Raw genomic sequence first — 54,930 nt, 5'->3', positions numbered from 1 at the left:
CAGTCAGGTCTTATTCTTTGGCTAGTTTTCAACATGCAAGTGAAAAGTTTCTTCTGCAGCCTATGGTCTACAATAATTGCCTGTGATTTTTTTTATTCCTTGACCTCTCTTTTTGTCTTGCCAAACTAAAGGGCTTACTTTTGGGCCGTAACACTTGTAAAGCCTCAAACGTATTAAGCAATCTCAGATCTGCTGACAAGTCCTCAGAAGTCTCTGTTAGCGTTGCTACAGCCCATCCGTATTTTCCCTGTACATTTCCCAGCTGTTCCTTAGATCAGGAGCAGTCTTTATACACTGTACAGCCCCTCACGGGATGGAGCCTTTGCCAATGACTTGAGCTTGGTACCGTCAGAGGGCTGCAAGAGAAAGCAGATCTGAGTCTCCCTGTATATTCTGGCACACGAAAACGCTCCGTGTTACCCTCCCCTTTCCTTCTCCCCTGTTTGCACACCTACACGCGGGCAGGGGAGGTACACGGGGAGCTGGCGGTATGAAGAGGGGATGTGTGGGAAACGGTACAGGCGATAGATAAAGCGGCGGCAGTGTCCCACGAACATCAAAGACCAGTGCATCTCGTTCCTCCTCCTGCTGCTCGCACGAGAAACCTACGCTAAGATTAACAAAACACAACCAAGGACCAGCCAGAGGTAATGCGCGTGACTTCTGAGATCCTGCAAAACAGAAACTGAGCCCGACAGCCCCACGGGAAAAGTTACAAGAAAGTGCTAAACTGACTGAGAGTATTGGGCGGTGTAACAGGAGAACCAGAGAGGTGGTGATGTCAATATGCCCTGTCACTGGACCCCTCTGCTGTTTCTTGTGATGCACATAAGGGAGAGTTAAGAACCAATAAACGATTTTGATTCTGGTTAAGCACATCGGGGTCCGTGAAATCATCCACCACAGGGCCGAGCTGGGGGGTGGGTTCATCAGGCTCAACTCTCCTCTCCCCTCTTTGTTGTGTAGACCTAAACTCACTGCAAGCACCTGGAGTTTGATGCCAGAAAGTGCTGGTGGAATAATCTGTGATTTGTATCTTCATTTTCCATGTGGTACACAAATGTCTTTCCATATACAGCTGGTAGCTGGAGAGGTGTACTGTCATTCCTGTCTGTTGAGGGGTCTAATAAGTACTCCAGGAGCAGCAGGTAAAGTTATTCAATAAAAACAACGGGAACAATGCTTTCTTTATTGCCTTAGTACAAATCAAAAATAACTGTGTTCTGATCAAGTACAAATAAAGTGTCTCCCTTGAAAATCCGATTCAAGGGAGCCTTGAGATCATTAAACTAGATTTGAGGTAACATCCCCAGTCAGGAACACTTAAGCTCGAAAGGACAGCTGTTAGAAGTGGGAAAAGGGCAGCGGCAGAAGAGGCTGGGGACCGGGGTGGGAGGGGCAGCGGAGCGCGAAAGGCAGGGCCAGGGAGCGGAGAAGGGACAGCCACGCTCACCAGAAGGGAGCTGTCACCTCAGAGAAGGCAAACGAGCGGCCACTGCCAAAGGCAGGCCTCTCTGCGGAGCAATGCTTCCCTTACATGCCACCGTTATAAAAAGAGGTAATGACTCTGAGCTAGGTCTTGCCGTAAGGAGCGATTCCAAAAGGACTTCGGCAGAATATTTATTCCGCAATAGCTATTCCAGTTGTCCTCTGCAAGTAAAGCCAACTGGGTTCTTGGTCTGGCTTGAAGAAACAATGAGTCTTACAAAAAAATCTGTCCAAGCTCCCAGAAGAGGGAGAGTGGTAGGGCCGTCAGCTGGGGTCAATCATAAATGAATGGTTTGGGGGTTTTGTGCTGAAATAAATTGAAAAAGGCAGTTATTCGGTTTTGATGGGAGGAAGGGTGTTGCACAAGCAGAATCAAAATATTTAATTTGGAGTGCTATTGGGGCCGGTCTTCTTAAGTTTAGGTAGCTGATAGAAATGTATTGATTGTTAAGGAGAAGAATGAAAAGTGTTAAAAAAATGTGTTGTCATCTTTTTTTTCCTTATAAAGTTTACATTTGTCTTTTCGCCACAAGCATATTTTCAGCTTCTTACAAGTGCATACGCAACTATATTCAAATGAAAAAATGGGAAAAAATTAAATATAATACAATGGCTAAAGAATGTAAAGATAGTTGTACATTTTTATTCACATATCAAAATATTACCATTTCAGCCTCTTCTTCCACAAGTCACTTCAGCTAATGACACCGTTCTTCTTTCCGGGTGGCAGAAGCGTTTGCCAGACAGCACGGTTCTGCGCCAGCTTGCTGGGGCAAATCGGGCTTTGTCACCTTCCATTAACAAACCACAAAGCTGAAAGTTAGAACTGTCACGGAGTGATGTCCCTCGACGATGCACAGGTAACAGCAAGACGGTTATTCAGCACGATAACAACACTGAATTCTGTGTCTTTGGTTTCATCGCCATGTCAGTAGGTAGAACCTCGGGGCTGTAGCGTCCGAGAGCATCGTGTCTGCCATCCATAGGCATCAATGCTCACCCGGGCATCCACCAAACATCCCTGGTGTCTGACCGTCATTTAAATAATCAGGTTTGCTAAAGAGTTTGTTAAAACTGTGACTGGAGGTTTTGGGTTGTGGGGTTTTTTTCATCTCACGGGAGGTAGGATTTCCTCTCTCTTCGATTGCCTACATTTTGCAAGCAGCCTTCAGAAAGCTGGCATCGTGTCTCTATGAGAAAAATAGGATTACAAATTCTGGCAGGTTAAGTGTAAACAAATAGTAAGGGAAACCAAAAGAGCAGTTTGCAAAAAATAAAAGAACAAACAGTAAACCTTTTTTTTCCAGTATATCCCATAGCCTGCCGGAGAATTTATAGGAACAGTAGGTCCTACTGAGAGGAATATAAAAAGAGTTCTCAGAGAAGATACTGCTTTAGCAGAAAAACAGAGTCATTTTTGGCATCGGTGTGTGCAGTGTCCCACGAGTTCCTGACCCACAAATTACTGGTGGGTCGGCGACTCCTCTGGGCACACACGTTGCCTCGCTTTTACGCTTTCCCATTGTCCCTACAACTGGTAACTGTCAGAGCCAGGATACAAGTCTGGCCAAGATGTTTGATACAGCTGTTCTATGCTTTTCTGTGGTTGGTTGTTTTTTTTTTAATTACATTAATTTGGAGTGCCTATATTGACAGTTTGGTCCAAATCAAGGCAAGACTTGCTGGCAACTTACGCAGACATGGCTTTTCCTTCAGTCTCACCAGCAGGCCAGCTAAAACCTGAGACAGGACCCTCTGTGTTCGATGCAGCTCCGGCTCCGGAGAGCACACGTGGTACCCGCTCCTCCCCAGGCCAGCGCTCCAGGGCAGTTTTCACTTCAAGCATTAACAGGTAGCTTGAAGGGAAGAAAGTTTCCATGAATTGGGGCCAAATAAAACACCTGGGTTTTGAAACGGTACAGCCAGGAGCAAGTAGATGAGGGACAGGTGGGTGTTAAAATAGCCTCAGGACATTTATCCCCTCAGGACGTTCATCCAATATATTTGACTTCCAAGTAGTTGAAGCAACATGCTAATAATCAAAAGTGTGCAAAGCAGTATTACAAACGCTAATGAAATGTCCCAAAACCTAGCAAATTGGCAGAGGAATTTCTTTTGAAGCTTCAAACATGAAGTCCTAGTCCAGCTCACATGCGGAAAAGACTGGGCTTCTTGTTTAACGTAGGTCTCTTACTCCATGAGCGAACTGCGTGGCGTTCCTGGTACTCGCTCAAGGTTTGTTGTCTACACACAAACATTTTTGGTTAGAAGAACGAGTTTTCAGCTTGGAACAATCAGTTTTCCTATATAAAAATATTTGGTCTGAAACAAGTAGAATCTCAGCAGAACACACTGGCAGCTCTCTGTAGTGCGGCCCTTACGCTGTTGAAGTGGCTCCTCAAAGAAAATGCCCTCTGAACACAGGCAGAAGGTAGAGTGAGGCAGGAGCCAGTGCGCGCACAGGTTGCTAACCGTGAAACTTGGGGCAGAGGGACCTGGGGAATGGACAAGTATTTTAGTTATGCTGAAACCTGATTAGTATTTACCAAAAGAGAAATACCTTAGCGACCAGTGAGGTTAAAGCAACACTACCAACCATCATACTGTATAATTATAGTAGGTATTGCATATTTGAGCTTTTTTGGCATCTCAGGGGATGTTTTTCTGATTCTGAAAAGAGCCTTCGGGATGCTTTTGTGTGTGATGTGCTGAAATGTTCCTGCCACAACAGCACCAACTCCTCTAGTGCCTTTGGTGCTCTGTCTCCAAAAGTAGGGAAGATTTTTCAGACCTGAATCCTGACACAATACAAGAATTCAAAGACCGCTGAGCAGTTTGCCCTGGTAAGAAATATGTTAGTCAGGAATCCAAATATTGTGCCAGCTGTCACTGTGCTGAACTCACAGCTGCTTTAATGTCATTTTCTTGTGTAACACAAGCGGAGAGCCAGATCTAGTAATTTTTACTTTGCGCTTAAGATAGGGAAATGATGCACATGCTTTCTTGTTTGGCTGAGCTGATCCTTCTTTTTGAGTAATTTTCATACAGATTATGCCCTGCTTTGTGTATATCAGACTTTCACTGTTCCTTATTTCTTTTGAAGAATGACCTCAGGCTTGTTTCCTCTCTTAAAAGCCTAGGATTCCATATGACACCAAGAGGCACAGTCCCACTGAGGATGAGGACCAAGGACACGGATTTGGCAAAAATAAGTGATGGATGTTCTTCAAAGAAGCATCATCTCTTGCCTAAGTATTATTTTCTCATCTAAATATTACTGGAACTGTTTGTAGAGGTCCACCACAAAATATTGACACCATTACCAATGCTGGACGCATGCTCCCAAGGGCCTGTTCATACAGTAGCAATGATCAAACAATTACTTTCTTACAGAATTACTCTCAACCACGAGCCATTTAAGGCAAAAAAGGAAACTGCTTACCATCCAAATCCAGCTGCTAACAGGAACTATTGTCCTCCTTCATTAAGAACACTTGTGTCTGGGATAACCTCTCCGGACACCAGGAACAACCTGAATAGAAGAGCATGTTCTCCTCCAAGAAGCGGGAAAACTGAACAACAGGCTGTTCTGATGAAAATACAAACTGCTAGGAGCAGCTCTGACCCAAGCCTTTTGCGGCCACTAGGTAAGAAAAGCAGCCTGGAAACTCTATAAATGAAGGAAGGAGGCACAAGAGTAGCACAGAGCTGACAACGGCTTTCTGCCCGCAGCAGCACCTTTCTGAAGATCACGGACTGAAAATGATTACTGCAAAATTAAGATTATCTTGGCAGGAAGCTTCTCAAAGAACTGTTGTGTCCATGGAAAGTCACAGAAGACATCTGTATTACGGTCATTAAAGTGACTTAAAACCTTACTGACTTTGGGGGATTTTAATTTATTCTATAACCTTCACTCACATGATCCTCAACATAATGCTGTACCTCCACCTCTTGAGCCTTGATGTGGCCCCCGTGGTCGGTGCATTCACTACCTTGGGCTCAGTCACCCTGCTGCTTTTGTTGTAGGACAGCTAGTTTGCTGCCAGAATGGCGTAGACAGAAAACGCCACTCCATTGATTCCCAGGGCGAACAGGGATTCTACAGGAAAAAAACCAACACAAATGCTGTCTACTAAAAACGGAGCCTTAGAGGAAAAGGCAGTTTCTCTGTTAAACCCATAGCGCGGGAACTTGACCACAGAATATTTTAAAGACCCTTGAATTTCATCCTCCTCAGGGTAAAATAACACAGCTTATTTATTTAATCTAGTTAGCCTTAAAAATAATTGATGCTGGGAGAAATAACTTTATGATACATCTTTTTTTTACGTGAAAGACACATTAAAGTAATAAATATGGTATAACATTTTTAGGCAAGTACGGATGGGTAATTAATCCCTGCAGCTCTCTGCCACTGCTTCTGTTTGCTCTACTCTGGAAATTAGAAACTTGATATGGGAATGAAAAAATTACTTTGCAAAAGTCTTTTTCTCTTGCTGCTGCTAACGTTCTCTCTCACATGCTTTGGTCAACAGAACATTTAGCTAAAGGAGGAGTTTAGAAGTCTCTTTCATACTATTAAAAATAGGAAGAATATCACAAGATAAAAATTAGCGGGTAGAGAACATGAATATACGCCCGATAGAGGTGTCAGATATGAACTGTCTCTGTGCCAATTTTTAGCATAATCCTGCCTGTAACACTGAGATTTTGCCTTTGTGCCATGTTTGGAAGCTCAGTGTTGTATTCTTCCAGTTGTATTAAACTGTGACAATGAGAGAGAGACAGCTTTATTTTTTTTAATAGGATTCAGCCTGCCCAGCAGTCATTTAGCTGGAAATGCCATTGCTTTAAGGAAGAGCTTTTTGTACTCTTTTTGTAATTTTTTGTCATCCCAAAAAGAGATGGCACCGCACCGTGCCGGTGTCAGCAGTGGCAGCAGCAGCTTCTGGGGATGCGATTCCAGCCCTAGTATCTCTCTTAAGTCCTCCGCTGCCCTTTGCACGCAAGGTGGAGGAGGAGGAGGAGGTGTCTGGTCGTTGCCCGTCTCCTCTGGGATTATTCTGAAATTGCTCCCACCACACGCACCTTGCCTGCAGGATGCCTGCTTTAGGATTGAAATCATAGACAGATTTTTAACGCTTCCCATTTATGGATTTCAAAGCAAAGGCCAGCAAAAGCATCACTGCATACTTAACATCTGCTTGCTTGCACACGAGGAGAGAGAGAAATACAGAAAAGTTAAGGTCAACATCTTCAAAAGCCTTAGTGCCCGAGTCTCACGGAAATCAAGGTAAGGAGGGAGTCTGACAAGCTGTGGACATCTGGGCTCAGGTGACTCACACGGCAACTCTGTCCCACTCATTCTGAGCTCCATCGCACTTCATGAAGCCATACCTGTCCCTCCAGCACGTACCAACTGTTGTTCATGCACACACAGTGTACAGAAATGCAGGACATACTCTTTTGAACTTTTACTTTTAGCAGACTGAAACCTCCTTTAATGTTGAGAAACCTTTCCAGTTCTTAGAGGGAACCACTAGACGATTGCCAATGACAGAGTCACATAAGGTTTTGAAAAGCAGACTTTATTTAATAGGCACATCATTGCTTTAATAGCACTGGGCTGCACAGCTCACTTCACCATTTGTAAATGGTTTGGTTGGTTTGATTACATTGCATTTCCTCAGTGTCGGTAGGCTTCAAGTAAAAAAGTTACCGCTTTTACTTCTCTATCGTTTCTCAAGATGGAAAAAAAACCCCAAAACAGTAAACAACTAGCGCACAGGAGTGTAATACAGACAGAACTGCCTGAGACCCAGCAGAAGTCAAGACAACCTGAAATTTGAGCAGTGAACAGTTAAAGCTGCAAGACAACCACGCTACATTTGCTCAGATGGGGTTTTGCGGTATGCAGGATAGAGATGAATGTTGCCGCTAATACAACAAGGGACTGGCTTGCTTATACTGGGAAACAAAGACTGTCCGACGCAGACAAGAATGAGGGTTTCAAAACAAAACAGCTCACATGAAATTAGCTTCCTTATTATTTCTGATTATAAAAGTTGTACTCTCTCAGCTGTAAAACTTAAAGGCCTAAAAGAAAAGTACAGCTTACAGAACTCTCAACCTGCAATTTAATCAGCTTTTCAGCTTTTCCCCCCTATATTACAACTCTTTGTGGTAAGATAAAACTATCTTTAAGAGACAAAAGCATAGCATTCTGGCTTATTTTTGTAACTAAGTAGTTTACTTGGTTGACATATTTCTTCCCTGAAAAACTGCGTTTTAGTATTTTATTAAATTCCACCAGTAGAAGCATACAAAATCAGAAATCATTAGAGGAAAATAATATTGCTTTACAAAAGAAAAAAGCATGACTTCTAACATAGTTTTGTGAACATCATAAAAGCAGCACATATGGCATAGAAACATTTTGAAAATGGAGAAATGTTTTGTGAGTTTCAATGTTCTTAGGTTTTACATTCTATTTTCTGAGTGGATATTAACTTTGGAACTATCTTGCGATTTTTTTTTAATATATTTTCTAGCATTGTATAGGACAGACAACCTAAAACCAACAATGCAGAAATCTAGCGTGCCGCACACTTTAATATACATTAGTTACTTTAGTTACTAGCACTTTACACTGACGGTACCTACTGTATTTGTAAAACTTGTTTTTAAATCAGCTTGTCAAAGCTTTTGAGAAGCAATCTGGGCAATAAGGTGGGTATTTTTAGTGTCTACCACGAATACGGACAATTACGAAATCAGAGGTCGCTCTCTCCATACAGCGCTGACGAGAAAGAGGTGTAATCCAGAGCCCCAGGAACGGAACCTGGGCCGGTGTACGGCGGCATTCTCTTGATGCAGTACTGAGCCTGCTCTGGAGGCAGCTCTCGACGTAACTCATCTGCCAGGATATAAGGCTGCGAGGAGGGAAAGGATTGACAAATTCAGTACGCATTCTTCCAAGACACAAAATATATTTATTTTCTGTAGCTGTGACTGATAAACTCAGACATCCTGCCTATTTTTCTAAGACCAAATATTTTCCTGGGTAAATTCCATCCCTAATGATGAGTTGAAGGGGACAATCCCACCCACAAACCGATGAGCTCAAAATCCACTCTCAGGATACGTGACCGTGTATGTTAGCTACCGAGCGCTGTGCAGCCACGGGTAGATATGCGTCCTGATATCCATGCTCGTGGATAGCGACTCAGTATCTCTGAAGTGCGCTGCTGCCCCTTCTGCAGGGACAGGACAGGCACATTTTCAGTTAGATCCTCTTTGTTTCAAGGTCCTCATGTATTTGTAATGAAAGATGCGTTATTGCTCTTACTGGTTTGCATTTATGATATGAAGGATACCCTCTGTTAACAGACTCGACATTATTTAAAACAGCAATGTAATGAAAACCATTTTTTCCCCCCCCGAGACCTTCGCTATCATCTTCCACATGAATTCCTACCACGAACAGGTCTGGAATTCAAACTGTGGTCCACAGTAACTGAGATCACAAAATCAATACAGACAGCCAGAATGAGAAAATCAATAGAGCGAGCTTGGGCAAATAGACCTACACTGCTGCTGCTGTGGCCTCTCCTTTCCCCACAGCACAGGGCTGGTTTCCCAGCAGCACCGTTTATGGCCCTGACTCCTCCTGTGTTGCCATTATCCTCCCTTTTACCTTCCTACACTCGTCGCTCACCAGTGGATCTGGCTGTGGGGAGGAAACTACGCCAAATTCGAGAGCTTCCTCCATGAACCCAGTAACTAGAGGAGGCCTCCTCCTCCTCCTAGGACAGAGGTGCACCACATTGCATCGCCCTGTGAATCAGCTGTCAGGTCACAACACAGCTCACAACTAGGTGTAGTCTTGTGCCACTGACCCAGGTCATGTTCCAGAGGGCCAAACTCTGCATTGAAACACCTGGACAACAGCAGCGTGAGAGGCAAAATGAGATCCCCTCTGATCAAGGCTGCTGCTTGGAAATAACCTGATGTACACTATATCCATTACGCAGACAAACTAAGTCTCATCTAAGATGTCTGATTTTATGTTGGCTCTTTGTGATATGGGGGTATACAGACCAAGCTTTGAATTCTGCACCCATTTCAGCTAAGAGTCTTGGTTCCAAACAAGCAGAAAAGGCAAACGCTTTCTCTGAAGTCTTACAAACCGAAAACAAAGCTTTGCTATTACTAAAAGGCTTGTATGAGACTTTCAGCAAAGAAGGGCTAAATCGGAGAGCTACTGAATCCTTACAGCCAGCAGCATGATGACTGACCTTATCTGAAGCCAGGATTCTGAAGGAAGCTATCACTTGCTCGGCCGTGTCTGTGTCTGCCGTTTCTCTGGTCATGAAGTCAATGAAGGACTGGAAAGTGACAGTTCCTTGCCCATTTGGGTCAACCAGAGACATGATTCGGGCAAACTCAGCTTCACCCTTTCACGGGATCCAAAGCAAAGAAAAACAGTCACCGTAATACCAATGGCCAACAGCCCCTGTGTCTCGTGCACCAGTAGGGACCTGGGGTTACAAAGTCTTTAAAGCATCTTCCTGACGTAGCAACATAAATGTCAGAGTCAATGAAATCTGGGATCGTAAATGCCCACCCTTCTTTTGTAAAAAGGACTCGGTGCTTTTGAAAAAATGTATTCTCTGCCCTAAATACACGGTATGCACCTTTCGATTCACTTTCTGTGACTTCTCCCCCCTCCCACCCTCCCTCAATGCCTGTTTAACTTGTTTTAACTTAGCACTTCATTTTTCACCCCATCCTAAAACCACTGTAATTTAGGTACCGCACCGGGAGGTGAAACAATAGCCCAAGAAGCAGTGGACTTGCAAATCCACTGAACTAAGAAATAAGGGAAACAATTCTGAAAATTCCATGCCAAATATGGGACAGTTCATCTAAGGCTAATCCTTTTTTCCACTAAGAAGGGTGAATTTGGGGGGGCAATTTTTAGAATAAATAAGTGAACGAAAGAAAACACAATCCCCAAAGCTAGTTTATGAGAATTAAGCAGTATCAAACTCATTCTTCCTCATGCAGATAAAAAAGGAGAAAGAAAAAAAAAATTAATTTAATAAATGTTAATTTCAACTTTTAAAGTTTCCTTAATTCAAAGGGCAATGCAGCAGACCATAGAATATTGGTTTTCAAGTGTCTAGTTTTACTGTTAATTTCCTTTTTAACCATTTGAAAACAGAGAAAAAGCAAAGAAACAAGAAACTAGTATCTCTAGTGTAAATTATTAGTATTCTGTCAATTCAAATAAGCTTTAGTGTTGCTGCTGTTAACGTTACAAGCTGTAAGCAGAATCGGTTGCCATTGTTTCATAAAATCCATACCAAATCATAACCCATTGAAATTAAGCAAGCTCTGAAATCATCATGGTCCATCAATCCATTCTTCCTCTATTGACCAAACCAACGCCAGGAATATAGAAGGGAAGGTTTGAAGAATCCAAGGTAATTTCCAGAGAGATGACGAGTTCAGACCATCGGTATATTGGATCCAGTGTATGAACAATATTCATTGATATTGCCCAAGCAGGTCACCAGAATCATCATCAGTTTTAAGGGAGGAAGAAGTAACTAACATTTTACACACAGGAAACAGACATTTTCACCACACGAAGTGACATCAGGAAAGGTCAGGGCAGAGATAAGGGAGAAGAGGAGGTGAATGAGACGAAAACACAGAGAACACAACCAGAGAAGACAAAGAGAAGGGCAAGGAGAAAAGTTTGTTACTAAACTAGTCAAACTCAGGAGATGCTCAAGCTGCCTCCCTGATGTGAAATGTCTTTGAAAGGTTCTGCATGGGACGTTGTAGTGACCCAAAGTACAGTTAAATCAATAGCATATCGCTGACTCTTTCACATACCCCACTCCAAGGCTAAGGCAGGTGCCCTCAGAGAGCTGGCTGCTGACATACGGGAAAGAAGGACAGGGATTTGCCTTCTGACTGCAGGCTCTCAAGACCCAGACTACAGCAGAGAGGCTTAAAGGGTGAGACTTGCAAGACTTAGGAGGAGGTCAGTTGAAGACCTTGTGTAAAAGGAGATTGCTCATTTTCCAGGCAATATCATTCCTGACTCCAAGCTGAGTAAACATTAAGTGGCCTGATAGTAAGAAGGTAAATAAACATTTCCTCTGTGTTGTGATGCAGTGTAGCGGTTTGGAGAGGATTGTGTCATTCTAGATCAGGAGAGAGCAGTAGTGAGCTTGTATTGAGTCCGAGGAAAGGAAAATTAGCAAAAGTCTGAGTGCGAGAAGCATAGGAGCTCCCCATGGTTATCTAGTAGAATCCAAATAAAACATCTCAAACTGAGGAAAAGAAACAACCTGAAAAATCTTTGAAAAATGCATAGAAAAATATGGCTCCAGGTGATGCTGACAGTCCATCTAATCCAGTTGTCTTCCCAGAGGCAGGGTCTTTTCAAAGCGTTCTGACCAATACATTGGAGTTTAAACCCACAATCTCTTTCGCTATTATTACATTGGCCTAGCTGAAAAGAGAACGATAGCAGTTTCCTCTACCTGCAGGTCATTTCCAACCTGTCCTAGACTGATGAGGCAGGCTTTAAATTCATCAGAATGTAGACTGTCAGATTCATCCTAGCATCCCAGCCCAGGTCATGCATTTAGGAAGGTGAAAGGAAAGAAAGAAAAATCACAGATCAGGTTAGTCGGTTAGTAAAGAACATTCTACTCCTGTATCAATAACCATGTTTTTACAGAAGTTCATGGAAACATAAGGTCAACATATTGCAATGAACTACCTAAAAAGCATACAACTTCTGCAGTTTCATGCTTTAGGTTTTTTCTTAGTGGAAGAGGGTCCTTACATCAACTACAGAGTTAAAACCGTGCTTTCTCTACAGGTGCTTTTCTAAGACGTTTGCTGATAAGGCAGTTTTTATTCTACTGAACTGCCACTTGCTTCCTTCATTTTCTGTTGTCACACAGTGTACGTGAGATGCAATAAAAAGATCCCTGAACCTGGGTAAAACTTTTTCCCCCCACTCAATTACTGCTACCTCACTCTTGATCTGATAATATTACTTCACCACTGCATATGCAGATCTCGAAAGAGAGCAGAAGTACAAAACAGTTGATTTCTTGTCTAGATCCAAACCAAATTTATAACTGACATAACTTATTTTCAGTTATCTGTTTTCTTTAATAATCTATACAGTAAGGTTTTGCTTTGAAAACTGACTTTAAAAAAAGCCCCATTGAATTCCAGGTTAAATGTCTCCTGGTAATACCACATCAAACCGGATCATTGTTTTGAACCAATGGGTTTTTTTTTGATTTTGCAGGTCAAGAAATTCACATTAACTTCTTAAAAACAGCCTGGCTTGTCTTTTTCTTCCTATTCATACAAAATGTGTCCTGTAAGAGGCATACTTCAGATTGAGTTAACATGCATACAATTAAAGAGATGTTCTAAGATGAAAAATTATTACCCTTATTGATTTTACAGACTGACAGTTTGGAGAAGATCCAAGGTTTTCTGTCTGCTACATATTTGCCTGCTAGATGAATAATTTATTTTTGAACATTTCTATATAGTTATGCATAACTAAAATTATAGGAGCTTTAACAAATGCACTGGGTTTATTTAATATAATAATAGGATAAAGTGGTACTTTATTAAGTTCATAATGTCATGCATTTTTGACATATTTATATTGACTCCCTCTGCATCAACCTCCACCAGCTGCATAAAGGGAAGACGAAAAACAGCAGCGGGAAGTCAGTGACGAGAGATAAAGCAAAGCTGCAAAGCTGGTGCAACATTTAGTTAAAAGCCATCATCACAATGAAGTTTTTTTCCTTTAATATTTCCATTTTATAGGATAATTCCTGCTATAAAGCATTCAAAATGGTTTATTTTATCATTCTGAAAACATTAATCTAGGCAACCTTGAAACTCTCAAAAACCATCATATGGCAGATCATACCAGGAGTGAAGTCAGCTCATTTTACCTTATTTCTAAAGCTGAAGGTATTACTGGCTGCCTGCAAACAAAATGATATAAAAATAGGAGCTAAGAGCCAAATCCTGTCCCTCCACCTCTTCTACCAGGTGTTGCGGAGGACTATTAGCTACGTGACTACCCCGGGGGGTGGGTGGTCGGTATGTGGATGAACCAGGCGCACGTGGCAGCGGTAGCGGTGTAACAGGTAGCAAAGGGCAGACGGGAGCGAGAGAGGCCAGCACATCTACCAAGAAACCATTTTCTGTAGGAGAGGAGCCCAATGGTTCTGCTGGAGCTCACAACCATCATCTGGCTAAGTGGGACTCCCCAGCGAGGGTCCAAGTAGCTTTCCCACACGCTATAGCAGGTTCTTACATTCTCGTAGCAAGTTTTTTTAATCTGCAGCATATATGGCCTAAAAAAGCATCTTTGCCTTTGCTGTATATCAGAGTTTCATGGGTTACAATGGTATTTTGCAATTAATGCATACGTCAAGCCCACGCAAGGGCTTTCTCATGGGGAATCGGTTCTCTATATTAATTTTTATTGTTTGCAGACCAAGATTAAGGACTGAAATTAGTTTTTTAAAAACTTTGCCTTGTTCATCTTTTCTTGCCAATACAAACTAAGACACTGAAATCCCCCTCCATGTTTCATTATTAGTCCCCAAAAACCTTCTCCTTCCCCTTAGTGATTTATATGTGGCCTCATAAAGCAAGTGAGCTTCTGAGTCAAAGTAATCCATTCTTAAATACGCCCTTCGGTTTCCTGAATGTTAATTGACCTGCATAAGCCTGATTGTGTGGTTCCTTTAATAGGGAGCTGTTTTTTCTCTGTTACTAAAATATAGGGTGGCATGATGCTACTGTTCTGCGTGCAGAGCTCCTACTTAAAACCTGTAGTTTGTGCAAAAATCAATAGTAGAATATGTTAACAGCCATTAGGATATTACATGCAGAGCAGCTGCCGATATTTTATCACATACTTCACAATCTTATTTAGAATTTACTAAATACACTGAATCTGAAAAAGGAATCCCTGCATAAAAAGACTTCAACCCAGTGACTGACAACATACCTGTGCTGGTGTCCCAATTTGTCTGCATACCGTAATTCAGCTATGCACCATTCTGAACCCTTCTAAACTGCATCTGTGATTCAGATAGTGTGTCCCACTTTCTCTTTTTTCCCCTCTCTGCATTCACATTACAAAAGGAAATATTCCAGCGTTGCTAAAGATTTATATTTATACCTAGAACTAGACTGTGCCTTCAGGCACAGCCTCCAGCAAGGAGTAGTGGGTGAGCATCCTCCTCCTCAGGAGTAAGCTCTGGGGTACCAGCATGTTGGAAACACAGGTGAGCATCCTCCTCCTCAGGAGTAAGCTCCGGGTTACCAGCATGTTGGAAACACAAGAACCGAGAGAGCTGCCCCTTGTCCCTGGGGAGAGAGCGGATTTACCACCTGCCTTTGACAAGGCTGACTTGTAACACTTTCTGGGCTAGCACAGCTCTGCTGGGGGACGCACTGAAAGAACCACAACTCTTCCTGCCCTGGTAATTCTTCTACATGTGATGCCCGCTTACTGACTGCAGTTTGAGAACCAGGGGCATGTAGTCCCCTGCCCAAAAAACCGCCCTTGTAAAATACCAAATAGTTTTCTTTCGAATATTCAAGATGTAGAAGCCATCTAGAACAACTCACCCAATTATTTAGCCCTCTTTCAAAGGATTAACAACTGCAGAATTAAGCCCCATAATGGATTATGAACCATAAGATTTTTATCTTTTTTTATATATGCTTCCTGGGGAAGCAGATAGGTTTTCTTTCCTCAGATTTATAAGCAAATGAAGTTGTTTCTAGAAGCACTCTACAAAAAGTTGTTAGGTTTATGGGTACCAAAAAACATCCTTTAAAATGGGAAAGGGAGCTACTCTGCATATTAGTATTTTGCTGACATCCTCAACACACACCAAGAGTCAAACATTAAGATATGTCTTAAATTGGAGAAATGCCACTGAAGTCAGAGCTATAGCATGCATAAATGATTCTGTTGTGCTCAGGTATTTAAAGCCCACTCGTCAAGGACAGTATTAATTTTGGGGATATTTTCTGGCTATTCATCATTGTGAACAGCAGTCCAATTCTTTCAGTGTGTTTTTTTAAACTATGTCAGGCATTCAGAAATGTTGCTAAGCACAACCACATTACTACCTATACTGCTAAGTCCATCTGACGTGGAGAAGTCAGTATTTTTCATGTTAGTGCTTACATTCAGATGATCCAGTTTCATCTTAATTTCTATTTAAAGTAATCAAGACCATAAAAGAATCTACTACTGCCTTCTCTATCTAAATTTCAAGTTTAGAGTCTTCATTATTTTGTGTACCCTGAAGTAACTCTGAAGTACCCTGGCTTTCCTTTATTCACCAACATTAAATATTTGAGTGTGCAAGGACATAGGAAGGATATAAAAATGAAAAACAAGCTTGCCTCTCTCAAACATGTTTGTTCAGTGTCTCCTTCTAGCCCGTGTAGATTGAGTTGCATCTGCCCATTAAATTACAGTGTAATTTAATCAGTATAAGCTTCTCTTTTATCAGTGTTTCTACTATCTGTCCTCTGCAGAAAGCCTGGCTTGATGGCCGAGTGGTTTTAGATCTTACCTCCTTCCTTTTTTTAACTCGCATTACGCTACTAAGCACGTAATCGTTGCGCCGTGTCAGTGCAAAAGTCCTCCTAGACCAATTTCCCACGGCTGACACTAAGGGAAGGAGTAGACTAAAGGGGGTGTACGCAAAACGGTCCTTCCCTTAACGTGATCCTTCCAGGCCTCTGTTTTAAAGCCTTTGGGTTATATCTGTTGGGGGGAAGGTGAGGTCTGCAGCTAAACTTGCAGTCCAGGTCCAGGCTGTTGAGGCCATAGAAACCGATGAAGCATCTATCTCCTTCCACTCCTGACCTGGCCGCTCAGGCTTCCCGCAGCAGAAGCAAGGGCAGAAGGAACTGAAGCCGTGACTCGTGACAGCCTGAAGAAAGGAGACTGCCAGGGACAGGCAAGGATCTAGGAGCTGGGAAGCACTTTTGTGTTGCACATTATTGTCACAGCCCATCTCCAACCTGCCTGCAGCTGTGTGACACCAGCACCCTCTTCCAGGCCATATAGCCTTTCCTAAAGCCTTCCTCTGTTGCATCCTTTGGTATCTCAAAGTCTAACTATCTCTGCAAAGCCTAAGGATCCATAACAATAGGGCTGGTCGGTGTAGGATTTAGCTTCTCCCTTCAAGACCTTCTGAGGCACCAAAAGATGCCCGTAATATCTCCTCAGCCACTGAACCAACCTTGCCGTGAGCGTGGCAGAGAACTCACCTGTGAACGACAAAGATACAGGGATGCTAGGAATGGCCATCTAGTGTAAGATATACTAGGATTCAGTCACCTTGTTTCCTTATCTTTAGGGAGCTGTCAAATCCTTGTGCAAAGTCCCTGGTTTCCCTTAACAGGGTCTCTCAAATACTGGCGTGTAAGTTATCCAGGCCTGGTACTCTGTCTTCTTTTAATAGCTCTAATTGCTCAGTTATCTGCTCCAGTGGAGTGGGAAAGCCATTTAGTATGCTACTTCCTTCCACCCCAGGAAATTTATCTGCTTCTGTGATGTTATCTTCTGTTTCCTTAGAAAGTACAAAAAGGAATTACGCTGCACTAGAATCACATTAGGATTTTCCATAAAATCTGTTCCTGGTTCCTGTGTAGCTAACCTTTCCTATGCTTGTGTTTTTCTTCAGAAAGCAGAGGTTTGGCAATTCTGCTTTTTTTTTTTCTAAACAATTAAGGATATTCTAAAGAATATTTAGCAAACTATGACTGTCAGCATCCCAATGCACATCAAGTATAAGTCCAGGTACGGGTAACCATTTCGAGCAGAGCTGGACAAACAGGATGTCAGTGAAAAGAAAGCGGCATTTCGCTATAGCCTGAAATAATTTGAAGGAGCCGATTCATGTGATAACAAAATATAAGTCAGGGGTTAAGCCGAGTCTGCTAACTGCAGGAATCTGTACCAGGAAAAAGACAAAGGCCTGGTGCTGCATTATGGTAATCTTTTTCTGGTATTTGAGATGTGAACTTGGGTTTGAAGGTGGGTTCATGTGAGCACAGAGCCAGCAGAGCTAACTCATGTACGGATTGTTCTCCAGTTGGGAATGTGAGATCCCCGTCTGCAGGTATTTTGCTATTGCGCCTATTACTAGCTATCTTTTTAACCCTCTATCCATGAATACTGCATAACTCACAGAAGGAGTGAGTTAAGTTTCTTCACGACAGTGTTTTCATTCCTACTTTTTATTCATCCGTGACTAGGTTACTGAAAAAAACAGCATCTTATTTCCCACATACAGCCAGAAAAATAGAGGATTTTCCTTGACAGCTATCGGTGCTCCAACTATATTCACCACAAATCTATTTCTAGGGGGACAAAACCCCCTGTAATCCAGAATACAGCTAAATTTAATGAGATGGAAGCCACTGGCAAGTACATAGAACATGCTGCCCTGCCTTAAAATAAAGGGGCATGTTATTTTCCAAAACACAGATTTATCCAGTTCTGCCTGTTATTCGAACAAATACTCAACCATATTAGTAGAACTATAATTGTGCATTACATTTAAAGAGTAAAATTAATCTTTAACGAATCTGTACAATGCTGTCATTTCATAAGGCTGTAAATTCTTTTTTGTAAATCTTTTTTGCTGTTTTAAAATGAACCCGTTACTACTGCTTTTGCAGTTTTCTAAAAGGCCTACATTTGAAATGAAAAGAAACTTGCTTCGGGGAACAATAAATATTGCTAGTTGAGGAAAAAGCCGGAGTACTGTACCCTGTCAAAATGATTGAATGATGCTCTGAAGTCATTCATTTGTTCCTGGGTGATACCCTTGGCATCTCTTGTGAGGATCTGAGTCTCAACCTCATTGATAGTTCGAGCAATGGTGGTAAGTAGGAGCTCCCATCCAACACGGATGTGCTGTGAGAGAGAAAATACTGATTTATTAAAGTGTCAAATATATTCTTCTAAGAATATAAAAAATACAGTAAGCGAAAAATCAGCTCTAAATATTTATGTGATACCTTTTCCATACCACTAGCTCTATATTATGACCAAGGATCATTAAAAATAAAAATGGCCTTCAGAAAAATATGGAACTGGTTTCTAAATGGGTACTTCTTCACTGAAAGTAAAAATAAGTGAAAATAAAACAACTCTTATTAGATTATCAGAAAGTCTGCCTAATTCCATCCTCACAATCTCTTCAGATCAGGGAAGGTAGTTATGTGGTAGAAGAGGGCAGAATAAACTAAGAAGTACAAGAGGGAGTAAATGGCTACCTCCATAGTATAGTTGGTGTGCTTGTTGTCAAACACCAGGGCTTCTTGTATAAGCTGATGATCTCCTTCCAGTTTGTCAATGTTGTGTTTATAATTAATGATATTGTGCTCATATTGCTTCAGCTGATTCATCTGGTCCTCCAAAGGCCCTGTCATTTCAATAGAGCTGCGGGCAATTTCCTGTCAAAGCAAACAAAGACATCCGCCCCGCAAAATTTAAGCTTCAGATTTGCTAATTTGACCAACTTTCACATAAATATGAAATGTTTTCATACTAAGAAGCAATAGTAATAAAACCTTCAGACAGCAGAGATGAGAAATTTTACTGTAGAAAACACATTTCAAAAGAAATGTGGCACATTTATTTCTGGCATTACTATTGATACCCCAGTGATCCTGGCATCTTTCCTTTACAGGAAGCAGAAGCTAAATAATAATTGTTTAGTGATTGATTTTTTCAAAGCTACATCTCCTGCTCACCATCAAAGTACCACTTGTACAAGTTTCCACAGTTTTAAAAATCATCTTAACAGGTGCTAAATACTTCAGGATCAAACAGCTGGTGAACTAGCATGGAGATTGCTGTTGTCCTGTATATAAAGAAGAGATAAAAAGTTATAAACCACTTTGTTCGTCAGCTTCTGCATGAGGATCTGACACTCACCTCCATCTTGGTCTGGATCCATGGCCCAATGACATTGGCCTGAGCAGCAAACTGGCGACGCAGGCGCTCGTTGGCGTGCTGGCGGGCGAGTTCCTCCTGCAAGGATTGATCCCTCTGAGGCACCAGCTGCTTCACCTGTTACAGCGGGGAAGCACCAAGTGTGAGTAGGCACAACTGAACAGTTAAAAAAACAAATGGAACAAATAAGTCAACAGTTACTGATTTTTCTTATTGGTCTGAAGGTTGGTATCAGAAGGACAAGCTAGAAACATGATCGCTATTTTATTTATCAATTCTGCGCTAACATAAGAAATTGCTAATGTGGTCTTGGGCAGCTTGACTAGAAAGACTGACATGGAGAGAGAAGAAATTCTCACCTCTGGCTGGATTCAAGTTCAAGACAACTATCTAACTTGAACTGCTATTAGAGCAGTTACTTTGCTTTTCCTTTGAAATACAGGTGATTTTTCACTCTCTAAGTAATTGTTCTAAGAATAGTCGCTGCAAACCATTTTATTTGAGCACAGCCATTACGATATGATAACATGAGACACATTCTGCCCATCATGTATATCTGAAGGTTTCTGATGCATTGCAAATTTTTTTTTTTGGCTTACCCTTCCGGATTGCCCTGGGGGATTCTGAATTAAGTCCTTATTGCTTGGTTTTTATAACCCATTGCGGGTGCGTTCTTGTCCGTGTAAGTTTATGTATTTGGTAAATTCATATATTCTACACAATTATTTACCTTTGGTATATTATCTGGCTTGGTTCCTAATGAAATAAAGTTTGTGTGATTGCTCTAGGAGCCTCTTTTTAATCCCTCTCCAGTAATTTTTTAAGGTAATTGCCAATTTCAATCTAATTGGACAGAACATTAACGGTCCCAAAGATGCTAATTTTTTACAAAGTTTGTGAAAAGCAGCAGCTGGGTAGAAGAGAACACATGAACTACTGTTTATACTGACAGAAAGAATACAATCATTTTCTGTCCTTTTGACAGCAACCCCTGACCCATCCACTGGCCAGCCACCAGCTCTGCACTAGCCCCAACACGTGCTTCTCTTGCCCCACGAAAAAGCCAAAAAGGACCTAGGTAATATTGAGTGATGCGAGCAAGGGATATTGTGAAGCAAGCCTAGCAAACATAAGGGAGAGCATAAGATGATGTAAAAAGTTCATTCTGGCATTCAATGATCTAGAATAATTTACAGATCTAGTGTAAAGTTCACTGAATATTCTTAGTATTTCTAAACTAGAATACTATTTTACAGTGTCCCGTATGTATTTAGCATACATTACCTTTTCCCACTTGCTACGAATCTCTTCCACAGTAACAGTGCTGTAAGGATTGCTTGCGCTTATTCTCATGCTGTAACTCTGAATAACTTTTTCAACTTCATTCTGGATTGATAGTATGGCCTGTCTTTCACCATCTGCCTCTGGCAAAGTAGCTTTAAATTGATCATGTGCAGAGATTAAACTCTAAAATCGGAAACAGAGAGGGAAAGCATGAAAACTTTAATGTTTCTTTCAACATCTGGAAGATCTGCTGTAAATAAGCACAGCTCCTCTCTCAGCATCTCAAACACCCTTTCTACATGTATGTGTAGATACGGAAAATAAAAACGTAGATACATTCATGAAACATTGACTTTATCCAGACCATTGCTTCTTCCATGGTCTCGGAATAAGCTTTCATACCAATGAAGAACCCTATTTATAACAGGGCAGACATTGCATATCACAAAGAAAACGTCAAGATGGAGACGGGATTTTTTTCTTACATGTGCTTCTCTCTGAGAAGAAAAAGTTTCATTTCTTGTTTTCCCCATGACTGTAAGCCAAAAAATAGACCTTTACCTGAATTTCCTCTATGCTATGAACAATAAACATGTCCTGTAGGTCTTCCATAGCACCTTCCATCCAATTGTTGAAAGGAGCAGCTCGTTTGGCAAACTCCAGGTGAAGCTGATCAATTGTTTCAAGCAATTTCTCCGTCCTCTGTACAGGTTGGGAAAGGAACATTCCTTTGTTACTAGTGCAAGACCTAACTCCACACACATACCCACCCATGCACAACAAAGTCATGCCTCGTCTCTTCAAAAGCAATTGATTGTATTGTTGACTGATTTCACCACCTGCTTTAAGGATTCTCACTCAAGGCAATAGGACTAATTGCAGTAAAGATACTCTCATATCCCACATGTTAAAAGGGGTGTAGGCCTTTGAAGGATAATGGGTGAAATGACTTTTTCACTATTGATATTTGAAGTATTTTTTTTATTGTGGTCTATCTGCAAATCAATTAAAATCTGCTAATCTCATTGAGTAATTTCTTGTAAGTATAAAAAGGAAGAGTTAGACATAGGTTTTCGACCTTGGCATACATGCGTGTGACTTCCTCTTTTCTCAAAGAACAAGTTTTTGGAAAGTATCTCAGTGCTTTGGAATATTCAGTACCAAAAAATTAACCCAGTGCTGGCCATTATCCTGTACCTCACCTGATTAAGCTCAGACAAGTATGAAAAGCTAAGCATCTAATGGCTTTTGTTATCCTTGCCGGACATCAAATTCCTGAAGAGCGGTGCTATAAACCGCCTGCCATTTGTTGCTGCCTGAGAACGGTCCTTGGCAGCTGAGTACTGTCAAGTCTGCTCTGAGCAATTCAATCTGTTTGCAAATGAAACCACACCAAAATGAAATGGAGATCTGAGGAAAGGGATTATTGGTGTTTGGATTCCAAAGTGGATGCTCAATGGCACTGTTTCCAGCTCTGAAACAAATGGTTCATTCCCTCGTCCCTGCCTCAGCTGAGCTGCTGATCATTGTTATATGGTTTACCTCCAGTGCCTCTCTCCTTTTCTGAGTAAGTGTTCCCAGGCTGTCCCATTGGTCACATATCTTTTGGCATCTGTCATTGACACTTGCGGCATCATGGTAGTCCAGTTCACTAAGAAAGAGTGAAGACAAAAATCTGAGTTTCTGAAAGACTGGAGCAGTTGCATTGTCCACACTCCTCCACTGGCCCTCAGTAACTCTCTCCCTCTTTTTTGCGATATTTCTCCGCCAGGTAAGCCAGTGTTCCGGTATAGACATGTGTGATCTAGACTTTCAGCATTTCAAGCAGCACACCACAGGAACAGGATCGACCTCCTCTGTTGTGAGAAAAATCAAGTATCCATCTGCGACATCCAGGTATTAAAGACAATTAAGGTGTCTAACCATCTTTGTCTCAGTTGTTGCTGTGGCACAAGCAATTTAATCTCCTGAAGATCAGAATGTTGCTGTCTAGGGTTTTATCAAGTTTCTGAAGATTGGTACAGTTTTAAATTAACTGGCCTGAAATATATATTTTGTTTTAAATAATCCAATGATCCTTTCCAGCCTCATACGCTCTGAAATTATTTAACTGAGAAACAGACCTCAGGTTGCATTCAAAGGATAACCTCTCTCTCACAGGCCTGGCCATACTAATAGGCACTGCCCAGATCTGCAGCACAGAGAACAATTTTCATCTTTTTTTCTCCAGGAACTCCTCACAGAGCTACACCCTAGAACTGGCTGGTTCGGAGAACAGGGATCTCCCGATCCATGCATGCCACCAGCATGAATCCATGCACCCACAAAGCATGTAGTGGTCAGCATTGCTTTTTCACCTGCTTAATAGGCTTAGCTTATCCTGACAGAAAGCAACTTACTATTCTGCCTAAAACTGGAATAACTTTTTAAGGCCCTGTCCTGAGTCTGTCTCAAATTGAATTTTTGATCTCAATAGCAGATCATCCCATTGGTTCTGCTGCAGCTACCATGACCATGATAAAATACATGTGTTTGGCACTTTGGAAGCTCACTTTTATTGGTGCATCATCATCTACTGAATTTAGCTCTTGGCTGCTCCTCGAGGCCACTTTGCCCAGTACTAACCGTTGCAGAGACTGTGACAGCATGGCAATACGAAGCTAAGATTTACTTTAAGGCTTGAACAAGACATTAAATGCAGATAGAAGTTGTTCTCTTCTTTTGAGCATTCTTCTTTAGGCAATTGGCAAGAGGAACGTAGAGATCACTCCACCAGTAACTTAGAGAATCACGAGGACAAAGTGAGAACAGAGGTAGCTTTCTGGTGTGAAGCTACACGGTCGGCCAGGGACAGGGTTCATGGTTCCTACTCTAAGCTCACTCAGAGCAATCGGGTTCAGGATAAAGTTGAGAAGTATGTGAACCATTCTGTTTAAAAGAGGCTTCAGATGTGCTGCAATGAATCGACTGTTGAAAGTGAAGAATGGTAAAACAAGTAAAACTAAAATGCCATAGTAAGTTTTGAAAAAAAAGCAAACCAACCTAAAATTGTGAAAGTAGAACCGTTGCACGTAAGGAGAAAGCTGCCAGCAAGTCACACTACACAAGGGCCCCTTAACTCAAAAATTTGCTTCCTCCTTTGGAACAAGCCTTTAAGGGATGCAACAAAAGCCATCTATCTGTTAAGAAAATTTGAGTCAGAAGCATAGAGTTTTGGATGAAACAGGCTGAGATATATTTTGCTGCTACGAGTTTTTTGTCTGGAAGTTGGGTTTTTTCATTAGAGCATATTGAGATTATTAGATGATGTTTCTGTGTGAGCTCATTAAGTGGATGAGATGTGGAGATTTGTATTCTGGTCTCTTTTCGCATACCAAATCAGATATACCAGAATATGGACAGGGTATTTTTCCAGATACTCCAGGTCACATCCCTGAGAGTACCGCAAATTTTGTTTTTGCTTCAATGGATCACTTATCTCCTTTTGTCAGTTAGGATAAGGGCAGGTGTCCTTCCATGAAAGCGAGGGATTGATTGTACCAGCTCTGGTCAAAGTCTGGGAAGGTAATGCGCAACGTTCCTCCACCAGCTCTGCCAGGGAGGTTCAGTCATTCCCCATATGATCTCTGCTATCCTATTTCTTCCAGGGATATGTGCTGTGGACAAATAGGTAGGAGAATAATATTATCAAAACGATTTCTAAAAAGGGCACCCGTGGGTCAAAAATCATAAGTTAAATTACCAAGTGGCATTAAACTGTGTAGCTCCACTGCCTTTCTGGGCCTGCTGTAGTTTACTTCAAATAAGCGTATGATATGTGTCAAAGAAGATTTTTCTGCTCAAAGCAGGAGCAGAGGAAGAAATAACAACTCATAGGAGATTATTTACTTGGAAATAAAACACAAGTTTACATTCCTTGTCCTATTAATTTTTATATCTCTCTCAACATTGAAGCTGCGGAGAGACTAGGTTTCACATTTTGTAAAAAGCAGTTTTTGCTTGTCATGCATACACAAAGTACTGCTGCCCATGTGTTACAGATCTTCTAACACAACAGTCATGTCTGTTCCTTTGGTTACTTGAAATCTACAGCCTTTGGAATTTCAAAGTCATGAAGCTCTTCCTATTGATCTTACAAGTAATTCAATCTTATCTGTAAAAATTTAAAAATTTAGTTAAATTTTGTCCTGATCCAGAGAAGGACTTAAGTATGAGCTCACTTTAGGAACAGTGATAGTGTCACAAAAATAACCTGCTGAGCAACATGCTTTAGTGCTGCTTCAGACCCAGGTTCATGTTAACCATGCACGTAAGCACAATTTGAGCCCAGGTTTCCAGAAGTAAAAGGACTCTCCAAAGCAGTGTTACAGATAGTGGTCTTCTTGGCTGAGAATAAGTTGCTATACTAGAAGTGATGGATATGCAAGAAACTACATTCCAAAAATTTTATCTTGATGATTGAAAACATTGAAATGAGCACACAAGATCATAAATGAATATGGCATTTCATAGCACAGCTCACTCAAGTTCTATTTAGCCTTTGCTATGTCATAAATGGCAAATCCCATTTTAGAAATGCCTGTTTCCAGTTTTGTATATAGCCCTATCCCAGCCTCATCGTGCCTTATTGCCAAGGGATATCTAAGTCTATCCCAGCTGGAACACAACAATCTTATAGCAGCATCCTGGCTGGAATCACGTGCTTGCACAGACGCACAAATCTTTTACCTAAGCAGCACCACTCAACAAGCTTGTGCCAACTTTAACCTTAAGCGCAACGTGGACTGAGCTGCTGCAGTAGAAAATACCAGGACAGACGGGAAACTGTAACTGGTAGAGTTCAAGGTCTCACAGCAATTGTTCTCCTTTGAAATAGCAACATTAGGCAGCCAAGAGATGGACTAAAACAAAACACAGCAGTGTACTGACTTGGAATTTAGACACAGACGATGATGGTTTCTGGAAGGTCCTGATCCAGTGACCAAAAACAAACAAAAAAAAATAATAAAAAAATACCTACACTGACTTCGATGAGCTTTGCATCAGGTGCCAATGCACATTTCGTAGCATTCAGACATTAGTCAATCCTTCTTTAAAAATACCAATGGAGAAAGAAATTAGCATTTTTCTCCATAATTTCATTGTGTGAGGAATTATGTACAAATAATTAAACTCAATGTTACAATAGAAGTTGCTCATTTGCTTGCAGCTAATAATAAAACTTGACCTTTACGGCCTTTCACTCCGTGGTCTCCAAGGCCATTAAGCCTAACCGAGCTGCTGACTCTCAGTGAAAAATCGGGCACCAGGAACCCCATTGTATAGAGAAGCAGAGAAGTCAAAGCAGAGCATCTCTAAAAGCCATGGGTTTTCAACACCTTTGCAGCCCAGGCCAGAAATAACTCATTTAACTTCACACAGCAAATTACTGAAACAACTGAGAAGAGACGATCCAAAAATAGACAGGATACCGTGTTCGCTGGCCTCACCAGAGGTAAAGGACACAGGGTTCTAAACGCTGGTAAGCAGATGCTGGGCTACGTATACTACATTCCCAAAGTTTCTCATCACTTGTCAAGCTGAAGCTGAATTAACAATGATTAGGTGTTTCAGAAAACGTCTTTAGTGTAAAGAGGAACAAATAACTCCACAAGAGAGATCAAGGCGTGCCAGGAGGTTTCCATAAGCTCATATACACAGTGAAATCTCCATTCTCGTGTTTCTCAGACTCTTGCACACTAACTAAAAACCAGTATTTACTCTGCCCACTGTGCTTTATTTTTCCTCCTTTAAATAATCTTGAAAAATAGGATTTTTCTTCTAAATCCATGTGAATTGTACAGTTACTGTAAGTGCTGCTGCTATGAGGTATGAACAACATTTTTAGACAACTCTCTGATTTTTAAATTGTTAATGAGTGTGGAGCTGTTTATGAGTCATGGTCCTTCACAAAGTGAAAAGAGGGCATGTTTTTAACGCTTGATTTTGGAGTAGTAACTGTTTTGCCTGTTCAAGAAGGTGAGAAACTGAAACTTGGCAAGCTGAAGCCAAGGGCAGGAATCTGAGAATTTTGATCTTGGCTCTTGTTTCGACCACTACTGCACATTTGTTCCTGTTGGCTTGACAGATTTATACCGCGGGTGAGCAATGAATTTAAGTATGTGCCAAATTGCTAAGATCAGGAGTAGCGCCACTGATTTACAGTACAAAACCACTGCAATTAGCTGCATAAGATTATAAAAAGAAATGTGCCTAGCCTGGGTACACACCAAGACGACTTTACCAGAACAGGGACATCAGCGTGTAACACTACAGTCCTGTCAGCGTGGGCAGAGCTTTGCTGACAAAACTGTGCTTCACACAGGTGAATGAACAACCTTCCACAAACAAAAGCAATAAAGTCCACTCCACCGATAAAGTCAGAGTTTAGCCAGAGTAACTACATCAACACCCAGGACTTCTGCTGCCGTAAGGGTGTCTGTCAGTCAGGTGCCTTGATTTTTCACAGCCCTGACCCACGTAGCCGATGTCAGCAATACAGACGTAGCCTAAACGTGTTGCAGAATTGTTCTCGGCTTTGGTTGTGTTTCCTCTGGGCATAGTATGCCGAGCGAGCAAGTGTCGGTCCTGTGGCTAAGTTGATGGAACTGTGGCTGAAAACTCCTGCTCTCATGTAGGAAAGCTTGGGCACTTGATTGCTTGTATGACTCTGAGCAAGTTATTTAGTTTCCATATGCTCCGCTGCCCTTTCTGTAAAATGGAGACAATGGCACTTCCAAATATAAGATGAAGAGATTGTGAAAATAAGTATACTAGAGACAATTAAATCTTCAGAAAAGTCAGTGCATTACCCACTATTGTGGAGATAATTTAGGGATGTGAAGCCTTTTGAAAGGACCAATATACTTGTGGGAAAATACTTTATTTTAAAGTGAAGATACTTGATCTGTAATTTGTGTAAGTGAAATTATTTTCTAAGTTAAACTCACAGCCAGTACCTCTCAGCAGACCATACGAACCAACAAATAAACACCTCCAGGATTCCCATCAACACACAATGGACTCATCAGTAGAGCTAATGCTAAAAGATTACTGTTAAGTTAATTTTAAAATGTTTGTTTTCAAATAATTTTGGTCAGTTGAATATCTATATTTGGTTGGGGGTAAGGGGGAGATGAGGGAAAGGTCTCAGTGACCAGCTCAGATAATATACTTATGAAGCTATCTCTGGAATTCTTACGTTGGTACCTATGACACTATCAAATTCATTGGAAAGAGTTTATCACAAAGTTAAATGTCAGCAGCTGCAAGCCTTTAAATGGAACATACTTCAGCTCCTGGGCAATGGCAGCGATCTGTTCCACCCTGTCCTGGTGAGCAGCCAAATCGCTCTCAAAAGCTTCATGTTTCCTTAACATGGCGCGGACTTCTGTCAGAGAAGCAGATTCATAATCCTTCTGAAGTAAGATCTGCTCTTTGCCTGAAAGAGGAAATTAAAATATTGGTCATTTTTTACTAACTTATCGGTTAGAACAATTGCAAATTTAGTCAGCTTTTTAAACTCAGGCATGGTGAAAAATCACAGGTATGAGATGAAGTCCCACCCCCACCAGTCCCCCATCAGTGGCAAATTGTCAGCACAAGTGTTAATTAGAAATATGTATTTTTAAGGATCTCTCAACAATCCCTGATTTTTGCATAGGCTGTTTATACTGGCCTAAAATAGCGAGTATTACATTGCTTGAGAAACTGGCCTAAAATGATATATTGGCAAAAACTGGGGCTGTAAACTATTGTGATAAGTCTTTTGTAAAGCAGACTTATGAAACCAGAAATCACACTGCTACGCTCAGCTTCACTCTTACTAATGACCTGTTATTCTTTTTCATGTTCTGCCTTCAAATTCATTATTCATTTCAGCACTTAACAAGAAAAAAAAAATAAATTGAGATGTGTGGCTGCCTTTTGTATCAAACACTGAATTTTAAGTGGAAAACGCCAACCTATTTACAAAGGCTAGAGAAGCAAAGAGGAAATCAGAAACTGAACTATGACTCCTCAGTAGCTCCTGTGTCGGACAACTGAATCCGTACAGAGAGCCCCTCCAAGTGCAGTGCACCACATGGCACTACACAGCACTGTGAATTCTAGAGCCAGAAGTGACTATCGTTTCACTGGCTATATACCAGCTCAGGTGAAGTTTTCCCTGCACAACAGCCATAACATGTCACCGTGAGTAGTTTATGCTCAGAAAAGAGGCTCTCAGAGCTGATAAACACTGTAGTTTCCCTTCTAGTATCTGCTTGGCAGCCATTTACAGCCCTGTATGCTTCCAGCAACTGCGTTACGGGATGGACTCTGCTTTACTTTCACAGTGTGAAAAGATTCTAGCTGGAAAAGGCCAGAAGCGTGGCAGAAGGAGGAAGACTCTTGTTAGGGCAAACAATAGGATGATAGAGCTGATCTATGTTTAACGGTCCCCAACAAAACTGTCTGCCAGTGTATGGTCCTAGAGCTGTTACAACTACATGTAAAGTTAGGTTATCATTAAAAAACCAGAACTGTAAATGGGGTGTAATCCAGAGTATGGAGCAAAGCAGAAATGAGTCCATTATCATGTAGTTTATGTGAACTATTCAATGATGACAAAACAATAATCGACTCAGAATAACTCTGTTAATAATTTCACACTTAACCAGTGGTGTCACTGCGTTCCTGGTTGGATTGATGGTCTACAAATACATAGGAATCCATTAGCAGTAATTCAAATGCTGAACATTCCCATTAAGTTTGACTCACTACCTCAAAAGTACGATTTTTACAGTTACATTTCATTAGCCACACGCCTACAAGTTAGGTTCATGACTACAGTCAACAAAACCTGCAGTTTTATCCGTTATTGTTTTAGGTTTCTGAAACTGTCCAAACTACTTACGAGTGAGTTTCTGGCTGGCAAATATTCAGCACTGACAGTTTAACTTTAAACACTAAAACATTAAAAACGTTCAAAGCCATCCCCGCTCACCATATGCCCACTGTTCATGAGTGGAAGCCTTCTGCCTAAATTTCTCAGCCAAGTGTTCAAGTCTTTCCAGTCTTCGTATTTCATTCAGCAGCCACTCTTCATAGCCTTTCTCAGCTTGTTCAAGTCTCTGCCAAGCGCCGGCAATATCCTGTGAAGAGAATACATGGCAGAGAGGGGATGAAACTATAATCTCTTTTTATCCAAGTCTGCAGATTTCGGATTCATTCACAATTTTGCTCCAAAAAGAGACAGTTTTATGTCCAGATTTTGTAAAATCTCAGAATCATAAAAAACGTTGTCAGGCAGCTCAAGAAGTCTTGTAGTCCAGACATCTGTTCCTAATTGTGCGCCCTATTCATGTGGGTTCATGAAAGGAACCCCTATACAAATGGCTTCCAAGCACAGCTACACGTTCAGTGTCTTCACGATATATTGCTTTTACCTCCCATTTTGCAATGTGCGTGTTCTTTTATGACATACCCATCTGTTATCAAAATAAAGGTGCTTTGCTCTCGGAAGTTGACAATAGCAAACTAATTAGTATCAAGAGGATTTGGTGCGTTATTTTATCTGGAATACAAATTCATTTCCCTTTCTGTGGTGCACAAAGTCTTGTGTGCTTCCTCGGGAACTCAAAGGCATGATTAGGAGACTGAAGTAACAGGGCCCTTATTTTCTGCATATGGGGAGGGGACAGTGGCCCTTTTCAGACAGTGCAATTGTCTGTTTATCAAATCCGAGAAACCAAAACACAATGATAGAACAGAGTAGAGAAACATGCTTGCTACATTCCACGGGAAATGTTTTGACCCACAGTCAACTCACAATAATTATCAGCAGATGAGAATTCTTGGTGCTGACTATTCTTATCCTCACAGACATAAGAAAAAACAAATTTTAAAAAGCAGAAAAAAGCAGAAACATACATTGAGCAATGTCTGTTTCTGTTAAGTCTGATGACTAAAACATCAGTGAAACCACGGTGAGTTTTGCTTAAATAAACAATATTCGGCCTCACTGGTAGAGAAGTATTGATAACGCTCCCAAAGGAAGCTCTGTATCGTCTCATATCTCAAGATAATTTGCTCTTGGGGAAAGCCTTCAAAGAGGCAGGAGCATGCTTAAAAGAAAGCAAGATTCTAGAATGAAAGGGAATGTGTAAAAAGAGTGGTTTGATATTGATAAAGTGCAACAAACTGAACTTTCTGAGGATGACATAAAATGCCATTTCAATCCTTCACGTTGAAATTTTTGTGAGAGTGTTGAAAAAAAGGAGAACGGAATATTGATGCCTCCTTTACTTACTGAAACCATTTTTCCCTCTGATGGCATGAAAGCTGGCCGATTGCTGATTCTTAGTTTTGTCTGCAGGGTGTTGAAATTGATCTCCAGTTGACATTTCTCTTGGACTTTGGGAGGTTTGTGTTTGCGGCGGTAGTCCCGGAAATCCTCCAATTTCTTCTGCATAGCCTGCATTGTTTTTTCTGGTGTTCTGTTTTCCAGCCAAGGAATTGTCCGGCGAATCCATTCTAAAAGCTGTCAAACCAACACAAGCAATTGAAATAAAGGCAATGGAAAAGCCACCAAAACCAGACCATATTGAATGCACAAATCCTAATCAAGTTTGCTCCATTTTAATATGATTGACTTGAGTTGGCATCAGTGCCTTAATGGCAAGTAAGCACTAGATCTTCAAAGCTGAACAACGTGCTTTTAACTAATTTGCCCAGATATTCTACGCATTTCTAGAAATACCCTGATTTTCAGAAAGATGAACACACATGTAACATGTCTCTAGCTAATCACTCAGAACCTGAGTTACCCAAAACACTTGCCACTTTCGAAAGTATTGGTCTTGATGTCCCAAGTAGTCATAGTTATGAGATCAGGACAGACACCAGCCAAGTAACTCAGGTCATGTAAAAATCTTCACTCAGAATTTCATCAGTGCCAATGTAGCACTACTGTCTTTGTGTCTATCTCAGTATGTTTTTGCAGGTTATACGTTAATAAAAATCTTCACTCAGAATTTCATCAGTGCCAATGTAGCACTACTGTCTTTGTGTCTATGATCTCAGTATGTTTTTGCAGGTTATACGTTAAAGACAAAGGAGCTCTCACTTGTGCGCTACACATCTGTAGTCCTGACTCAACAAATTTGCCATTTACCAAGAAAGGACAGGAGGGGCACAAAGTGTCCCCTCCTTCATTCATTTGCTGCCTGTGTTCAGAGGTGCATTGTGAACCCCCTGACAGTCCCTGTCCAGGTGTGCTTTGCAGTACACAAAGCCAAGGGGCTTGCTTGGAGTGACAGGATCTTGTATGTTCCACGTGTGGTCAAGGATGGCTGTCTTTGGAGATTACAGAGACAGCAAGCTTGGTCTTGGGGCAGACCGATGACAGTTCTCAAAACACCATTTTTGGCACATTAATGAGACTGAATGACTTGCTGGAGGTCACAGAGGAAGCCTGTGGCAAAGGAATCGCCAACTCTTGACATCTTGGGTGACTGAGCTTTGTACCCTACCAGTGTGAGATTTACCCTCATAGTGTCTTCACTTTGCTGCCTTGCAGAGTGTGCAGGAATCTTTCATCTTTCATGAACGTAATCACCACAGTACAGATAGAGCTGTCTTTACCTCACTTGCTAGTCGCTCATACTCTTCCATCAACCTCTCATTTTCCTGATTCACAGCAAGCACCTTACAGATCCGGTTAGCTGCAGTCTCAGCCTGTAAAACACAGCAAATAAACAGGACATATTCATAAACACATTCTGAGAAAGGTACAGGCTTGGAGAAAGAGAGAGGATGTGGCTGCTGCAAATAAAAATCACATTGTTTTATAGTTGTTGATTTGTGCTCCTAGGTTACTTAGATATAAATTTACCCTCCTCCTGTAGTCACAGATTCCAATGGCCTGAATAAGGCACAGATCAGCACAGAAGTCACCTTGTTGTACAATGAAGCCTTATTATACAAGGGGGAATTTCACACTGCATTATAGTTGTCTAATAAATCTTTTATTTTCAAAGATGACTTAGGCCATTCTTAGAGTTATCCTATTAGGTTTTGTTTTTTTTTTAATCACAACAAAAAATTATTAGATTTGTTAGCCACACTGGAAAGAAACCGCATGTGATTCAGGAGTCCCAGACCACTCTATATCTGCACATCATATGTACACATACCCTTGAGGATATATGCAGCTCAACCACTGAGAGCAAAACTTTTCATGCCTCCTGCCAAATTTATTTGTGAAGGCACTGTGTAGCTCTGCCATATTTAACATTTACGTTAGCAGTTTGACATCACAGATCTGTACTTTCACACAAATGTGAGTCTGGAGTGTATCTAATCAAGTAAATATCTGCGTAGATTCCTGTGATACAGAGTATTTGGAATCCCTCTTTTGCATGAATAGCAAAACCTTCATACCCAGAAGCAAGAGGGTGCCACAGCAGAGCTGTGCTGTGATAAGGTGCAGGGGGCCTACCAGGCAGGATGGGAAATTAAATCCTGAGGACAAAGGAAAAATACCAACTACTATTTTTCCACATAAGTTGGGTTATGTCCGTTTGTAGGCTAGAAATGCATGTAGCAGAACAGGGGGAAATGCCACATTTGTAAGTGAGAATCCCATCCTGTATGACTGATGTTCTTGCCTTTTCTACTAGTACTTTGATCCACAAATAATTTTGTTGGCTTCAGTGGGAACCAGGCACAAATACTGTGTTGGATGTCTTCTGTGTCTTTCTGCATCTTTAGGCATCTTTGAAAATCTAGTCCTAAATTACTACTCAGCATCAGTAAGTCTAGAATAGTCTCAATCTCCAAAAGTCAAACATTCTTTTATGCAGCAAACACATAAGGTGTTGACGTAGCAACAAACAACAACTCCATTTCACAGTACCTTCAAATACAGTTTTTCTGAAATAGTCTTTATAATCACCAAATAAAGACCGAAAATGAGAAACAGGAACGTCCATTGGAATTAAAGAAGTTCAACTTGCTACACAACATTTAACTAAAACAGGTCCAAGTGTTGGTTAAAAACAAGTATTAGTGCTCAAGTAATACTTGCAGTTGTTAATTAAACCCACAAAGTACTAAATTAGTTTTTTTTTAATAAACTAGTGGAAATGTGAAACAACCAATCAAAAACACAGCAACCTGAAGGGACAGTTGATTAATACCTGCTCTGCTCCAGCAAAAGCATGATAGAAGCAGGACACATATGTCATGATAGCTCTCTCATCGGGTTTGGGAGTGTTCACAATATCTACAAGAGGGGGGGGAGAAATTAAAACAAAACAAAAAAAAAGAATCGAGGAGGAGAAAACAGGATGAATAAATAAAAGCACAACAGAGTGTCATTCTGATTGTTTTCTTGTCCATAGCTCTGTATTCTAGAAAATCTACAAAGCTGTAATAAATTTAGTGTTAGATTGATGGGTGCTGCCAGAATAAAAACATGCACTAGAAATTCAACATAAGGTCTTACAAAGAGGTGGAATTGTTTCAATAAGCTTCACCCTGCAGTATTGTAACAAGGGGAGTGACCTTAATTTTACCAGGACTATCTGCTTAAGAACCGGCGCGCATATGTCTGGCGACTTAGAATGTCCGAGGTTTTTGACTAAGACATAGGAAAGACAGACTACATTTTGATCTGGGAAGACGTTCTCTGGAAATTGCATGTGGATTAGTTATAACCTCATCATTATATATCAGTATTCTTTATATTACTAATACCTGAAGTATGTCCAACTCTGAACTGTCTTACTTTTTAAACCTTTCTTTTCATTAGGACATGATTCCAGAGCTCTTCTGAGATGTCTGTGCATGTTTCTGTGTCTATTTTGCATAGTAGCAAGGTTTTATGTTGCTGTTTGTACTTACCATTAAGCATTTAACATTTTAAAAACAATCCTGAAAGCATAAGAGAAGGGTTTATTTTCTGAGCATCTGTTACGAAGGTTTTGACATCTGTAGCAGGAATAATATCCAGCAGGGAGAAAAAAGATGGCATGCTGCTATTGACATTGTTTTTTCACTGTGAGCTTATTTTTATCTTGCATTTTTAGAGGTGCTTCAAATGAACGCACACAAGTTCAATTAAAGAGAATAATGTCCTCTATCCCATTCAGTAACCAGCTGTCAAAAACCTACTGGATATTATTAGTAAATATACAGAAAGATGAGACAGGAAGGTTTGTTTCTATGGAACAAATGGCTAGACTACTACTGGCTCTACGGACGAAGTGGCTCACAGAGAAAACCAGGCAACAAGAAATGAGCTCAGCTCTACGATGCTGTCCTAGTAACTAGTGAGGAAAAGATCAGAAGAGGAAAAATTGCTGAAAGAAACAAGACAGAAGGTGAAGGATGAGATCTGATCCGTCTTCTACAATCTCACCTTCTGAGCACCAGCAAATGCATGGTAGTAACAGGAAACATAAGTCATAATGGCTCTTTCATCAGGTCTGGCAGTGTTTACTACATCTGTGTAGAGAGAAGAGGGTTAACTGCTCAGAAATTCTCACAAGGTACTTCCATCAGATTATGCCGATGATGCCACCTCCGTGCTGTAAGGATTCAAAATAAATACACCATTATTCAGGTTGCATCTGTCTACTGATATCAGTGCAAAGCTACCCGAGCTTTAGGAATCAGTATGGAAAAGATACAACTCTCCCTGAAATGGCAGAACATCTGAAGGCTGAGACTGTACAGAAGGGTATTGCTACCTTCTGGTTTGTGGAAACTTCCAAGCAGATGGCATGGCTGGCAGATCTACTGGGTTCAGCTTCACTGCCGCTCCAAAGCAACTTCATCTAAATCACTAGAATTATTGCAGAGTTAAACACAGCCTCTGACAGTCACAAAATAGGAGTGCATACAATGTGTATTAGCACAGGGTCCCCGTGACTGACAGGGTATGGACATATATCGGAAACCTGTGGAACTCCTGCAGTCCAGAAATACACTTTGTGCTAAGAAAAGCTTGGATAGTAACAGTTTGGCAATCCCTGTGCCAGTCTGTCTTCTTAGTTAAAAGCATAAATCACAGGAGAGTTTGATTTGGCTGGCTGATAGCTTTGTCCCTATTACCACAGGAAAAAGTAAAAGTATAGAGAGGGTGCAATCAAGGTATGGGAACATTGGTAAAATGGATCTTTTCAATACTTAATGGAGAAAGGCAGAAAAAGGTGGTTTTACACCAATTATGGCTGAGTGATGAATGATGCTTGTGCAAACTGCAAGGATTCCTGCCAGTGTAAGGAGTGGGAAGATATTGGTGTGAAAAGACCCAGGAATGAGATGACAATTTCTAATATTAACAGTGAGATTTCTAAGTTCAGGACCAAAGTATTTCCTGAGTTTTCATCTACTTCACATAGTTGTGAACAAAATTTTGCAAAATTTCCACTGAGAACACAGTGGAAGTAAAGAGAGTAGAAAGTGATGGTGAATACTTAGAGGATATTAGAAGAAGCATTATTTCATTTCTCCCTCCCCTGCCAAGAAGGAGAAGAGTAAGATAAGGGCTAGAATGTGCAGAAAATCTGGTGAGGGGGGAAAAAAAAATTTCTTACACTGTACATGAAGAGAAAAAAAATGAGGAAGGGAGAATGACAATAGGAGCTGTTCAATGGTAAGGAGGTAGCACTTCTGTTTATTCCTTGCACATTATTTCAGCATAAAAAAATTAAGTGGTGCTTGACAGAGGAACTGTAATTCAAAAGATGAAAACTATTAGTTTTGAAGCATGAAGGTAAAACCAAGAAACCTCTTCAATGAAGAGGTTACAACCTGGATTTTCCAGATCATCCTGTATTGGCCTAACTTTCCTACCAAAGACTTCAAGAGGAGCAGACACCGTCAGTTTGAGTGCTCTGGATAATTCCTGTGTTATCACTGCTCTACTGAGAAGCCACCAGAGCAGAGTCTGCATATTTGGAGAAGATTGCTTTGAACTAGTGTAGGCAAATTCCAGTATTTTTCCACCGTTTTTTGCCTGGAGCGCAGAAGTTTGGTTATCTCAAAGAAATTCAGGAAACTTTAATAAATATTACCTTGTTATTTGTCAACAAACTCTATGGATTATTGGAGAAACCAAATATGAAACTATTTGTTAAAACTATCACTGCAAAAGGTTTACAATTAAAATAAACTGAAAAAATGCTTCCCTCAACCTAGCTGTCTTTCATAGGAGGCACGCTGTTAGTGTATTTAGAAAGTTCTCTACTTCCATTTCTATTTCTGGCCCTCTCACTTAAACATTTTAAAAAGTGGATATGCTTTAAGCTGCTAACGGTTGTATTTCCCTTTATTAGACTTAGATTTTAATTTCTTAAAGGCAAGGATTATCTTTTGATCCTGCATTTTACCTCAATTATCACAGTGGGGCTATGTGCTGAGGTTAGGGTCCAAAGTACTATAATAAATACAAACAATAACAAGCAATAAGGAATGAAGCAAAAAGTGAGTGAAATTATCCAATACATGGGGAACAAGAAGGAAAGCATTGTTTGAAAACAAAGCAGGTTGTTCCATTATGATTCATGTGGAAGCAATGTTGAAAATTTGCTAGGTACAAAACAAAAAACTTTTACTGTCTCCTGCTTGTGACTAACACAAACTTCAGTAAGATATAACTCTCACCTTCTGCATCCAACATCTTAGGGATATCCAAATGCTTTTCAGCAATTTCCATGGCAAGGTTGATATTTCCTATGGGGTCATCCTGCATTAAAGAAGAATATACAAGGAGTCAAACATAGAAGTTTTTCCTTGAAGTAAGACCACAGTAGGTACACTAAAACTTATTCTGGTTTTCCAAACTGCAAACTGGAGTCACAACTATTGTTCTTCAAAAAGCAGAGTCTAGGTATATGAACTTTTGCTCTATCTACTGCTATACTTTCAAAAGAAAACATTAATAAGCTATTTTGTACCACTAGGACTCTGCTGCAAATATATTCTGGAGGGGGACATAGGTAATGTATGTAGTGTACACTCACAATTCTGAGCTAATTCTGAACCAAGTACAACAGTAATATATAGTCAAGGCGACTGGTCCAGCAGGTTATACTAGGCCATTCATCACAAAGTTAGTCCTGCATGTTTTATACCTACTATACGTTACGTTACAGTGATATGAATTCTACTGAGTTCTCTGTTGGTCAGGTTGCACACGTGAGAAGCAGCAAGCACAGACAGAAGAACAGTTCTCCAGAAGGAGCAAAACTTCCCAGTTTTGGCATGGACCGACAAATCTGTAACGCCTCTATAAACTGAATTTGAGAGCTGTGGAAATTCAAGAACATCCTCTGTTTTTGAGATTTTGATTTTTGAAGGACAGAGAAAGGAAGCAGTGAGCACAGTTCAGATAAGCAGCACACATTTCATGTCTTACACTACAGATAGCTCCTGCTGACAACAGAAGAGCGTGTCAGTTTAGGGCTGCTCTTAAGGCAGCCTTCCTATACTAGCTTGGAGAGAAAACACCTTATGTGAAATGGCAGTTCATGCCATTAATGGTATTATTATTATTTTCATGTATTCACAAACTGCTAAATGATGGTAGCCACTCTGAACAATGCCAATGTCTACAGAGAGAGGTTGGGAAAATAGGACAGAGAAGAGCAAAGGTAGAGATGCTGGAGGGCACTGAACAAATGTTAACAGGTTTTCTGCAGGGGATTTCCAGGGTCTCCATTTGAATACAAACACTTCCTATAACGAGGTTTAGTCTCAAGCATGCTTCTTTTGTTACTTTGAAATGAACTTAGTAAGACTACTTACTACGGAATCACAACAATTATTTAAGTTTCACAGAAGTCTGTTCCTCATGCACATACATATGCCAGGTATCATAAGTAGTAATGCCCATGACATGTCCTTCTACAAACATATCATACTAGATAGCCTTTCCTTTAAAAGCTGCATGTTCAATGTAATGTAATGTGTTATGAAGAACAGTTTATATTTTAAAACCTAACAATTTGGGTATAATAGATTACAAAGTCTCTAATCATATCTTCTCCCTCTATAATCATTTAGCAGTTTTGTGCATCATTGACATTAAGAGAAACTTAAATGTGGACAGTATTTAAAACCCAAGAACTTATTTTTCCTATTACACAAGACAGCAAGTGTAATGCAACATTTACTAAATGTGTATTAAAAAAACTCTCATTGAAATTAAATTGGATGAAAATACACTAAATCTAAGTGAGACCTATTGACTAGGCTAAAACACTTTGCTTATGGATAAGTGATGAGCATCTCCTATTTGCGTGCTTGGTACTAAGTTTGTGAGTAAATAGTGCTCCACTGCTAAAGGATTTGTTTAAAAATCATAGCAACTTCTGAAGAACTGGAGATCTCCATCACCCATCCTTCTAAACAAAACTACAAGCCACTGTAACTAAAAATCTCTGCTACAGCTAAAGAAATACCTCATCTAACTTGTCATAGTCAAGAAGCTCAGGCCTGTGTCTATGGATAAGGGCGTTGAAAGCAAGGCCATCTTTCCAGCTACGAGTTCACACAAAACACATTGGTGAGAAAAGGAAAGGACAGCATGCAGGAGATAAGAAACCAAGAAACAAGACACCAAGACAGCTGTTAATGTAACCAAAATGAGCAGTCAATCAAACACAGCCAGATCAGAAAAGCAAGATCTATTTTAGGATTTTTCTGCATGTGCTTTACGTGCCACAGCTCAGCCTCAGTTTGAAACCTGACCTGTTCTTCTTTTGGAAGCCTCTAAGAGGGAAATAGTAATGCTGAAGCAGATCTGCTTGTGTTCTGTTCCCTTTTCTCAGCACTCATATATAGGATGGTTATACTGTAACGTTCTTTAGTACTGGGTACCATTTTTCAAAGCACAAAATCAAATTACCTTCTGTCTGTGCCATGCTTAAGCACATGTACACAGAGACAGGTAGCTTAGTCGTTCCATGAATCTGTTTATCCATAGGAAAGGTTGTATATAGAATTAGAGAACAAGCTGGTGTTGATGGCTCATGTTTTGCCCTCCAGATCAGATCTGCAGTTGTCTTAACAACTGCCTAAATGAAAATCTTACATGTTTAGGAACAAGTTCACTTAATTTTCATCACTGCACACCTTGGGAATAAATTTAACCCAGCATAAATTTAACATATATATAAAGCAGACTAAGTTTTCAAATAATTTCGCTTCATTCATTCATCTTTTCCCCTATCAAAGTCTTTCTGGTAACTGTTGATTCCATCAGTAAAATCAATTTGTAATGGAAGGGCATGGAATGGAAATATAGTCTATGATTTACCAGTCTCATCAACTAAAAGTTGCACTCAACAAATTAAAACCATGATTACGTTTACTGTTTTACTGGTGTTTACATCAGACCTCAAGATGGATTCATTCCAGAGAACAGAAAATGGTACGTATGTATTGAGAGCTAACGTGAAACGACAACATTCCACTTTCTTTCTAGGTTTTATTGTTCAGTAACGGTACCCAGAAATTCTGACATTATTACTTGCTCTTCATTCCTCCCACTCAAAGTGGCTGGTATCTTTTCGAAAACATGCATTTTGCCATGAGTAGCACACTGTAATAAAATAGTTTTGTAAACCCCGTGAGGTACAACCTAAGGAAGTTAGCATACTAGTTTTTTTCCTGCTTTTCTGGAAGTATAGGTAGAAGTATAATCTAAGAATTGGTGAGTATTTTCTATGTAAGACTAGTAACTTATTGATTACCAAGGGTAGTGTTTGTTCTAAGGAATATTAGGATTAATCATCATCTCATTGTTTACTGCTCTGCAACCTACAGTCATTTACACTAGACACAAAATAGGAGGGACTATACAATACTATTGGTGGTGAATGGAGAATTCCAATGTATTTGATTTAACACCCATACTGGGCAATGTAAAAGACTTCATCAACTGCTTGGCAGCTGAGGACCAGATTATTTGCAATTAAATGCTGAAATCATTGTAATGGGAAGGAAAGAAGGACACAGGATGGTCATGAGGTCCTTTCCTCCATGTCCCTGTTTTTTTTGCAGGGAGCTTAGAAAGCCAGTCACAATTAGTATGCGCTCCTCAGCTTGCCTTTTAGAAAACATGCTAAGCAAACCAGAAGTGAGCCAAATCACTGCAGGACAGCATGCTGTACCATCCAGACTGAGGACCTTATTTAGCTTGGAGTAGTCAATAAGATCAGGTCGGTGTCTGTGGATAAGTGCACATAATCCAAGGCCATCTTTCCAGCTTTACAACAAAAAATAGAATGGAAAAAAATTAGTTAATAAAGTCATGGCATTTTACAGTTTGATCCTTGCTCAAGGCTTAAAATCAAGCAGGAGTTCTCCTGTCAAATCCTGACACTCGTGTTCTGTCAACTCTCGTCCCTCTGAGCTTTTCTGTTACTGAACTCTTTTTGCTGTAGTACATATCTTACCCTACAGTCCATACACACTTAAAGAACTCCATAATACTTTCTAAGCAGTGTACACTATGTGCAACAGTCCCTGATTTCAATTGCTTAATTTGTGCAGTGTTCCAGGATAGCTCGGAGTACACATTCATCAATGAAAGTGCATAATCTCTAATTACACTTACAGCATGTTTGTGGGGAAAAAGAAAAAAAAAAGGGGGGAGACAACCTGCAATTAGTTGAATTTCCTGAAGCAATTGGCTTTTTCTGTGTCAGTTATTTCAGTCAATTTTAATGGCACAATCATGTTGTTCTCATAGAAGTAAGAAGTGATAAATCAGTTTAGTTTATTTAAAACACTTCACACATATGACAGCTTCAATCTGAGCTCTTACACTTCCGTGTGACTTCAGGCCCACTACCTTTCGAGGCAAGAATAGGCAATGAACGGAGCTACAAATAACATCTGTTCACAAAGGTAAGAGGTTCCATTCAGCCAAAAGCAATTATTCTGAAAGATACTTTATGTAAAAACTTTAGGCAATCACTGGGACTGTGGGTCCTGTGCAGTAATGGTGTGATACTGAACACATTAAGACTGTTAGAATCCCTGTCACTGAGACGTCTGAGTAGATCCCGCAAATAACAGAACCACCTCCAATAAACATGTAATACAATTAAGCAGAATATACACTCATTGAATAATATAAAACCACCCAGAAGCTAAAATGGAATCAAAATGAGCACCAAACTAAGAAAAAGCTTTTTCCCAAAAGGTATAGACTAAAACGGTCTGGATGGTCCATTGTAAAGTAGTTCTGTAAGAGCCAGTCAACCCAAACATTAATCAAGGTACTTCCATTCAAGATGTTTTCCCCATACCATCAGACTGGCGTATGTATGTATACAGACTAAGATTCTGATACTGTAACTTACAGTATACCCTGCATCCATATAAAGCTCTACTGAAATATAACTCTACATATTCAAGGAAAATAACACGTAACACATTTCAGATCTCTTGAAGGCAATACAGGGACTGTAAAGCAAACAAATTCTTTTTATCTGTGGATGCATGTGTGAACCCTATCTATCACTACATGTGCTTTAGGTGCTGCACATGAAGAATTAATTCAAGACACCAAAACACTGTGATGTAGAGCTCTTGTGGTACTATAGGGGTTTCAGGGAAGGCAAGATCGCATGGTTCAACGGTACAAATGGCAAGTCATGTAGTTTAATGAGGTGGGTCACCGGCAGAGCTACAGGAACTAGCCCAGTGAATCCCTAAAACCAGGCAGCCTGCATATGGCCTGGAATTCCCTTTCTAGTCCTTACTGAAAACACAGAACCACAAGGCTGGAGCTTCACTAAATTTCCCAACTTAGGTAATGATCCTGATTCTGAAAACAAACGTGTTTAAAGTGCTGCTGTTGGGTACTGAGCACATTTTTGGCTCCTTATTTATAGTTACGTTACAAAATAATAAAGACTGATTCATCCTGATGAGATATTTGCACGCTCAACAGATGGGTATTTCTGCCAAGAACAGTCTATACCTACAGTGGCTCTCATTTGAAAGCAGTCATTTGCCAAGTCACTATGCTGCAGTACTCATATTCCCATCTACCAAGGACCTCTAATAATGTAATATGGTTATTCTGTGTGTGGTAGGGATATTTTCTTTTAAATAGTAACTGTGGAAGCCGTGGTAAATAATGCCAAAGGCTAACCAAAATAAAACTCTGAAGACAGAGCATAAGAATTTGAAAAAAGTCTAGTTAACAGTGAAGAGTGAAATTCTCCTGTCAAATATATACCTACACAATTGTGGGAAAAATTTGACCTGAAATATTTTAGACTGCTTCTACCCCTTAAAATAATGGAATTTTACCTAAGATGGAAGTTCTGAATGTTCACATTTCTGTAAGGAGCAGTTTTTCTTTGACACCACAGCAGCAGCCCTTCTTTGGCAGAGGTCTCTGTAAAAAACATCAGGGAGTTAAAAAAGGAAAAATGTAAAAAGTGCTCAAGTAATTAATTTCTTGTCATCTTAAGTGTGGTCAGTCACCTAAAACTGGTTGCCATAAGTCAATATTTAATCCTAAAAGATACACAAATGGACTAACGGGGCTCCATCAGGACACAGAGGTCAGCTCAACTGGAACAACTCAGACTAGAGTCCCAGCCTGCACAGTAATTCTGGGATATTAGAAGTTTAAGAAATTATATTGGTTGGACAGCAGAATGTATATTTGGAGAAAAATACCCAAAACAAATATAATAGAACCAGACATAAAAGACTGCATTGGTGCCTACATGAAATATGCTTGTAGTCTCAGTCCATTTGCTTACAGGGATGTATAAGTGCTGAAAAAATACCTTCATTATCTGAACGCTGTGGGCATCTGAATGCCTAAGTAAAGGACAAAAAATATCAAAGAGACCATTAGGTCCACATTTAATGTCCCACAAATTATGGCCAGGACACCATACAGAGCTTGAATTGATGCTACTTTTATTGAAAATTGAGATTAGTTTCTAGAATTTGACGGTTGGACTTGATGATTGAGGTCTCTTCCAACCATAAGGATTCTATGATTCTATTCTATAATTCTAGATTTTTCACAGCGTAGACTTGATTTAAAGAGTATTGTAACTACAACATACTTCTTGGAGCCAGTTACCGAGTGAAAGTTACAAAAAAAAATTCTGAAGCGGGGCGGGGGGGGGAACAAAGTGATAGAAAGAAGATGGATATAATCAGATAATATTTGCAAACAATGTGGAAATGGACAGGACTGAAAAAGAATGTGGGAAATAGGACCACCATACAGGCTACTGCACGGTTTCAGGCCACTGAGGCTCAGAAACACAGGCAATGTTTTTATTTTTATAACTGAGAGAGATGCCCAGAACTTCTGCATTTAGAAAGCTGACTCAAGGTCTCTGTCAGGAAAGTAATTACTTCTTCCCTCCAGAAATCGATTTTGTCACCAGATAGGGAACTTGCAGTATCATTTTCTGTGAAAAAATAGTTCATTTTTAAAACACTCATCTCGCTTGTGCACCATTCATATAAAAATGTCTTTAAACAATTTTCCTAATTATTTAACATAGTTGCATTACTATTACCTTCCACTGAAATATCCTGAATAGCAAAGCGAAGGATGATAGTCCAGATCATACCCAGGGTCATTTTCACATTGCCGTCAACAATTTCTAAGGTGAAAAAAGAGATGGTAGTAGTGTTTAGAATGTGTTTTCCATTTTCTCTTATTTTAATCATGTATTTCTATAAATAATACATTGTATCTAATAAATTTGTTATATTTCTACCATAATTCTTTATCTACAGAGTTCATTGGCGTTCATTTTTCAACAAAAAGGTTGTGCCACCCTGGCAGTAGGTCTGAAGATTACTGAGGTTAAGGTCACTTCAGCTTTTCCATGCTAAAAGGCTTCTCTCCAGGTAGGTTTAACTGTCTCAAATCTTCACCTTTTAGGCTGGCTTTTTTAGAGACAGCCTGAGGGGAAATACTTATTTAAAGTTTGAACAATATCAGCCTGACTGTTTTCAAATAAAAAGGAACTGAAAAAAATACGGTCTTACCCCAAATTTTAAGAAACTACAGGACATTAGCAGTACTATTTTTTAATAAAATCGTACTCAGAAATTCCCCTATACTATTGAGATGTTTTTGAGAACTTTACCTATAGTGCCAGTGCAGACTAGGTATGAAGAACAGCTCATGAGACACAGCACCTCCTGAGTCTAAGCTACATAGTTTCCTGCCAAGCAGTTCAGAATGTTGTCATGTCTTACAGCTCTGATGCCTATGCACATTTATGTATCTTCGATATAAAATGGGATTTTTTTAACCTCTGGGGTTTAAATTTGTTTCAAGACTGCTCAAGTCTACCTACAACACAGGGCGCTAGGAAGGTGCTTTCTCCAACCCTTCTCCCACGTACATGGGAGTCCCTTCCAGAAGCCAAGTCAGAATCCGATGCTCCTACATTTCAATATGAACAGCGATACCACTCTCAACACCAAAAAAAATGTACTGCCAGACCACTTAAGTGTGGTGATAACGTTCAATCACTCTGAAAAGTACGGCGAGAGACTCAGAGGAACGTAGTGAGACTATAAGGAGGGTCCCACACCAGAAGGGGAAGAGGTGGGACAATGAGAGAGGGGAGCGGCAGACTGCCTTTCCAGCCACCTCACCCCAACGAAGCAGCGGAGCGGGGAAGGCACCAGCTGCTCTCCCCAACTTGAAAAGTCACCTCCAGCCTTCCTCAAAAAGTGGAGCAGCTGTGGCTGCCTGGGGGCCCACTGGTGTCCTGGGGAGGGAGCAGGAGGAACTGGCAGCAGGAGCAATTTTCTCAATTTAACGTCAAATGCCAACAGAGGTGCCAGCAGAAAACCCAGTCACTCTGCTGCTTAGAAGTTGCCTGGATCCAGGGGCAACTTTTACAGAACAAAGCAGCTGCTAGCTCCGAGACTTGAGATACATGTTCAATTGCAGTAGTTATGTGACACAAGCTGTCATTTGAACCTATGGAATTAACAAATGTGGTAGGAGATATGTCACCCATCACTAGTCTATCCTTACTTTGCTAGTGAGATAATCCAAGTTTGTATATGAATGGCTATTTTTCCACTTTCCCATTTGGGTTCTACACTAATTTTCCAGAATTCTTACCTCACTTTGCCTGCCTTCCATCCATTATTACTATCTTATTGGCCCTGAAAGACCTCAAGTATCTTCAAATCTCAAAACTAAATGCTTTCCACCAAAAAAGACCAAATGGGACTTAGGGCATGTCGCTACTTTTCTCTCCTCCCTCCTAAGTCAAATGTTTCATTGTATTTTGATCAGGTGTCTGATATGTATATACAGTAAAGAAGAATTTCTTCAAATGTAAAAATAAACTAATTTAAATACTCAGGAGGCATTGCTGATTGTCAGGCAATAAATTCATGGATTTGCATAATCACTACATCGTTGTTTTGATGTACATATCCGTGTGAACACACAGACAGAATGAAAGAGCAAGAGAGGGAATTTTCTATGTTGTGCCTCAGGAGTATTTTCAAGCAATTTGCCAGCTTTGGTTTCTCATTATCTACTGCTAGCATAAAACACAAAAAAGACATGTATAAAAGACAAGGAAAAATATCTAAGCGGAAGGAAAACAAAATTGCTAAATTTTGAAAAGTATTAGTGATGAAAAAAATACTGATCCAGTCCTATCTTTTTCCTCTACAGGTCAAGAGAAGACTTCATTATTTTCTTCACATTGCCTGTTTGCTCTAGGAGGAATATAGTTCCCACACCTCACATATACGCAAAGCAACAGCTTTCTGAGGAAAAAGGTCTTGCTGATCTATAAGGACAGGAAAGGAGAGAAGGAAAAGGGAAGGGGAAACAATAAAAACTGCCTAGGGAGAAAGCTCAGCAAAGCAGTGTGGCAAGGTCTCAAAGGTTTTAGTTTTGTTCTTTTTATTCTGCTTTGGCTTTTGTTTTTTTATTATTATTATTCTTGTAGCAGAATCACAGATAATTTGGTCCTTAATATTTCTCCCACTCCCTAGAAAAGCAACACAGAAGTGTTTCCTATTAACAGGGTACTTGTCTCCTGTGGCTCTCTGTACCTCAGTTCAGTTCTTTCAGGATGCAATTACCTTGCAAATGGAGTTATTGCACTTTTTTAAAACTCAAGGGAAAACTTCTACCTCCTGGACTGTGAATGGCTCGTAAGGACTACTTTCACAGCTTTTGCTTTAGTTTCTTGACTGTCTACTCTCATTTCATCACCAATGGAGAGACTCTTCCACAAGACATATCAGAGTGGCTAAATTGGGCTTCTGCCCAGCATCACGGCTAAAGGTGATCACCTCTCTCTTTCCACTCCACAGACAGCCCAAAGAAGTCAGCCACAGAACAGTAATGACAGCTTTAAAGAATATCCGCAGCCCCTTAAAAATACTAAATTGAACTTTGTACTGATGTCCCACAGGAATCACAGTTTAATCTTTGTCTTGAGGTCCCATTTTAAATGCCAGTTGGTCCCTCTGGGCCTACACGCTCTTCACCACTCAGCATGTCAGATAATAAAACCTGATCCTCAGCAGCTTTAGATACAAAACTTTCATGCTTTGGAAATTAAGAAGTATTCCAAGCATCCATGTAACTCGGAGAATGCCAAAACAGATGGGTGCAGACATGCCCATATGGCCCGTGCTCACACATAGGGGCAGTGAGTTAAGGGGTTAAGGACTTTGATAACACTACAAGGTTAAGGAGCCTCTGCTCTGTCTCCTTGCTGGCATTCGTTCCATCTTCACGCTATGACTACTGCCCAGTCAACAACGCTGAAAAATGCAACAAAAGAAAAAAGAAAAGAAAAAAAAAAGAGGTGAAGTGTGTTTTAAACCCAGATCACATTGCTGATCCAGTCTCCAGCATAGCTACAGAAACAGTTGTCAGCCCAAGTGATAGGGTAGGGCTGTGAAGTGTGGGAGCAAATATGCAGGACAAGGGGGCACAGGGACTCTTTAAACACATACTGGTGCCAGAGGTCCCACACTATGAAATTATACCCAGTCAGATGTGATGCCATATTGCTGCATCAGCACGGCACTGTGCCTTAAATAACAAATTTAGTAGAGGGGATGTGGTAAACTTAACAGGGCACTAAGCACGTCTGGGCCAGAGCTGGCTTTGTGTTCAGCCTGTTGAGAGTAGGAGTGGAAGGCACACGAATCTATCGGCTCCTGCCCACGTGGACTTTATCTAATGTGCGTTAGTGGCCATACTTGACATAGTGCAATGTCTTACAATGACAGGTTCCTCTCTGCATCTAAGCTATGCCAGTAGCAGTGGATTTTTCCCCTGTGCTTCCATCCAAGAATTTAAAACGTTGGGGTTTTTTTTAAACACTAACGAATGAATTTTTACTTCTAATCCCTCTATTTTAGAGATTGAGAATTCCAGAAACAGGCTATAAAAGCCTGCAGCACAGCCAAGAACACCACCTTAATCTCCAGGCTTCCTAACTATGGCCTGCTGTTACACGCAGGAAGAACTACTGAGTGCACGGACAGACGTCACCTTGCAGCAGCTGGCTGAGAAGCTGGAAGAGGTCACTGCCTCTTGTTCCTGCCTCCCTCCCAGAGGGAATTACCTATTATCACAGAGCACATAAACTCATGCCAGTCGCTGCCAAGGAGAACAGCAGGATTAGTTTAAATGGTTACAGTGGCTGATCTGAGCTATCCCAGATACTTTGCCTTCAGGTGATCTAGAAAGGGCTGAAGCGCTGCTCACTAGTCCGAGCACCCTGGCAGTAATCAGCAGCAATAAGCAGGGCAAAAGGAGGGAGGTGGGAGTGCAGAGGGCTGGCCTGCTCCTTTCAGGAGCAGATACGAGCTGATGTATCTTGGATTAAATACTCCAGCCTTGCTTGAAGAACCTAGGTGTGGAAACACTAGTACGTTGTGCAAACCGTGATCAGAGAGAACGACCCCTCTGTCCCACACGATTCTCCTTTTGCTACACCCCTGTTTTCCATCAGGAAGCCTCAGAGTCCCAGCATGACATGACAGAAACTACCATTCATTTGCTCCACACTCTGTACTCAGTATTTCTGCACCGGCTATCAAACAGGCTTCTGTATTCTTCATTTTCATTCCCACTCACAAGTTGTCTCTTCAGTACCCTCTGCTGTCCATTCAATGCCATGTTGCTCTCAGAATTACCTGAACTGCAGAGGTTTAAGGTAGTGGCATATTTTTCCGTCCCATTTCATTTAATTCAGCAAAGGGCCCAGCTGCCCCTGACTGCCTGTACAACTGATGGAGGGAGTCAGGCACCTCTGAAATGCAGCAGAGCTCTTCTGAGATCTGAAGTCCCTTTGGGAATTGCCCGTTTCTCCCCACTGATGATATATTCCCCAGAAAAGGTCTCTGTTATGTGCCTAAAGACAGATGGTATGGATTTGGATTCAGATGGCCCACCAAGTTCAGTCTCAAATTAATAAAGGGTGAGTTCAAGCAAATGCTCTGCCCAGAGAATACTCATTTCTTGGGATTTTGGAGTTCTAGATCTAGAAACTGAACACATTCAGTGAACAATACTTGAGGAACCAAGCAGGCTAGGTGAAACCGTTGTGGAATCAATGTATGCTGATAGATCTCTCCATTAATTCTACAGATGCTCCTGTCCCACCTAATGAATCTTCCCACTCCAGCCACAATTACAGTAAGCTCCCTAAGATCAAGGTTTGGAAGCCAGAACAAGGACATATATAAGCCTGGAGAAATCAGAAAACAGGAAGAGAAGGCTCATAAATCAATCTAAAAAGGCCCAGCAATATGACTAGAATATAGTTAGTGCTTCTCACTGTGATACTGAGGTTACAGCCAGAGTTCGGCTCTAAGGCCATGTCAGAGGCTGCCACCAGAATGGACAGCACATCACTGAGGCCATGGAATCAAAAGTAGTTGGATATCGTGATAGCCACATCACTCCTTTGTACGGTAATGGTTATGCAAAGCGTTATGCAAGTATCTCCATGGAGCAGCTAGTCTTAGACAGACCTTTTTCCTTTTTAAACAATTAATTGAATCTCATAGGAGGCACAGGTTCACTTGCAGTGAGAGCCTGACTTCTTTTGCTCAGAGTTTACATCTATCAGCATTTAGCTAGCCAACTGCATGTTTGTATTTAACTACCTGAACAACAGAACAATAACAAAGTAATAACTTTAGTAAATAACAGCCCCTCCCACTGTCTTCATATGTTCAGTCTCTCCCCAGCTACTATAATTTCTTTTGATCACTCCCTTAACTCTACATCTGAATTTTAGAAACACAGCTGCCATCCACAGTCAAGCTCATAATAAAATGGGAGTAGGTCCCAGCCACCTGGTAGTGATGTCAGCATTTGTCTTGTCTGAATAATATCTCTGAAAGATAAAAGGAGATCCCAGATTGCATAAATCACCCTAGAATCCAACCTGATTTCTAAAGGAGTTCCTTATTTTTAATAATGTATACGAAAAATGTAGTGCGCTGAAAGAAGAAATCATTATCTGAATACCCACTGAAACAGAGACAATTCAATTTAACCCTGGAGAGAAACCATAGAGCCCATTTATACCCCTATCCCTCTCCAGGTGTCCACAAATTTCCACTTCTCGTCCTTTCACAGATATAGGTCAGCAATCAATATTAAGGGATTTTTGAGGCACCCATATACAGAGAACAGCCCACGCCATTTGGCCAAGGGTCTCTGTCAAACTTCTTTGCAATGTGAATGCCTAGGATCTCAGTAAGGTGCATTGTCAAGCTCTGTCACATACCTTCTGCACCAATGGACACAAGTTTCACTCCTTTGCTGGCGATATAATCCAGAGCTTTGTTGACATTAGCGATTTTATGGAAGCGCATCTTCCCTCTGTCTGGTTTCGGTAGCCTTTCCCCTGAAGAATAACAAATGTAATGCATTTATTGTTACATACACATGGCTACAGACATCCAAGTGATTAAAACTCAAGAGCAAATGTGCCCTTAACATTGTCTAAAAGTTAGCGGCTATTTTAACAGGTATTTTTCTGAAAGAATGTCAAATGGCTTTGAACAAAACCCTGAAGAGAAAATTCAAATTTTGAAACATCTGGTTTACATCTTTCTGATATAGCTGTAAAGCCAGAGTAAAATTTTTATGTTTGCCCTAAACATCTGGAAGATACGTGAGTACTTCCTGCTACTCAACTTCTGGTTCGTTGCTACTGTCTGTGTTATGTAGCTGAATATTAAGACGGCAGGATGGTCTCAGAGCTCATCACCCTTACCTGCCAGACACTAAAGAGAGGCTGGACTCTACCCAGGAGATTAGCCATAGCATCCTTCCTCATCTGACCGAGAACAATGGCTTTTAACAACCTCATCCAGTACAGCAGAGCAGCTATTTTCAGAGCATAAGCTGATGTGTTTTGAATGAACTTATCTTTTCAAATGATCGCAAAGAAGAGTAATTTCTCACAATATGACTCTATTCCATGAAGAGTGATCATTTGAAGATCTTCTTTCCCCACTGAAATCTCCAGCAAAAATGTAAACTGTATTTTCCATAGAGATGTCTTAAAAATCTTCTTCCCCTTTTCAACTTTATTGTGTCTCTGTAACTTGAGCTATTCCCCTCCCATTCAGGGGCATTCTGAGTGTACCTTGGGGACTGCCCCTCTGCCCACATAAAATGGGTGCCATAGTGAGTTTACATCACTTAATCAAAAGGAGTTCTTGGATGTTCCACCCTTCTGAAAAATGAGACCTTTTACTTGTGATTAAATATTGATCTAGCTTTACTTTAAGCACTCACTTTTGGAAGCATTGGTCCATCCAATAAAGTCATTAAAAGCAAAGCAAAACTTTTATACTAAAAGTGGAATAAAATGAATTTGTAACCTAAGTGTAAAGGTTTTTAATTGTTAGGGGCTAAGACCAGGTCCTTAATGTTTGTGGTTTGTCCAACAACACTGTGATGTCAGTGATACCCTGATACACTGTGATATCCTGGAACACAAGCATAAAACAGAAGATTTTGGAGATAAGGAAAAAGCAGAGCTTTTTTTTCCCCTCCCTTTTGTTTTACAGTGTGCTTCATCTCTCACTTTTTAGCCTACTTAGAGTTTGTGTTCACTGTTTTGAATTGTTAACACGTTCTGTTCTTTTAAGATTGTTTCAGTTAGCATGCTGTAAATATATAGCAAACTTTATTTTAGCCAACCTGAGATAACTTCCAAGAGGAGCATCAGTTTGAGGCCGTTTCTGAAGTCCTCCTCAATGTTCTCAATCTGTGTGCCTGCTTTCCTGAGGTGGGAATTGCACCAGGCTGTAAATGTCTGAAACAGTAATTAAAAAAAAAAAAAACCACACTTATCAACAAGGCATTTTCCAACACAACTGGTAAGCCATCTGAGTAAACACTGCATCTGAGGTTTTCACTACTGCCTGAGAAATTTGGATGTCCAACTCCCATTCATTTTGCACGTCGCTGAGTTCAAAATCCTTATCCCAGGTGTTCATGAAGATGCAAAGAACTGCTTCATTAGAAACAATATTGTGCTAGATTCTGCTCATAAATGCATCCTAAAAAAAAGATCTACACATAAAGGCAAAATTTGTCTAATAGTTATTATTACACTTAACATTTTATGAGCACGTAATTTTATGTTGGGACTTACCTGTTACACATTCTTACTGACAAGAAAGATTGATAGGGTACAAAGGAATCCGTGTGACAGTAAAATGTAGGCAATACCAAGCACAGAAGCAAAAACTTCTAGTACTTGAATTCATGCCATGATAAACAGTTCTTACACAGGTTGTCTACGCCAGGGACAAGTAACATGCATTTCTCACAGCCAGTAAGTTGTGAGAACACTCTTCAGGACGAAGTAACTAAAGAGAGACTTGATACAGCAAGGACACCAGCAAAATTGCATCTGTCCCTACTTGTAACTACACTGAGAAATAGAATGCCTTTTTAAAACATGGACAATTAGAATGGATTTTGAAAGTTCACAGTAATTCAAGCGTAGAAGTTTCACATTCAGACCCTGCAGATATGGCCTGCCTTACCAAGGGTTTTATTTTTAAAATGTATTATATAATTTTCAGAAAATTATCACAACTGCATGAAACACACAAATGTAGATACTTGACTTTGCAGGGCAAAAATGGTCACAAAAGCACCCACGAGCATTTCTCTCCATGGAGAATAACCAAGTCTGCTTTTACGTGCAGAGATGAAAAGCGGAACTAACTCCATTGATCTAGAGAGGTCATATACACATTACCTTTTGTTGGAATGAAATCAAAAAAGGGGCTACTCTAAACTTGAGTAGTTAAAAATCAGTCTGTTTTCAGATATCCATTACTTCTCAGCCTTCTGACAAATTCTCCTTGCTTTTCAACATCTGTTAAGATATATAAAGCAAGTTTGTATTTACTAGGTATTTCATCAGGTATTTAGGTATATAACAAGGCTGTACATTTTGTTAAGTTAGACTTCAGCTACTTAAAATTGTCAGATATTTGGAATTCCCCTTCTTTTGCTATTTCAAATTACCATAGTCTTAAAAACATTTAATGCAAATAGTTTCAAAAAGAAAATACATCCTAAATCCCCATTGTCGATACAAAATTTCCTTTGGCCTTCTTTTTTCTTGCCTGCTTTTTAGACTATTTAATTTCTGATCTCTCAGAAACAGAATAAGAAAGGTCAGGAGATGAAGGCAAAAACTTTCCCTGGAACTGAATCTTGTAAAATCTAGACAGATTGCATACCTTAAGAAGATAAGGATTGAATTTTCAAAAGTGGTGTAATCTTAAAAATGCAACTTTCTGTTAAAGAATTACATTTTGATTGTTGTTGGGTTTGACTCAGTTTATGTGAAGAATTTCTGTGCAGCTTGCTGGGCTCTCTTCTCAGAGCTCCTACAGTGACAAGGAGCAGCTTGCTAAACTTGAGTTTTATTGACTTCTCCTATCCAACTGAAAGGAAGAAGCAAGAAGTGCTATGGATATGGGGGAGCTGTGCAGTGAAATCCCTAATTCTAGATAGCCAGAGAAAGGAGGAGAGAGAAGACAGTAATGGAAGTGGTTCTCAGCAGGGGTCCTGTTGCCCTGCAGAGGACGAGCTGCAGGGAGAGGCATATGAACGTCATTCTGTGTGCAGATGGAGACAAGTATGGCTGCAGCTGAAGCATCTCTGCAAATACATCTATTTTAATAAAGGGATGTTAGCTTGAAAAGTAGTCATTCATCCAGGAAGGTAAAACTTTCCTCATTTTAAGGTAACTAGCTTTACTGAGCTCATGGGAGACCTGAAACCAGCGTGTATCAAGCATCATAACAGAGATACTAGGCATCTCTGCCTTCAGGGCTCGACGTGATGGAGTCTTAGGATGGTATTTGGTCTGGATCATTATAGGGTTAGGATCTGGTTTATAAGACTAATTTGTCTGCCTCGAGCAGTATCTTGTTCTAGTGATAGGTATCTAAAAAGGCTTAGCACCACATTAAGTCATTTGCAAATAGTGAAAATTATAACAAGCATCCTTGGAAGGAACAATATTATGGCAATACAGAAAAAACAGTGGAAAGCACTCAAGGGTAAATGCACATGGACCTTACACAGCAATTTGGCAATAAATATTAGAAAGCTGAACCAGTAAATGAACGAGCCTTTCATGAATTAAGCTTAAGTGACGGACATGTGCTTATCTGCAGATGCTACTGCAGTTTGCAGAACTGTTCCAAGCACATCATGCTAAACTCAAAGAGGAATTTGGAGAAAAACCTCAGCCATTTCCATCTCGTCTTTTAGACATTTATTGTGAACGTTCTGACCTTGTACTACTCAAGCAAATGAGTTTTCCCCATTTTTCATTTAATTAAGAGTTTAATGGAAATGACTCTACCAGTTGGGCAGTCTTAAAATACAAATCTGATTCCTACTGTGAAGAAAGCTACTTCCCACTTATTTTCTTAAGAAGAAATGGAACCTGGCACTTCTTAGCTTATATATGCATGCATAT

General features: G+C 40.4%; 1 protein-coding gene across 2 annotated transcripts; it reads right to left on the bottom strand.

Annotated features, from left to right (window-relative positions):
- Positions 1–7,898: 7,898 nt before the first annotated feature.
- ACTN2 (actinin, alpha 2) lies at positions 7,899–52,226 on the bottom strand. 2 transcript variants are annotated; one of them, XM_009705193.1, is made up of 20 exons: positions 52,116–52,226; positions 50,689–50,808; positions 44,452–44,538; positions 43,211–43,298; positions 41,072–41,150; positions 37,544–37,625; positions 34,072–34,157; positions 32,516–32,608; positions 31,182–31,412; positions 29,877–30,024; positions 28,181–28,331; positions 22,394–22,502; positions 21,413–21,553; positions 20,852–21,034; positions 19,550–19,684; positions 18,886–19,065; positions 18,377–18,523; positions 10,860–10,925; positions 9,789–9,947; positions 7,899–8,423 (listed from the first exon to the last, which is right to left on the bottom strand). In XM_009705193.1, exons 1-20 carry the CDS (start codon positions 52,138–52,140, stop codon positions 8,265–8,267), a joined length of 2,469 nt encoding a protein of 822 aa, XP_009703495.1. In that variant the 5' UTR covers positions 52,141–52,226; the 3' UTR covers positions 7,899–8,264. The 2 variants fall into 2 exon arrangements, with proteins under 2 accessions (XP_009703495.1, XP_009703496.1); XM_009705194.1 differs by lacking the exons at positions 10,860–10,925; positions 34,072–34,157 and adding exons at positions 12,054–12,131; positions 35,295–35,380 and having other exon boundaries at positions 8,020–8,423; positions 52,116–52,224.
- Between the last annotated feature and the right edge of the window lie 2,704 nt (positions 52,227–54,930).

This window comes from Cariama cristata, unplaced genomic scaffold (assembly GCF_000690535.1).
Source record: "Cariama cristata isolate BGI_N322 unplaced genomic scaffold, ASM69053v1 scaffold14938, whole genome shotgun sequence".
In the NCBI taxonomy this organism is placed as follows: Eukaryota; Metazoa; Chordata; class Aves; order Cariamiformes; family Cariamidae; genus Cariama; species Cariama cristata.
This window is presented reverse-complemented; position numbering and strand designations above follow the sequence as displayed.

What these genes read in the sequence shown, in the direction of transcription:
- ACTN2 (XM_009705194.1), bottom strand. Translation starts at nt 52,140, where the DNA reads ATGCTCCTCTTGGAAGTTATCTCAG. An exon ending in TGTGTCCATTGGTGCAGAAG is followed by an intron (nt 44,539 to 50,688) that starts GTATGTGACAGA and finishes TTTTCACCTTAG; the next exon opens with AAATTGTTGACGGCAATGTG. An exon ending in ACTACTCCAAGCTAAATAAG is followed by an intron (nt 37,626 to 41,071) that starts GTCCTCAGTCTG and finishes TCTTTAATGCAG; the next exon opens with GATGACCCCATAGGAAATAT.